General features: G+C 45.2%; 1 protein-coding gene across 7 annotated transcripts; it reads left to right on the top strand.

Moving 5' to 3' along the window:
• Window positions 1-30,069: 30,069 nt before the first annotated feature.
• Window positions 30,070-59,003, top strand: AK2 (adenylate kinase 2). 7 transcript variants are annotated; one of them, XM_010348118.2, is made up of 9 exons: window positions 30,150-30,241; window positions 35,956-36,077; window positions 41,822-41,947; window positions 45,285-45,395; window positions 45,525-45,619; window positions 54,034-54,106; window positions 55,224-55,419; window positions 56,734-56,782; window positions 58,084-59,003. In XM_010348118.2, the coding sequence occupies exons 2-8, from the start codon at window positions 35,976-35,978 to the stop codon at window positions 56,736-56,738; spliced, it is 708 nt and encodes a 235-aa protein (XP_010346420.1). In that variant the 5' UTR covers window positions 30,150-30,241; window positions 35,956-35,975; the 3' UTR covers window positions 56,739-56,782; window positions 58,084-59,003. The 7 variants fall into 7 exon arrangements, with proteins under 7 accessions (XP_074236570.1, XP_010346419.1, XP_010346420.1 ...); XM_010348119.2 differs by lacking the exon at window positions 56,734-56,782; XM_010348116.2 differs by lacking the exons at window positions 56,734-56,782; window positions 58,084-59,003 and having other exon boundaries at window positions 55,224-55,583.
• Window positions 59,004-71,454: the final 12,451 nt, after the last annotated feature.

Raw genomic sequence — 71,454 nt, 5'->3', positions numbered from 1 at the left:
TTATTTTTGGAGCGTAGCTGCCATAAAATCCATCCAATGTCTATGTGTCCACTGTCCCCATCCTGTCAAAGTCATCAGCCCTAGCCTGGAGGTCTGCAATCATTTTCTAAATAATTTCCCTGTACTTCTCTTAACCTTCCACCCATCTAGCCCGGACACTGCAGCCAGGGTGTTCTTATGAAGGTGATATCAAAATGCAAATTTGGCAAAGGTTTTGCCTATTAAAAACCCTGCAATAACCTCCCTTTGCTCTTGAGACAAAGTCTCAGATTTTTAACAAAGCCTACCGGGCCCTTCGTCAGGGACCTTGCCTCAGCCCCACCTCCCCTGGACACTCTTCTGGCCACCCTTTTCCCAGCCTTCCTCCAGCTGCCGCTGCTGCTGCCACTGCCTCTTCTCCTTCTCCTTCTCCTTCTCCTTCTCCTTCTCCTTCTCCTTCTTCATTCTTCCTCTTCTTCTTCCTCTTTCTCTTCTTCTTGCTGCTGCTGCTTCTGGCAGCTGCTGCCACTGCCCTCCTCTGCCGCTGCTGCCTTCTCACCTTCCTCCTCCTCCTCTTCCTCCTCCTGCTCCTCCTCCTTCTTCTGAGATTGGCCTTTCTCTCACACCTACAGCTAAGCTGGAGGGCAGAGGCACAGTCACAACCTATTGCAGCCTCAAAGTCCTGGGCTGAGTGGTCCTCCCACCTCAGCCTCCAAGTAGTTGGGACTACAGGCATGTGCCACCAGGCCTGGCTAGTTGTTGTTGTTGTTGTTGTTTGGTTTGGTTTGGTTTTTTTTTAGTGATTAGGGTCTAACTATGTTACCCAGGCTGGTTTCGAACTCCTGGGCTCCGGTGATCCTCCCCACTCAGCATCCCAAGTAGCTGGGACTACAGGTGTGAGCCACCGCACTCAGCACTTTCAATTTACGGAACCTGCCGTGCTCCTTCCTGTCTTGGGACCTCGGCACTTGCTGTTCCTCTGAAACGTTTTTTCCACCTGACCAACTGCTGCTCATCCTTTAGCTCTTGGCTGAAGTGTCCTTCCTCAGAGAGGCTGTCCCTGATGCTTTGGAGCACTCAAGCATTTCTTCATTTTCAGTAGGGCAAAACCCAACTAATTGTCTCAAGCAAAAAGGGCATTCATTGCCTCATGTGACAAAGTCACTGAGGGATGAAAGTTGAGACAAAGACTAAATCCAAGAGTTCAAAAATCACTGGGGATCTGTTTTGCTTCAAGTCTCAGTGCTGCCTTCCTTAGGGTGGGCTTCACCTCAGGCAGGCTCTCAGTGCCGCATCCCCTACACACACTCCTATCCTCCGCTCCACCCTGGACTCCAGCCACTGCCTCCTAGGCCTGGTTCCTTGATGTGCACGTCTCTGATTGGCGAGACCTGGGGCTTGAGCCCCTTACCCAAGTTAAGATCAGCCCCCTTCTTTTTTTTTTTTTTTTTTTTTTGAGACAGAGTCTTGCTCTGTCACCCAGGCTGGAATGTAGTGGCTCGAACTCTGTTCACTGTAACCTCCGTGTCTCCAGTTCAAGTGATTCTCATGCCTCAGCCTCCCGAGTAGCTGGGATTACAGGTATGCACCACCATGTCAGGCTAGTATTTTGTATTTTTAGTAGAGATGGGGTTTCACCATGTTGACCAGGTTGGTCTTGAACTCCTGACTTCAAGTGATCTGCCCACCTCAGCCTCCCAAAATGCTGGGATTACAGGCATGAGCCACTGCACCTGGCCTATAAATCCTTTTTTTTTTTCCGAGATGGAGTTTCACTCTTGTTACCCAGGCTGGAGTGCAATGGCACGATCTCAGCTCACTGCAACCTCCACCTCCTGGATTCAGGCAATTCTCCTGCCTCAGCCTTCCTGAGTAGCTGGGATTACAGGCACGCGCCACCATGCCCAGCTAATTTTTTTTTTTTTTTTTTTTTGTATTTTTAGTAGAGACGGGGTTTCACCATGTTGATCAGGATGGTCTCACTCTCTTGACCTCGTGATCCACCCGTCTCGGCCTCCCAAAGTATAAATCCTTTTTTAAAAAAATGTTTTATCTTGAAATTCATATAGAAATTTTCCAAAAGTAGTACATATCTTTCACCCAGATTCCCCAAATGTTAACATTTTAACAATTTTGCTTTCTCATTCATATATATACATAAAATATATATATTTGTGTGTGTGGATACATGGATGGATAGACAGATAGATAGAGATATAAATGATTTATTTTTTCTGAACTGCTGGAGAGTAAGTTGCAGACATCTGCCACTTTACACCTAAATACGTCCATGTGTATTTTGTCTAGAACGTGTTTCCTCCAGATATTCCTGTGGCTCACTCTGCACACAGCACAACCTCACTTCCTGCAAGTCTTTGTTCAAATGTCACCTTCTCAAGAAAGCCTACCCAATCACCCCTTTAAAATTTCAACCTGCCTTTCTGTGCACGGTTGTCACTCCCAATCCTTTTACTGCTCTCTACTTTTTCTTCTTCAACAACACCTTTCACTTTCTAGGATACTTCAGAATTTATAGGTTGAATCTGCATATACTTTAAGCTCCCTAAGGACAGGAATCTGAACCTTTTGTTTACTGACATATCTCAAGCTCCTAAAGCAGTGTGTGGCACACAGCAGATGGTCCATAAATGCCTATTAAATGAATACATGGGTAAACCAAGGTCACAGCAAGTGAGTGGCACAGTGCTTCCATCAGACCCTATCATGGGTCAGCCACTACTCTCAGAGCTCTTCTGAGATATTCTCTGGGGCTGCCTAGGCTCTCAATGGGCCCATCTATGACACTGCTTTATGTAGTCTCTAGCCATTGTGGGGTCAACCCAAAACAAAATTATGAGCTCTCAATTTTGCTACCTCTGATGTCCCTTTTTCTTTTGCTTTCTTTTTCCTTATTTATTTATTTATTTATTTATTTTGAGACAGAGTCTTGCTCTGTTGCCCAGGCTGGAGTGCAGTGGCGTGATTTCAGCTCACTGCAACCTCCACCTCCCAAGTCCAAGCAATTCTCCTGCCTCAACCTCCCAAGTAGCTGAGATTACAGACACATGCCACCATGCCTGGCTAATTTTTGAATTTTTTTAGTAGAGACGTGGTTTCACCAAGTTGGTCAGGGTGATCTTGAACTTCTGACCTTGTGATCCACCTGCCTCAGCCGCCCAAAGTGCTGGAATTACAGGTGTGAGCCACCACACCCAGCCTGACATCCCTTTTTCACTGTTTTCCCCACTTCAAAACTACTCTTTGCCCTAATATTTCTCCCACGTGGCAACTATTTTCCTCCTGTATGGCAAGAGGCAGGCCAAAGTGCTGCAAAGACACTGGCAGGGAGTCCTTAGAAAGGAGTCACTTCCTTCTCTGGGTCTCAGTTCCCCACTCTGAGATTCCCAGGATCTCTGAGACTCTTGGGGACTCTGGTAGCATCTGCCAGTCTCTTTATACATTGACCTAGGGAGTCTGGGTTGAGATTTGAGGACTTTTCTTTGATAGCAGAATGGGTGGCTCATTCTCCCATGAAAAGCATCACAGGAAATAGATGAGAAAAGTGTTTTCAAGTCTGTGGTTGCTGCTTCCCTGCCTCTGGGTTTGAAAACTAGGCAAATCTGAATTTCTATCTAAAGCTACCATATCACTTAGTAGCTCTATGACCCTGGCAATTTGCCTCAGCTTTCTGAGTCTCAGTTTCCTCCACTGTAAAATAGGTTTAATAATATCTTCTTCAGAAGGTTGTTGGAAGGAGTAAATAAAAAGATGCCTGCAAAGTACTTTGCCTATTACCTGGGACACAGAAAGTTTCCAAAAACAGCAGCTGTTATTAGCATCTGTCTTAATCCATTTTCTGTTGCTTATAACAGAAAACATGAACATAAGTAATTTATAAAGAAAAGGAATTTATTTCTTATAGTTACAAGGTGGAGGAGATGCATCTGGTGAGGACCTTTCTGCTGCTGGGGACTCTCTGCAGAGTCCCAAGGTGGTACAGGGTATCATAAGGCGAGGGGGCTGAGCAAGCCAGCTCGAGTCTCGAATCTTCATCTTCTTTTTTTTGTTTTGTTTTGTTTTTTTGTTTTGTTTTGTTTTGTTTTGTTTTTTTGAGACAGAGTTTCGCTCTTGTTACCCAGGCTGGAGTGCAATGGCACGATCTCGGCTCACCGCATCCTCCGCCTCCTGGGTTCAGGCAATTCTCCTGCCTCAGCCTCCTGAGTAGCTGGGATTACAGGCATTTGCCACCATGCCCAGCTAATTTTTTGTATTTTTAGTAGAGACGGGGTTTCACCATGTTGACCGGGATGGTCTCGATCTCTTGACCTTGTGATCCACCCGCCTCGGCCTCCCAAAGTGCTGGGATTACAGGCTTGAGCCACCGCGCCCGGCCGAATCTTCATCTTCTTATGCAGCCACCAGTTCCATTTCCTGATAACCCATTACTCCATCAACCCATTATTAATCCATTCATTAGGGCAGAGGCCTCATAACCCAATCACCTCTCAAAGGTCTGACCTCTCAACACTGCCACACTGGGGATTAACCTTCAACATGAGTTTTGGAGGGAACGTTCAATCCATGGCAGCATCTGAGCCCTGAGTGGATTCCTGCTGCAGCTGTGGACACGCGGTCGGGGAGCATTTCTGGAGTCCTCTCTGCATAGCAAGTGTGGGCCTAAGCCCTGTGTGCAGCTACTGCGGGGCTGGTTTGGTGGGCAGAGTCTGTGGCTATTTAGGAGATACCAGGTCCTATTGTCTAGACAGAGTTCCCTAAGGCCATCATCTCCCCATCACAGAGGTTGAGCTCAGAAGTCTGAGTCATAGAAAGCACTTGTAAGTCCCTGGGAAAGCCATCTGGGCCAAGAGCACTTAGAATATTTTTTCCTACATGTTTCTTCTTTTTTTTTTTTTTTTTTTTTTTTTTGAGACGGAGTTTCGCTCTTGTTACCAAGGCTGGAGTGCAATGGCACGATCTCGGCTCACTGCAACCTCCACCTCCTGGGTTCAGGCAATTCTCCTGCCTCAGCCTCCGGAGTAACTGGGACTACAGGCACGCACCACCATGCACAGCTAATTTTTGTATTTTAATAGAGACGGGGTTTCACTATGTTGACCAGGATGGTCTCGATCTCTTGACCTCATCCACCCGCCTCGGCCTCCCAAAGTGCTGGGATTACAGGCGTGAGCCACCGCACCCGGCTCCTACATGTTTCTTCTATAGAAATATTATATTCATCATTTATTGCTGCATAACCCCAAAACTTAGTAGTTTAAAACAACAAACATTGATTACTTCATCTAGTTTCTGAAGGTCAGGAATCAGGAGGCAGCTTAGCCAGGTAGCCTGGCTCAGGGTCTACCACGAGTTTGTGGTCAAGCAGTCAGTTAGGGCTGCCAACATCTGAAGGCTTGAACTGGGGCTGAAGGATCCACTTGCAAGCTCCCTTACATAGCTGTTGGCAGGAGCCTTTAGTTTCTTGCCCCCTGGATTTATTCATAGGGATGCTCAAGATATGGGTTCCTCCAGAACACGTGACCTGAGAGAAAGAGAGATTGAGACCAAGACAAAACTGCAGTGTCTTTTTTTGGGGGATAGGGGGAGTGATGGAGTTTCGCTTTGTCTCCCAGGCTAGAGTGCAATGGTGGGGTGTCAGCTCACTGCAACCTTCATGTGCGAAGCAGAAAAGGAACTTTTTAAAGTTTCCTTTCTTGTTAAAAAAGATATGTGTTAATAACTTTGTTAAGCCCAATTCTATGTAGTTATTAAACATGCCATGCTTACAGGCACGTAGTACATTCTATGTCCTTGTACTTTAACCAAGATATTTGTTCTGGACATGCTCACAGGCATGTCCCAGTTCTCTATTGCTTTTACCTATTTAGAAAAGTTTTACGTTATTAGCCAATCGGGTTTTAGTTTAAATTGTGAGGTCTGGCTCCTGCCGACAGAGATCAGACACAGCAGTAAAGGTGACCACAAATGCAGGAGATTAATTTGTCTGTTTTCCTTTGTTCGTTGTACACTCGTGGCACAATGGCTAGCAAGGGTACCCTTTCTGCAGTCCAGGAAATAAAAGTTGAATTGCTAAAAACAAATCCTTTGTCTCAGTGCTAATTTTTCTTTGTGGCACCAAACATCTATTTCCAACACTCTGCCTCCCAGGTCCAAACGATTTTCCTGCCTCAACCTCCTAAGTAGCTGGGATTACTGGCACCTGCCGCCACGCCCAGCTAATTTTTTTGTACTTTTATAGAGACAGGGTTTCGCCAGGTTGGCAAGGCTGGTCTTGAACTCCTGACCTCAGGCGATCCACCCACCTCAGGCTCCCAAAGTGCTGGGATTATAGGCATGAGCCACTGCACCTGGCCTGCAGTGTCTTTTATAACTAATCTCAGAAGCAACACCCCATTACTTCTGCCAAATAAACCAACCTGATACAATGTGGGAGGGGGTAACACAAGGGCATGCACACCAGTAGGCAGGAGTCTTTGGGGGCTTTTTGAGGTTTTTTTGTTTGTTTGTTTTGAGACAGAGTCTCCCTTTGTCACTCAGGCTGGAATGCACTGGTGTGATCTCAGCTCACCACAACCTAGGTTCAAACAATTCTCCTGCCTCAGCCTCCCAAGTAGCTGGGACCACAGGCACATGCCATTACGCCCAGCTAACTTTTTTTTTTTTTTTTTTTTTGAGACTGAGTCTTGCTCTGTCACCAGGCCGGAGTGCAGTGGGGCAATCTTGGCTCACTGCTACCTCTGCCTCCTGGATTCAAGAGATTCTCCTGCCTCAGACTCCCAAGTAGCTGGGATTACAGACCCACATCACCACATCCAGCTAATTTTTGTATTTTTAGTAGAGATCATTTTGGCCAGAATGGTCTTGATCTCCTGACCTTGTGATCCGCCTGCCTCAGCCTCCCAAAGTGCTGGGATTACAGGCATGAGTCACCATACCTGGCCAACTTTTTTGTATTTTTAAAAGAGGTAGAAATGGGGTTTCACCATGTTGGCCAGGCTGGTTTCAAACTCCCGACCTCAAGTGATCCGCCCACCTCAGCCTCCCAAAGTGCTGGGATTATGGGTATGAACCACCATGCTCAGCCTGGAGGCTCTTTTGAATGCCACTTGCCATGGACATAATTCACATTTGGTGAAATTCACAGATCTTAGGTGTACAGTTTTGTTTGTCTTAACAATAGAATATTCTAATATAAATCACACTCCTATCAAGGTTTGGAACATTTTCACTACATCAGAACATTCTCTCATCCCCTTCTCAGTCAATCCCCCCTCACCCCAAGTAACTACTGACCTTATTGCCATCTCTGTGTAACCCACGGTTTTGCCTGTTCTAGAATGTGATAACGTTGGAATCATACAGTATGTACTATTTTGTGTCGGCTTCTTTTGTTCTGCATAATGACTTGAGATTCATCTATGTGGTTGTGTATCAATGGTTCATTCCTTTTTATTGTTGAGTTAGGCACTCCCACCTTTGTGTGGTTCACACCCTTATTAAATATGCCCTGTAACATGACATCTGGTAGTTACTCTTCATTTCTACTTCTACTGGACTGTGACCTACTAGACTGTGACCTTCTAGACTGTGACCCACTCAAGGACAGAGGTTGTATGTATCTCATTTATTTCTGGGTCCTCAACATGAGCTCAGTGCCTGGAAGGCAGTAGACCTGGGAACTGTCACATCCTGAAACTTGGGAGTTGGCATGATGGGAAGTAGGGGACAGTAGGGAGTCAAGGGGCACTAACAGGAGACCTGATCACTGGGGCTGAAAATCACTCTAATACCCACCATCCACAGGCCCCATGAGCTCAGAGCGCTCTCCAACCAGAAGTCCCAGGACAGAGAGGGGGTTCCAGCCCAATAAACAGAATGGGCAGTGAGTCCACAGCTATTACTCTAGGGCTCAGCCTTCCAGCCACTGGAAAACTCACCAATGGGGGACAGGCCTGTACAGAAAGTAAAAATCTATTTCTCTCACTTGCTTCTCCTCCCCTTTCACCCAGAGAGTACACTTGACAACTAGCCCCAACCCTTTGAAACCCCTGCCCCCTCCAGCCCCACCCTCTCATGCTGCTCACAATGGTGCTACCCTCAGCAGAGCCATGAGATGAGGGTTGAGGCTCCAACACCAGCCAGCTTTCTGGAATCCCAGAAGCCCTAAAACATAGCCCTAGGAGTCACAGCTGGCACTGAGTTCCTGCTCTACCATCCTCTGGCTACGTGGCCTTGGCCAGGTTACTTCCTCCTCTGTAAAATGAGGCCATAATTCCAGCTAGTAGGGTAGGTAAAGAGTTATGTATCTGACAGAGGTAAAAGGCTAAGTGCAGGGGCTGGCAGAGAAAGGATGAGGTGACTTGGTAGTGGGAGGAGCCAGTGAGACCTTCCCTGTTTTTCCAGAAAGGTAGAATTAGCACCAGAGGATCATGTGTGGTGGCTCAGGCCTGTAATCTCAGCACTTCGGGAGGCCAAGGCAGGCAGATTACCTGAGGTCAGGCATTTAAGACCATCCTGGAGCTGGGCGCGGTGGCTCAAGCCTGTAATCCCGGCAATTTGGGAGGCCGAGGCGGGTGGATCACGAGGTCAAGAGACCGAGGCCATCCTGGTCAACATGGTGAAACCCCGTCTCTACTAAAAATACAAAACATTAGCTGGGCATGGTGGTGCGTGCCTGTAATCCCAGCTACTCAGAAGGCTGAGGCAGGAGAATCGCCTGAATCCAGGAGGCGGAGGTTACGGTGAGCCAAGATCGCGTCATTGCACTCCAGCCTGGGTAACGAGCGAAACTCTGTCTCAAAAAAAAAAAAAAAAAAAAAAAAAAAAAAAACCACCATCCTGGCCAATATGGTGAAACCCTGTCTCTACTAAAAATACAAAAGTTAGCTGGGCATGGTGGCACATGCCTGGAATCCCAGCTACCTGGCAGGCTGAGGCAGGAGAATTGCTGGAACCTGGGAGGTAGAGGCTGCAGTGAGCTGAGATCATACCACCACTGCACTCCAGCCTGGATGACAGAGCGAGACTCTGTCTCAAAAAAAAAAAAAAAAAAAGAATTAGCCCCAGAGTCCACAAGAGAACAAAAGCTGAGAAATGCTCCACCTTCCAAGCTCAGAGGCTCAGTAGGAGGTGCTATTTCAGCAGAACTAGGACTACTTACAGTGCTGGAGCTATGCCGGGCTTGTGAAAAGAAGCCACCTGTCTCTTAGAGCAGAGCGGGCAATTTCCCCAAGACAGGTTCTGCAATATGACCATATCACCTCATCAAGAGGACCAGTCAAATTCTTCTCCCCTTGAATATGGGCTGGCCTTGGTGACTGCTGCTAACCCAGAGAATGCAGCAGAAGTTACAATGCACATTTCTGAGGCTAGACCAAAAGAAACTTTACAACTTTTTCCTTGTTCCCTTAGAAAGCTTAGTCTATAGGCACTCCTTCTTGGAACCCAGGTGATATGCTGTGAGAAGTCAAGCCACATGGGGAGGCCACGTTTAGTTCTCCAGGTGACAGTCTCAGCTCAGGCACTGGTCATGTGAGTGAAGCAACCTCCAGGTGATTCCAGCCCCCAGCCATTTGAGTCTTCCCAGCTAAAATCCCAGATATCATGGAGCAGTGTATTACTTATGTATTGTTGCATGGCAAGTTACCCCAGAATGCAGCAGCTTAAAACAACAAATATTTATCATCTCACACAGTTTCTGACCATCAGAAATCCAAGAGCAGCACATCTGGGTGATTCTGATTCAAGGTCTCTCATGAAGTTGCAGTTAAGTTGTTGGGGCTGCAGTCATCTACTTTCTCTGGGGCCAGAGGATCCATTTCCAAGCTCATTCATGTGGCTATTAGCAAGAAGCCTCAGTTCCTCTCCATGTGGCCTCTCCACAGAGGCAGCTGGTCTCACAACCTGGCAGCTGGCTTCCCCCAGGGAGTGGTCCAAGAGAGAGAAGCAGAAGCCACAATATCTTTTTTTTTTTTTTTTTCTGAGACAGGGTCTTGCTCAGTCACCAGGCTAGAGTGCAGAGTGGCACCATCACAGAGCACTATAGCGTCTACCTCCTGTGCTCAAGCAATCCTCCTGCCTTGGCCTCCCAAGTAGCTGGGACTGCAGATGTGAGTCATTACACTGGCTACGTTTTTTAAAAACGTGCTGTAGGTCAGGCATGGTGGCTCATGCCCGTGATCACAGCACTTTGGGAGGCTGAGGCAGATGGATCACGAGGTCAGGAGTTGAAGACCAGCCTGGCCAAGATGGTGAAATCCCATCTCTACTAAAAATTCAAAAAATTAGCTGGGGATGGTGGCAGGTGCCTGTAAACTCAGCTACTCAGGAGACTGAGGCAGATAATTGCTTGAACCCGGGAGGCAGAGGTTGCAGTGAGCAGAGATCACGCTACTGCACTCCAGCCTGAACAACAGAGACTCTGTCTCAAAAAAAAAAAAATTGTAGAGACAGGATCTCCCTATGTTGCCCAGGCTGGTCTCAAACTCTTAGCTACAAGCGATCCTTCTGCCTTGGCCACCGCAAGTGCTGGAATTGCAAGCATAAGCCACTGCGCCCAGCCTCACAATATCTTTCACGACCTAGCCTTAAAAGTGACGTACTATCACTTCGGCCATATTCTATTGGTCACACAGACCAAACCTGATATGGTATGGAAGAGGACTGCACAAGGGGGTGAATACCAGGGGGCAGAGATTATTGGGAGTTATCTCGGAGGCCACCTACTGTAAGTGGAGACCAGCTTTGTCTCTGTGTCACACTGTGCCTTGTGAAACTCCTGACCCACAGATTCCACGACCATGATGAAATGGTGATTGTGTTATATACCTCGAAGTTGAGGCTGATCCGTTACAGTTACACAAGCTAACTGGGACAGAGCTAACTAGGACAGTAGCTAACTGGAATAGAGCCAAAAGAGTCATTCATCAGGTGTGGGGTGCCACCAGGGGGCGTCTGACTTCCCCTCCCCTGATGATGTCTGCTGAGCGACTACGCTTGCCAACCTGGCCTGGTGCTATGGAAATAGAGGAACGGGCTTGGAGAGGGAAGGCCAAGGATGTGATCAGGTGGCAAGCAGTGGCAGAAAGATGGACTCTACCCGTGTCCACAGGCCCCAGGGTTGGGGCTGCAGAGGGTACATGTGATAGGGCAGCAGGCCTGCTGGGGGTAAAGAGGTGCACTGTGAAGGGTGAGCCAGAGGCCGCCAGCAGAGGAGAGCTACTTGGCACCAAGCCCTTTCACAGCGTGCTACTCCATCACCCCACGTCTACAGATAAGGAGCTGAGAAGCTGTGATGTCCAAGAGGACAGGAACACAGACAGCTCGCATAAAGCAAAGAAGAGGTCAGCCAGGGGCCAGCAGAGGACACCTAAGGAAGTAAGTCCTTTTTTTTTTTCCATCGTGTTTCTCCCCACCAGAGGGCAGAGAAGAAAGAACAGACCCATCTCTTCTCCAAGACACAAGGCCTGTCTGCTGGACTGTGAGTCCCAAAGGAGACTGATCTTTGAAAATGGAAAGACCAAATTAATGGCCGAAGCAAGAGACTGCATTAATAACTAAAAATGACTGAAAGTTTTCGAACCAGCTGGAGATGTCATCAACGAGGCCAAATGCCCATTAGGAAAGGGGATGACAGATTACAGTTGGTAAACATTATTTTTAAAAATAACTGGCCAGGCATGGTGGCTCGTGCCTCTAATCCCAGCACTTTGGAAGGCAGAGGTGGGTGGATCACCTGAGGTCAGGAGTTTGACACCAGCCTGGCCAACACAGTGAAACCCCATCTCTACTAAAAAATACAAAAAGGCTGGATGTGGGGGCTCACACCTGTAATCCTAGCTCTTTAGGAGGCCGAGTCGGGCAGATCACAAGGTCAGGAGTTTGAGACCAGCCTGGCCAACATGGTGAAATCCCATCTCTACTAAAAAGACAAAAAATTAGTCTGGCATGGTGGTGTGCACCTGTAATCCCAACTACTCAGGAGGCTGAGGCAGGAGAATCATGTGAACTCTGGAAACAGAGGCTGCAGTGAGCTCAGAACGCACCATTCACTCCAGCCTGAACAACAGTGCAAGACTTTGTCTCAAAAATAAAAAATATGCCGGGCACGGTGGCTCAAGCCTGTAATCCCAGCACTTTGGGAGGCCGAGGCGGGTGGATCACGAGGTCGAGAGATCGAGACCATCCTGGTCAACATAGTGAAACCCCGTCTCTACTAAAAATACAAAAAACTAGCTGGGCGTGGTGGCGCGTGCCTGTAATCCCAGCTACTTAGGAGGCTGAGGCAGGAGAATTGCCTGAGCACAGGAGGCGGAGGTTGCGGTGAGCCGAGATCGCGCCACTGCACTCCAGCCTGGGTAACAAGAGTGAAACTCCGTCTCAAAAAAAAAATAAATAAATAAAATAAAATAAAATAAAATAAAAAATACAAAAAATTAGTCAGGCATGGTGTCGGGCACTTGTAAGGCATGGTGTCAGGTGCTTGTAAGCCCAGCTACTTGGGAGGCTGAAGCAGGAGAATTGCTTGAACCCGGGAAACAGAGGTTGCAATGAGCTAAGATCACGCCATTGCACTCCAGCCTGGGCAACAAGAGCAAAACTCTGTCTCAAAAATAAATAAATAAATAAATAAAAATAACTGTTTGGGCCAGAAGTAGTGAGTGGCTCATGCCTGTAATCCCAGCACTTTGAGAGGCTGAGGTAGGCAGATCACTTGAGGTCAGGGGTTCAAAACCAGGCTGGCCAACATGATGAAACCTCGTCTCTACTAAAAATAGAAAAATTAGCCTGGCTTGGTGGCTCACACCTGTAATCCCAGCATTTTGGGAGGCTGAGGCCGGCTGATCACCTGAGGTCAGGAGTTCAAGATCAGCCTGGCCAACATGGTGAAATCCTGTCTCTTCAAAAATACAAAAATTAGCCAGGCATGATAGCGGGTGCCTATAATCCCAGTTACTCAGGAGGCTGAGGTGGAAGAATAGCTTGAATCCAGGAGGCAGAGGTGGCAGTGAGCCAAGATCGCACCATTGCACTCCAGCCTGGATGACAGAGCAAGATTCCATCTTTTTTTTTTTTTTTTTTTTTTTTTTGAGACGGAGTTTCGCTCTTGTTACCCAGGCTGGAGTGCAATGGCGCGATCTCGGCTCACCGCAACCTCTGCCTCCTGGGTTCAGGCAATTCTCCTGCCTCAGCCTCCTGAGTAGCTGGGATTACAGGCACGTGCCACCATGCCCAGTTAATTTTTTTGTATTTTTAGTAGAGACGGGGTTTCACCATGTTGACCAGGATGGTCTCGATCTCTTGACCTCGTGATCCACCCGCCTCAGCCTCCCAAAGTGCTGGGATTACAGGCTTGAGCCACCGCGCCCAGCAAGATTCCATCTTTAAAAAAAAAAAAATTAGCTGGGTGTGGTGGCGCGCACCTGTAATGCCAGCTACTTGGGAGGCTGAGGCATGAGAATTGTCTGTACTGGGAGGTGGAGGTTGCAGTGAGCCGAGATCATGCCACTGCACTCCAGCTTGGCAACAGAGCGAGACTCCTCAAAACAACAAAACAAAAAAAACTCTGGGCCATACACAGTGGCTCATGGCTATAATCCCAGAACTTTAGGAGGCCCAGGCAAGAGGATCATTTGAGCCCAGGGATTTGAGGCCAGCCTGGACAACATGGCAAACCCAGACTGTAAAGAAAAAATACAAAAACTAGGGCCAGGTGCAGTGGCTCATGCCTGTCACCCCAATACTTTGGGAGGCCAAGGTGGATGGATCACCTGAGGTCAGAAGTTCGAGACCAGCTTGGCCAACATGGTGAAATCCCATCTCTACTAAAAATACAAAAATTAGCCAGGCATGGTGGTATGCACCTGTAATCCCAGCTACTCAAGAGGTTGAGGCAGGAGAATAGCTTGAAAGCTTGGAGGCAGAGGTTGCAGTGAGCTGAGATCCTGCCACTGCACTCCAGGCTGGCGACAGAGCAAAACTTCACCTCAAAAAAAAAAAAGAAAGAAAGAAAAATAAAAATACAAAAATCAGCTGGAGGGGGTGTTGTCCACCTGTAGTATAGTGCCAGTTACTTAGATAAGTCAATGCTGAAATGAGTGGTCCTGGTGCCACTGCACTCTAGCCTGGTTAATAGAGTAAGACCCTGTCTCAAAAAATTTTTTTGTTTAATGTTACTTTTAAGATTTTGATTTTTCTCAATCAAACTTGTCACCAGAGTCATTGTTGTTATTGTCCTTGGCTGCTCCTCTTTTACCTCATTCATTTGATCACCCATAAGCACTTATTGTATGCCAGGCACTGTGCCTGGGATTCTGTGATAAGCAAAACAGACTCAGTCTCTGTCCTAGTGGAGCTTATAATCCTCTAGGAAAGGGAGATTTTTTTTTTTTTTTTTTTTTTTTGAGACAGAGTCTTGCACTGTCACCCAAGCTGGAGTACAGTGGTGTGATCTTGGCTCACTGCAACCTCCACCTCCTAGGTTCAAGTGATTCTCCTTGCCTCAGTCTCCCAAGTAGCTGGAATTAGAGGCACGCACCACCACACCCAGATAATTTTTTGGTATTTTTTTTAGTAGAAACGAGGTTTCACTATGTTGGCCAGGCTGGTCTCAAACTCCTGACCTTGTGATCCACCCACCTCAGCCCCTCAAAGTTGGGATTACAGGCGTGAGCCCCTGCACTCAGCCTTTTTTTTTTCCTTTTGAGACGGAGCCTCACTCCATCACCCAGGCTGGAGTGCAGTGGTGCAATCTCAGCTCACTGCAAACTCCGCCTCCTGGGTTCAAGAGATTCTCATGCCTCAGCCTCCTGAGTGGCTGGAATTACAGGCACACGCCCCCACATCAAGCTAATTTTTTATTTTTAGTAGAAATGGGATTTCACTATGTTGGCCAGGATGGTCTCGATCTCCTGACCTCGTGATCTCCCTGCCTCAGGCTTCCAAAGTTCTGGGTTATAGGCATGAACCACCATGCCCAGCCTGTGAGGGAGATATTGAATAGCCAATGGCAAAAATACAGACTATGATAAGTACAGTTAATTAGAAGTATAGCCCCTTAGTCATATACCTTATGCATTCAATTTCCATATCTCCTAATCCTCTATTCAACTTCCATTATCTCCTAAGTCTCTGCCGCTTCTGTCCATCCCAGATGTCTCTGCCTTGGTTCAGGCCTCGGTGTCTCTCATTTGGGTTATTTCCTTGGCTCTGAACTCTTACCATCCAGCTCTTTCTCCACCCTTCCCCCAAGAGATCTTTCCAAAAGGTAAACTCTCTTCAGCACACAGCTAATTGTTCCCCATCATCTATTCTTCCTTTAGTAATAGAGCCTCTACCTGTTGGTTAGGCACATGTCTGTCCAGAATAAAAGCTACATTTCCCAGCACCCTGACTGCTAGTCCTAGCATTGTGACTAAGTTCTGGTGGGTGCAATGAGAATGAAAGTAATGGGTGCAATTCCAAGGCCTTTAGAGGGAATGGGGGTGTCTCCCACGGCCCCGTTGTTCCTTCCTGCTGGCTGAAATTCGAAAGTGATGGTAGGAGCTGGAGCTGCCCTTTTGGACCACAGGAAGGAAGCCGCATGTTGATGTCAAAGCAAGGAGACAGAAAAAGCCAGGGTCCCTGACGGTAGAGTCACCATATCCACTCCCGCTTTCCTGCCAGGGTTTTGACATAAACCGGAAGTAAACGCCTATCTTGTCTAAGCCACTGTTATTTTGGAGTCTCTCTTATAGTAGTTGAGCCTGTTTCCTAACCACAGTACTTCCCTCTTAGCCACAGTTTCCCTTTCTGCAGTTTCACCTACTCAGGGACAAATGTGGTCTGAAAATATTACATGGGAAATTCCAGAAATAAACAATTCACAAGCTGTAAATTGCACGCATTTATGAGCATCGTGATGACATCTGGAGCCATCTCACCCAGGATGTGAATCATTCCTTTGTCCAGTGTATCCGTGCTGTATACACCACCCACCAGTTAGTAGCTTAGTAGCTGTCCTAGTTATCAGATCAGCAGATCACAAGAAGGGTGAGTAGAGTACAATAAGATATTTTGAGAGAGAGAGAGAGAGAGAGAGAGAGAGAGAGAGAGGGAAAGGGATTACATTCACATAATTATGGTGTATTCCTGTAATTTTTTAACTGTATTATTAGTTATTGTTATTAATCTCTTACTGTGCCTAATGTATAATTATTTTTTTCTTTTCAAGACGACGTCTCATTCTGTCACCCAGGGTGGAGGACTGTGGCACAATCATGGCTCACTGCAGCCTCAACCTCCCAGGCTCAAGCAATCCTCGCACTGCAGCCTCCCGAGTAGCTGACATACAGGTCTACATCACCATGCCTGGCTAATTTTAGTTTCTTGTAGAAAGGGGTTTCACCATGTTGCCCAGGCTAGTCTCAAATTCTTGACCTCAAATGATCCTCCCTCCTCAGCCTCCCAAAGTGCTAGGATTACTAGTGTGAGCCACTATGCCTGGCCCTAATTTATAAATTAAACTTTAGGCCAGGAGTGGTGGCCTATGCCTGTAATCCTACCACTTTGGGAGGTCAAGGTGGGCAGATTACTTGAGATCAGGAGTTTGAGAACAGCCTGGCTAACATGCTGAAACCCCATCTCTACTAAAAATACAAAAATTAGCCAAGCGTGGTGGTGTGTGCCTATAGTCCTAGCTACTCAGGAGGCTGAGGTGGGAGAACTGCTTGAACCGGGGAGGTGGAAGTTGTAGTGAGCCAAGATTGCGCCATTGCACACCAGCCTGGATGACAGAGCAAGATTTCTTCTCAAAACAATTAACTATTTAAACTTTATCATAGGTATGTATTTATGGGGAAAAAAAACATTATGTATATATAGGATTTGGCACTAGTTGAGGTTTCAGGCATCCCCTGGAGATTCTGGAATATATCCCCCTCACAGAAGGGAGGACTACTATAAATAAACACTTCAAAATCTTTCCAGTGACTCCTACTATTTTCAAATTAACCCCATGCACCTAAACCCAGCATCCAGGGCCCTTCGAGAGGTAGCCCTTGTCAGGCTATTCTCTCCCCTTACCTCTTGTCTCTCTTTAGTTCAAACCCTATGCTTTATTCATACCTAACTACTTGCACTTGCCAAAATGCACCAAGCTGATTCATGCCTCTAGGACTTTGCTTAAGCTGTTCCCTCTGCCTGGAATGCCCTTCTTCTTTGCTGCCTAATTCCTGCTCATCCTTCAGGACTCAGTTTTGGGGTGCTGTTTTTTTTTTTAAGTTATCCCAGATCTCCATCCTCATTCCTGCCCTAGATTAGGTTATTTGCCTCTGCTGAACGTTCCCTTAGCCCTTTGTGCCTACTTCTCTCATGTCTGTTAGAACATAAACTTTAAGAGGACAAGGATAGTCCCTATCTTGTTTATACTAAATGTTCAGTCCTTAGCATATCAGGAGAGCTCAATAAATATGCATCAGATGAATGAATGACTAAATTAACCAACGGAACTCATTCATTATATTGTCTGCTCACTTACATGCCTATCTCCACTGCTGACTTGAGTACCCTCACCCAGGGACCACGGAGTTCTGACTGCCAGGCATAGTAGGTGATCAAAGTTGTTCCTGTATTTCCAACCCAGTGCCTTCTCCTCTGTGTCATCATTTTCCAGTAGAACTTCTGATTCCTGCCAGGCGCGGTGGTTCAAGCCTGTATTCCCAGCACTTTGGGAGGCTGAGGTGGGTGGATCACAAGGTCAAGAGATCGAGACCATCCTGTTCAATACGGTGAAACCCCGTCTCTACTAAAAATACCAAAAATTAGCTGGGCATGGTGGCACGTGCCTGTAATCCCAGCTACTCAGGAGGCTGAGGCAGGAGAATTGCTTGAACCCAGGAGGCAGAGGTTGCGGTGAGCCGAGATCGCGCCATTGCACTCCAGCCCGGGTAACAAGAGCGAAATTCCGTCTCAAAAAAAAAAAAAAAAAAAAGAACTTCTGATTCCTTCCACAAGGGTTTCCTCACAGGCCATGTCTAATGTGTAGTATTTCCCAGCCGAGTATTTGTTACTGTTAACATCATAACCATTTTCTTTGAAGCTGGCAACTTTTATGGAAATCAGAATTTGGCCACAGTTACCTCAAAACAGTAGTAGGAAGGATTTTGCTTGTTCTAGTGTCTTGGGCTAAGCTAGTTATTTAGAAGACTGCATTTTGGCCAGGTGCAATGGCTCATGCCTGCAATCCCAGCACTTTGGGAGGTTGAGGCAGGCAGATCATGAGGTCAGGAGTTTGAGGCCAGCCTGGCCAATATGGTGAAACCCCATCTTTACTAAAAAAAAAAAATACAAAAATTAGCCAGGTGGGATGGCACACACCTGTAGTCCCAGCTATTTGGGAGGCTGAGGCAGGAGAATCGCTGGGACTCAAGAGGCAGAAATTGCAGTGAGCCAAGATCATGTTACTGCACTCCATCCGGGCGACAGAGCCAGACTCCATCTCATTTAAAAAAAAAAAAAATGCCAGGCACAGTGGCTGACACCTGTAATTCCAGCACTTTGGGAGGCTGAGGCAGGCGGATCACTTGAGGTCAAGAGTTTGTTACCAGTCTGGCCAACATGGTGAAACCCTGTCTCTACTAAAAATACAAAATTAGCTGGGCATGGTGATGTGTGCCTGTAATCCCAGCTACTCAGGAGGCTGAGGCAGGAGAATGGCTTGAACCCGGGAGGCAGAGTTGCGGTAAGCTGAGATCGCTTCACTGCACTTCAGTCTGGGCAACAAGAGCACAACTCCATCTCAAAAAAACAAAAAAATAAAACTAAACCAAACTAAAATAAAACCCTTGTTCATACTAAATGCTTATTTGGTTTGACTAGAGGATTCTGCTGCAGGTGGTCTGTCTCTCAGAGACCTAGTCTGATGGAGGTTCCATCTCAACAGTCTGCCATGACTCCTAGGGCCAAACGAACATGTGAATCCTGCCCTGGTTCTCAAAAGCTTCTCCCCTGAATTGTCATGCATGCTACTTCTGTTCATATTTCATTGGCCAGTGCAAGTCATATGTCCTCACCTAAGTTCAACAGAACAGAAATAAATAATCCTTTCATAGGGAGAGACATCAAGTATTTGTGGAAAACAGTACAGTCTGCCACAAAATAAAATGCTGTGTGGTGGGACATGTCACCAGCTGTGTGATTTCAGTGAAGCCAATTAACCATGCTGAGTTAAGCCTCAGTTTTCCCATGCATCAAATAGGGATAAAATAGTTCTGACATAGTGAGAATATTGTGATGAATCAGTGAGCTTGTATGTAGAGATCTGATCACAGGGCTTGGTGCCAACCCTTGCTCAATAAATGATAACTTTTCAAAATTAAGCTGTGGAGAACTCTGATCATGACAAGCGAGAGTAAAATAAAAGTAACTTCCTTCAGCTGAAACTGTTCTCATGTTAAAGGTCATAGGCAAAATCCTTGAGGCCAATTCCAAAAGACTTTTCTCAGTCCACATCTTTGACTCCTCCATGAAGGCAAGTTGTGTTCTTGTTCATGAATATTCCCTGCATCCCCTACTGAGTCTCTCCCAGTGGAAGAAGTACATTCCTGGCCCTATAGACTGTAGCTTGGCCATGAGACTTGCTTTGACAAGTACAATGTGAGTGCATGTGACGTAGCATTTCTGTGGCCTGTACCATTTCTAGGCAGAAGGTTTAAGGGCCAACAAGTGAACTCATCATTTTCCTTTTTCCAGTCCTGTGCTGGTAAACATTTAACTACTAGTTTTTCTGGGGGAATAATATTTGCCACTTGCTCTAGTGTAAGCACTTCCACCATGACTGATTTCAGGCTACCAATGTGACATCATTGAGTACAAAGTTTGAAAGAGGTATACACCATCAGCTTTCTCTAATGCAAGTTATACCAGCATACAAGCGTATCTTTTCCCTCTCTTCCAAGAATAGAACCTTCAGCCTGCATCCAAATGCATAGCAGAGCCATAGCTGACATGCAGCTAACATGTAACCCTTTCTGTAAGCTGATATTTTTGGGCTATTTGTCACTGCAATATTGCTTAGCTGAAACTGACTAATACACCTCCTGAAACTTTTTATTTGGCTTTGGTAACACTCCTTCGATCTGAGTTCAAGTCCTGGATATCGTTGTTAATTTTCTGTCTCATTGATCTGTCTAATATTAATGTTGAAGTCTCCGACTATTATTGTGTGGGAGTCTAAGTCCCTTTATTAGTCTTATATGTCTGGGTATTCCTGTATTGGGTGCGTACATATTTAGGATCTTTAGCTCTTCTTGTCATTGCATTGATCCTTTTATCATTATATAATGTCCTTCTTTGCTTCTTTTGATCTTTGTTGCTTTAACAACTATTTTATCAGAGGCAAAAATTGTAACTTCTGCTTTTTATTTATTTATTTTAGCTCTCTGGTTGGTAAATCTTTCTCCATCCCTTGTTTTGAGTCTTTGTGTATCCTTGAATGTAAGATGGGTCTGGATGCAGCATACTGATGGGTTTTAGTTTTTTATCTAAATTGTCTGTCTGTCTTTGGATTGGGGGATTTAGTCAATTTAAATTTAGAATTAACAATGATATATGTGAGTTTAATACTGCCATTTAATATTAGCTGGCTATTTTGTCCATTAGTTGATGTAAATTCTTCATTATATTGATGCTCTTTTTGGTATTTTTTAGAAAGGCTGATACTGTTTATTCCTTTCTATGTGTAGTGGTTCTTTCAGAAGCACTTGTAAAGCAGGCCTGGTGGTGATGAAATCTCTGAGTGCTTGCTTGTTCACAAAAAACTTTACTTTTCCTTCACTTATGAAGCTTAGCTTGGCTGGATGTGAAATTCTGGGTTGAAAGTTCTTTTCTTTAAGGATGTTGAATATTGGTCCCCACTCTCTTCTGGCTTGCAGGGTTTCTGCTGAGAGATCTGCTGCAAGTCTGATAGGCTTCCCTTTGTGGGTAACCTGACCTTTCTCTCTGGCTGCCCTTAGTATTTTCTCCTTCATTTCAACCCGGGTAAATCTGACGATTATGTGCCTTGGAGTTGCTCTTCTTGAGGAATATCTTTGTGGTGTTCTCTGTATTACCTGGAGTTGAATATTATCTTGCCTTACTAAGTTGGGAAAATTTTCCTGAATAATATCCTGAAGCGTATTTTCCAGCTTGGATTCATTCTCTTCGTCACATTCAGGTACACCTATCAAGCGTAGATTAGGTCTTTTCACATAGTCCCATATTTCTTGGAGACTTTGCTCGTTCCTTTTTATCCTTTTTTCTCTAATCTTGTCTTCTTGTTTTATTTCATTGAGTTGGTCTTCGACCTCTGATATCCTTTCTTCTGCTTGATCAATTCGGCTGTTAAAACTTGTGCATACTTCACGTAGTTCTTGTATTGTGTTTTTCAACTCCATCAATTCACTTATATTCCTCTCTAAATTGTGTATTCTTGTTAACATTTCGTCAAACCTTTTTTCAAAGTTCTTAGTTTCTCTGGATTGTGTTAGAACAAGTTCTTTTAATTCACAGGAGTTTCTTATTATCCACATTTTGAAGCCTGCTTCTGTAATTGGAACACACTCGTTCTCCATCAAGCCTTGTTTCGTTGCTGATGAGGAACTGTGATCCCCTGCTGAGGGAGAGGCGTTTTGATCTTGGGTATTCTCAGCCTTTTTTGGCTGTTTTCTTCCCTTCGTTGTAGATTTATCCATGTGGTCTTTATAATTACCGTCTTTGTAATTGGGTTTCTGAGTGGACGTCCAACTTACTGATTCTCAGCGCCGAAATCTGAGCAACCCACTGTGCCAACTAAATCAGCGGCGTTAAGATTGATGGTGCTTTTCTGACTCTGCACCAAGAACCAACGCTCCGAGGCGCCGGCAAAACTGCCTCGCCGGTCACAAGAGTTGCGCTGGCGACCTGTGGGGCTCCTCCGCTGGGAATCTCCTGGTGCATGAGCAACAAGAATTCATGTGAAGGTGTGGCGTCCTCTCCTTCTTTGCGTTTTCACTGGGAGCTACAATCCCGAGCTGCTAGTGATCAGCCATCTTGGATCTCTCCCCCTCCTTCATCATTTCAATCAATAAACACTTATCAGTGTCCCACTACATATGAGAGACAACATATTATAGTGGTTAATAGTGCAGACTGGAGAGGCAGACTGCAGAGGCTCACAGTTTCCAAGTGTCTGGAAGTAACCATAGATGCCTAATTTACATATCAACTGGGAACTCTTGGAAATGAGGGTATATCCAAGAAATATATTTGATACATGTCCAGAGCATTTCTGAATGAAAGAATCTGGGATTGTCAGGCTGATATCAGGAACCCCACATTTAATATGGTTAAATGAAGAGAGGAGACAAAGGCCAGGCTTGGGAAGAAAGGAGGGATCAATAAAGGCCTTACCCAGGGCAGATAAAAATTACTAGAATGGGCTGGGCACAATGGCTCACATCTGTCATCCCAGCACTTTGGGAGGCTGAGGCAGGTGGATCACTGGAGGTCAGGAGTTTGAAACCAGCCTGGCCAACATGGTGAAATGCTGTCTCTACTGAAAATATAAAAATTAGCTGGGCCTGGTGGTGGGCACCTATAATCCTAGCTACTCGGGAAGCTGAGGCAGGAGAATTGTTTGAACCCAGGAGATGGAGGTTCCAGTGAGCTGAGATGAAGCTACTGCACTCCAGCCTGGGCAACAGAGAAAGACTCCACCCCAAAAAAAAGAAAAAGAAAAAGGATGTGGTGGCTGGGCACGGTGGCTCTTGCCTGTAAGCCCAGCACTTTGGGAGGCTGAGGTGGGTAGATCATCTGAGGTCAGGAGTTCAAGACAAACCTGGACAATTACGGTGAAACCCAGCCTCTACTAAAAATACAAAGCTTAGCTGGGCATGGTAGCAGGCGCCTATAATCCCAGCTACCCAGGAGGCTGAGGCAGGAGAATCGCTTTAAGCCCAGGAGGCAGAGGTTGTGGTAAGCCAAGATGGCTTCATTGCATTCTAGCCTAGGTAATAGAGCAAGACTCTGTCTCAAAAAAAAAAAAAAAAAAAAAAAAAAAGGATGTAATGAGTAGAGTGAAATTTCAGGTTTTCTTCTTTAGTCTCTAGTGATTCTCTGACTCCTTTCCCCTCAAGTGTTGGTTTCTCAGATTTTAGTCTTCGTTCTCCTCTTCTCTCTCCCCTCCCACAAAACAAATTCATCTCCTCTATGTCTTTGATGGGGGTAGTAATAGTTAACATTTACTGAGTGCTTGCCATGTGTAGGGCACTGTGCTAAATACTTTTCATCCATTATTTAATTTGATATTCACTGCTATCCTGTGAAGTAGGTAACGGCATCCTGATTTTGCAAAGAAGAATTGAGGCCCAGCAGCGTTAACTGACTTGTAGAGTCACATAAGGTGCTTTGGGCACAGTATCAGAATACTGACACAAATGCAGCATGAACATTAGGGGTTTATCTCATAGCACAAGAAGTGTGGAGGAAGGTGACACTTGAGTTGTTTAACTCAGCAGCTCAGTGATGTCAGACCCTAGGTCAGCTTCCCTCTGAGTTTCGCAGCTCTTCCCACTTGGTCCCAAGATAGCTGTCATACTTTAAGCGCTGCATGAGCCCTAAGCCAGGCAGAAAGGGAGTTTTCCCTCTTATGCATCTCTTTTTCCTGGAAAGCAAAGCCTCTCACAAAAGCCCCCAAGAGAATTTCCCATAGTCCCTGTCTCCTCTCCCCCTTTTTTCTTTCCTTACCCTCTTGAACTGTAACTCCAGCCGGACTGACCCTCTTTCAACTCTGTACCAATCAGGAGTCTTGGTGGCTAACCTAAGCAGTGAAGGAATTTACTGAATACTGTGAGGTTCTCCCAAATTCCAAATATGAGTAGGAACCAAAAGTAATCAGGCTAAGAACACAGCCAAAGACACGGTACAGGAAAAACCTACCTGGACAGCCACAACTGGCCATAGTCCGCTCATTGTGGCTGGACTCTCAACTCCCCACCAAGAACAGGCCTGCCCTGTCCTCTCTCCCTTAAGAGTCAAAGTCCTGGACAGGACCTCCCACTGTCACGTGTTCACTCCCCTGTTGCCAAGAAGGCAAGCAACAGTCTGCTCTTTCCGCTTCTGCAGGGTAGCTCTGTTTTTTCCCAAGTTCCTTGCAGTAGAGGATTTCCACAACACAGGAGGGGTGTTCCTTTGCTGAGTATCACAGTTTCCCTCAACTTTCTATAATCTCTCTTTTTGTTGTTGTTTGGTTTTGGAGACAGGGTCTTGCTCTATCCCTCAGGCTAGAGTGCAGTGTCCCGATCTCGACTCACTGCAACCTCTGCCTCACAGGTTCAAGCAATTCTCATGCCTCAGTGTCCTGAATAGCTGAGATTACAGGTGCCTACCCCCACGCCTGGCTAATTTTTGTATCTTCAGTAGAGATGAGGTTTTACTATGTTGGCCAGGCTGGTCATGAACTCCTGACCTAAGCCTCCCAGAGTGCTGAGATTACAGGTGTGAGCCACCATGCCCAGCCTCTTGTCATAACCTTTCTTGACTCCAGACCTTTGCATATGCCATTCCCTTTGTCTAGAATACCGTTCTTCCCTCTCTTTAAACAAATCCTCCTTGTTCTTAAGTTTCTTAAGTGAAATCTTAAGATCTCACTTCCATGTCATTTCCCCTCAAATCTAAGCTAGAGGCTCCTCTATGGTGTTATTACTAAAGCCCGTGCTTTCCCCAGCGAAGCCTCCATCAATGTCTTATTTTCCCCCCACTTGACTGCAAGTTCTGTAAGAGTGGAGAGTTTTCTTTTTTTCTTTTCTTTTCTTCTTTTTTAATACGGAGTTTCAGCTCTTGTCGCACAGGCTGGAGTGCAGTGGCGCAATCTTGGCTCACTGCCTCCCGAGTTCAAGCGATTCTCCTGAGCCTCAGCCTCCTGAGTAGCTGGGATTATAGGCAATCACCACCACACCCAACTAATTTTTTTTTTCATATATGTAGTAGAGATGGGGTTTCACCATGTTTGTCAGGCTGGTCTTGAACTCCTGACCTCAGGTGATCCTCCCACCTTGGCCTCCCAAAGTGCTGGGATTACAGGCATGAGCCATCATATCTAGCCCCAAAGTGGAGAATTTTCTAAAGGTGGAAACCTTGCTTTTGTTTTGTTTTTAGAGATAGGGTCTCACTCTGTCACCTGGGTTGGAGTACAGTGGCCTAATTATAGTTCACTGCAGCCTCAACCTTCTGGCCTCAAGTGATTCACACACCTCAGCCTCCCAAGTATCTGGTGTAAAAGTTAAAGAAAGAGGAAAGAAACATGAAACGCAGCTTAACCAGTTAAAGACAAGTTTATTTTAGAGAAAAAAACCTGAGAGGGGCTTCTGGCCACTTTTGGTCATGAGTGCTTTCTCTTACAAATAGTGTATATTGGTTTTAGGGTGAGGGGGCTTATTACAACCTTGGAATGTTTATGTGTTGGGGAGAAGTTTATGGTAGGATTGGGATGTTCTGGGCAGATGGGAGGTTATCTTGGGGTTGACATCTTTTCAGCAGGAGGAGGGTTATTTCAGGTCTGGCAACTTCCCGAAGAGGGTTATTTTTGGGCTAGCAAGTCTCTGGCTGGGGAGGAGTTTGGAATGTTTCTGGTTGGAGATGTTATCTGTGGTTAATGGTCATACTGACCTTAGCCATTAGGCTGATGCCCTTTGGATTTAGGCAGTTTTTGATTAAGGTGAATTTTTTAATGACAGTGCTTGTCCAAGATGGCGATACTCCTCTGTCAGCTAGAACCAAAGGTGAATACCATCACACCGGGCTAATTTTTAAATTTTTTTCCTGGGGTTCTCATAAATTTCAAACACGTGTAGGAACCAAAAGCAATTAGGCTAAGAACACAGCCAAAGACAAGGCACGGGAAGAGCCTACTTGGACAGCCATGACTGGCCATTGTCTACCCACTGCTGCTGGACTCTCACCTCCACACCAAGAACAGACCCTGCCCCTTCCTTTCTCTCCCTCAAGGGTCAAAGTCCCAGGCAGGACATCCCACTGGCCAAGCCCAGGCTATGTTGCCCAGGCAGATCTCAAACTCCTGGCCTCAAGCAATTCTCCTACCTCAGCCTCCCAAAGTGTTAAGATTACAGATTATATGAGCCACTGCATCTAGACTGACCCTGCCCTCCTTATTCACCATTGAATCCTTAGCATCAAGCACAATACTAGACACATAATAAATGCTCCTTAAATGTATGTCGACTGAATCAGTTAATGAATGAATGAGATGAATACAAGTGGTACTATCATCCCCGGCAGTCACTTGGCCCCATGACTCAGACATTCTTATCCCCATGTGGTCTGGTGTCAAGTCCCATTAATTCTACCTCCATAGTCTAGGCCTGCCTTTTCTTTCTCCTGGGCCTTGCAATAGCTCCCTGCAAAGGACATCTGTTGTTTCTGCCTGCTCAGTATCTCTTTCCTCTTATTTTAGAAACTGCTACCATTTGCTTATGAGGAACTACTTCTTCCATTCCCCGTAGTCTTGAGGGAACTGTCAATTAAGGTCCTCTCCACCATTGCCAAGGGATGAACAGGAGATCCAAGCCAAGCCAGAAATTAAAGTCTTTAAATGGAATGACACAGATACAGAAATTGTTTGGAATTGAGTCATTCAAATCACTGCAACCTCTGCCTCCTGGGTTCAAGAGATTCTCCTGCCTCAGCCTCTCAAGTAGCTGAAACTACAGGTGCCCACGACCACACCCAGCTAATTTTTGTACTTTTAGTAGAGACGGGGTTTTGCAAAGTTGGCCACGCTGGTCTTGAACTCCTGATTTCAAGTGATTTATCCACCTTGGTCTCCCAAAGTGCTGGGATTACAGGTGTGAGGACTGTGCCTGGCCAATCGTAGTCCTCTCTGTGAGGGCTAGACTGTGGGAAATGTATTAATAGAACATGGAGGAAGAAGGCAAAAAATCGTGCTTCTTAAGGGAAGGCATATTTGAAAGAGAAAAAGAGAGGAGGAACGGAGTTGTGCTTCGCTCATTCTCCCCATATTCACTAATGAGATACAGGTTGAGTATCCCTAATCCAAAATGCTTGGGACCAGCAGTATTTCAGATTTTGGATCATTTCCAGATTTTTGAATATTTGCATATTCCAAATATAAGATATTTGGAATGAGAACTTAATGAGATACCTTGGGGATGGGACCCAAGTCTAAATATAAATTCATTTATGTTTTACATAGACCTTATATACATAGCTAGAAAGTAATTTTATATAATATTTTAATAATTTTGTGCACAAAACCAAGTTTGTGTATACTGAATCATTGGAAAACAAAAGGGTCACTTAGACAACCATCTGGAAAATCTGATTGTTCAGCATCACCATCATTCATGACTCTGAATTTATATGCTGTATCATTTTTTTTACACTTATTCACATATAAATAGTCAGCAGTTAAAAAATGACCTACCATTAATACAGTGAAAAACTAATGTGTTCAGAGTAAATCAGCAGCATAGTAGCATCATCAAAATAATACCTGGAGATGCTGAAGAAACTGTATTGTATGTCTGTGTTTTGACTGGGACCTGTCACATGAGGTCAGGTGTGGATTTTTTTTTTTTTTTTTTTTTTTTTTTTCAGAGACAAGGTGCTGCTCTGTCACTCAGGCTGGAGTGCCGTGGCACCATCGTACCTGGCTGTAGCTTTGAACTCTTGGGCTCACACAATCCATCCGCCTCAACCACAGTGGTGCCATCATAGCTGGATGCAGCCTCGAACTCCTGGGCTCGAGCAGTCTTTCCACCTCAACCTCCCAAGTAGCTGGGACTCCTTGAGTGTACCATCATCCCTGGCTAATTTTATTGTTAGTAGTGGCCAAGTCTCACTAGATGGTCTGGGCTGGTCTCAAATTCCTGGCCTCAAGCAATTCCTCCCACCTCAGCCTCCCAAAGCGCTGGGATTACACGTGAGAGCCACCACACCTATTAGTGTGGAAGTTTCTACTTGGGGCGTCAGTGCTCAGAAAATTTCAAGGGTCAGGCATGGTGGCTCATGCTTGTAGTCCTAGCTACTTGTGAAGCTGAGGTGGGAGGATCCCTTGAGCCCAGGAGTTGGAAGTTACAGTGAGCTATGATCGCACTGCTGCACTCTAGTCTGGGTGACAGAGCGTGACTCTGTCTCTAAAAAAAAAAAGTTTTTAATTTTGGAGCACTTCAGATTTCGGATTTTCAGATTAGGGATGCTAAACCTGTGTATCATTCCTCCTCCTCCGGGGGCATTAGGTGGTTGAAGGGAAGACAGAAGAATGTCACTCTAAAGGAGTTCCCTCCACCTGGAAAAAGCTGGGACAGGGTAAATGTTCCCCTCATCGCAGTTTATTTATTCCTGATTTCCTTATATCTAGATTACCCAACACAGCCCTAGCTCCTAATCGCTTCCAAGGCCTGTGGTTGTACAACTGAATCCTCTCAGTGACTTTTGGTTTTGCTTGATGTAGCTAGAGTCTATTTCTATTGCTTACATCCAAAGAATATGTACTAGTTTCCTATTGCTGTTAGTTTCCAAATACCACAAACTTGGTGGTCTAGAACAACGAAAATTTATTACCTTAAAGTTTTGGAGGCCAGAAGTTCAGAGTAGGTCTTATGGGGCTAAAACTCAAAATATCTTCAGGCTCATGTTCCTTCGGAGGCTCTGGGGGAGAACCTATTTCCTTGCCATTCCTGACTTCGGAGGCGGCCATCATTTTGTAACTGAAAAGCAGTTTAGTTGCTCACTACATTCAGAGTCCAGTTAAAAACAGCAAGGTTTGAAACTAAAAAATGAATTTATTTGGAAGCTAGCTTGGGGAAGGGGCACAAAGCATCCTGTTTTTAAATGTGCCACTTCCCTTTTGGAGCAGAAATCGGGGCCTTTTATAAGATGGTGGGAGGAAGTGAGCAGGGGGAGGAAGGTGCCCGTTAGCTCTGGTGGTTTATCTACTGGGCAGTTGAGTCAGTGCCTTCCTGGGCAGAAGTAAGTTGTAAAAGTGGCCAAGTGGGCATGCTTTCAACATGCCTTCCTGATGGGTGTAAGTTCGAAGCAATCCTCCGGAGGGTGCGAGTTCCAAGGTGAAAGTTCCCTGGCGGGCATGCTTTGGTCTGCTAATTTTCCAAGAATTAGATGAGCTTGCGCTGAAGGGAGTGTCTAGTGAAGGAGTGGGTAAAAGGCTATATTTTAATTTCTAAAGGGCTAAATCAGAAGTGGGGATCAGAAGGAAAGGAGAAGAGAATTTTTTTTTTTTTTTTTTTTTTTTTAAAGACAGAATTTCGCTCTTGTTGCGCAGGCGGGAGTGCAGTGGCACCAACTCGGCTCACCGACCGCAACCTCTGCCTCTCGGGTTCAAGCGATTCTCCTTGCCTCAGCCTCCCGAGTAGCTGGGATTACAGGAGCGCGCCACCACTCCCGGCTAATTCTGTATTTTTAGTAGAGACGGTGTTTCTCCATGTTTGTCAGGCTGGTCTTGAACTCCAGACCTCAGATGATCCACCCGCCTCGCCCTCCCAAGGTGCTGGGATTACAGGCGTAAGCCACCACGCCCGGCCCATTTTGCCGTTATTTTATGGTTTGTCTTGGGCTTTTGGGCTGTTACAAGTGCTACAATTAACATTTGTTTCAAAAATCTTTACTCATATCCTTGATTTTATCTTTTGAATTCCTGGAAGTGGAACTGCTGGACCAAAGACTATTTGAAACATATTGCCAATTTGTCTTCTGAGAGTGGTTTTACCCATTTAAACTCCCACGCTTAATTTAATAGGACTTCAGTGGAGTTGCTGGTGTCACCAACTGTCAAATACCGAACAGATCTTCCCGCCAGCCTTCTCGTCCCTCTTCGCGTTTTCCCGCCCACTCCGCACACCCGCCGCCAGTAGTCCATGCTGTCCCGCCCCTTCCTTACTACTGCACCAATTCTGTCCAGTCAAAAGCAGTCTTCCTCAGTGTCGCCTTGCGGTTGGTAAGGTGAAGTGTCCGTCGTGCTCAGGGGCGGGAGGAACGGGCTGACTGACGCGGCGACGGGCCAGTGTGAGCGGCGAGTGGGACGTGCGTGGCGTGCGTGGCGCGATGGCCCGGAAAGCACTGGATTTGTGAGGTGTGCGAGCGGGCGTGAGAGACTTCCGCGGACATGGCTCCCAGCGTGCCAGCAGCGGAACCCGAGTACCCTAAAGGCATCCGGGCCGTGCTGCTGGGACCTCCCGGGGCCGGTAAAGGCACCCAGGTGAGCGGCAGGACTGGGCTTGGCGGCGGAGCCGGCCGAACTCCAAGGTCAAGGCGTCCCGAGATCCAGAAGCCCTGGACCTACCTGGAGCGGGCCGGGGATTGAGGCCTGCGGGGAACGCTGGCCGGGGTCTCGGTTCTGGTGAGGCATTTCGATGAGGGTCCCAATTGGAGGTCGGGGCAGTCTGAGTTAGGATTGGAGTGCCCTAGGGATTCAGTGTTGAGGTGCTGTATTAGGGAATCTAAAGGCTGATTAGCTCCACTAAGGTGTTAGGGACTGGAAGGGTTTAAGGGGTAGCGTGAGCCCTGGGTTGAGGTCTCTAGATTACAGGCCGAAGGGAGACAATTCGCCGTATGACCCAGGTTCCCTGCGAGTTGGAGGTGAATTGTCCAGAATCAGTGTTACATTCCAGGCACTGGAGGTCGGGAGACTTTTTTGATAATGATTTATGACTTACGGGGAGGGGAGGAGGAGCATCTCCAACACGTGGGGCAGAGTGAGAAATGAGATGTGCTGTGTGAGCCGGTTGAGATGGGAGGAAATCGAAGGCTCTCCCTGTTTGAAAGTTGGGCGTGAATGCGTAGAACTGGTTTGTAGCCTGGAGAGCCATGAGTCGGAGGAACCTTTGAGTAATGCCCGCAAAAAGGGTTGAGAGTGCTCATGGGACCTGGCTTGGAGTTAGGACCTGAGGCTGCTGAAGGCTGGGCAGCTTGGGATGACTCAAATGATTTTAGATGGGAGGGAACTTGAATTTTTTTGTTTTTATTGTTTTTGTTTCTGTCTTTCCTTTGATTTTTTTTTATTTTCTTTCTTTTTTTTTTTTTAATTTTTATTTATTTATTTATTTTTTAAAGGTGAGGTTTCACCATGATGGCCCGGCTGGTTTTGAACTCCTGACCTCAGGTGATCCACCCACCTCGGCCTCCCAAAGTGCTAGGATTACAGGCATGAGCCACCACGTCCGGCCTTTTTTTTTTTTTTTTGATTCTTGTTGTTTATGGGGAACTTAAAAATGTAACTTTCTCAATCCAGGCCCAGAGACGTCAGGTGACTTTCCCAAGTTAGTGAAATGGGTTACATGAGCCTGGGACCTCAGGAGCCATGAGGTTAGAGTGTGAAGTTTCCGTCTGCCCTAGCAGGCAACAGGTGCCTCACTTGGCATCTGTGCTGTTTCTAGATCTGGGACTTAATGGGGCCATAGATCAGTATTAGGATTGATGATCTCATTTAGGATTTGGAAGCCCATAGGTTGGATAATAGATGTCCTCTTCTTGCTTGGGGTCTGGCATTGCCCCCTGGGCCCTAGGCCTCTGGGGAGGCTTCAAAGAGGGAAGACTGAACTCCCAAATGAAAGGGAATCTTGGGGACTGCTCTTTGCCCACTCTTCTCTTCCTAGCACTTGCCAAATTTAAACAATCTTGGTAAACAGTCCATCTTACTCATTCTTGGTACCCCCTGTGGCACCTAGCACATTACTTGGCCCTTGATGGGGTTAGTGGAAGTGGATAACTGTCACAGATTAATGTGAGTGTTAAGGAAAGAAGTTCTGACACTCCATTCATTCCTGTGACCTGGGCACTAGTTCAGAAAAGAACACTTTCTTTTCCCTCCACAGATGGAGATGATTCTTCTTTGGAGCTTACCTGTTCCTGATCCCTTTATCCTTTATCCTCAGTGTTGTTGACATCTCCCCTTTCCCATTGCTGCCACACTCATTTATTGGGTAATCTGCAGTTTAGGGATCTTTAATCTTAGACTCTGCAGACTTTTGCTGTGAGTGATCAAGTATAAATAGAGTAGCTCAAATGTGGTGTTGTTTTTCTTTTTTTTTTTGAGACTGGATCTCACTCTGTTGCCCAGGTTGGAGTGCAGTGGTGCCGTCACCGCTTACTGCAGCCTCGACCTCGAGGGCTCAAGTGAGTCTCCCACCTCAGCATCTCAAGTAGCTGGGATTACAGGCACATGCCATCGTGCCCAGCTAATTTTTAAACAATTTTTTGTAGAGACAGGGTCTTGCTGTCTTACCCAGGCTGATCTGAACTCCTGGACTCAAGTGATCCTCCTGGCTTGGCCTCCCAAATTGCAGGGATTATAGGCATGGGCCACTATGCCTGGAAATTTTTTTTTCTTAACTCATATTGAAGTTAATAATTTATGTAATTATGGAATGGACAGCCTATTCTAGTACTGGGACAAAGGTCTTATAATCTAGCAAGCTATGTAACTTCTGAGCCCGTGTTCTCAGCTGAAAAATGGGGATAATACCTACCTTGCTATTCAACATTTCATGAGCATCTAACATTGGAGATAAAGCATTAAGCAAGATAAAACATAAAGTTTTTCCCCTCATCAACTAAAAATTCACAGTGATACTGGAAGGTTATTTTATATATGTGTGTGTGTACCAAGCACCCACAACCTAGATGACAGCCCTGTTTCGTAGTAGGTACTCAATAAATATTGACTCCCTTAATCTTAGTAACACATCTCCCCTCCCCTCCTTCAACTTGGATGTATTTCAGTGTAAGACATGATTTATTCAGGAAGTTTAGAAGAAAATTATATTAGTGAGTTGATTGATAAGGGTGAATGATGGTAGAAGTTGGTCAGAGAAGGCTTTGTAGAAATAGAAGAGATGTGATTAGAGCTGGGAATTGAAAGGATAAGATTTACATAAGTCATTTAACCTCTGTACACTTTCCAGAGTCGGAACAATAGGAATACTGGGGGTTGTATGTATTTTTGTGGAGTTTTTAAAAAAGTTCAAGCCTGGGCAACATGGCTACAAAAAAAAAAATTTGTATATCTCTACAAAAAAAAATTGCAAAATTTAGCCGGGCATGGTGATTCATGCCTGTAGTCCCAGCTATTCAAGAGACTGAGATGGGAGGATCACTTGAGCCTTGGAGGCAGAGGTTATAGTGAGCTGAGATCTCACCATTGCGCTCCAGCCTGGGCAATAGAGCAAGACCTTGTCTCAAAAAAAAAAAAAAAAAAAAAGGATAAATCAGAGGTTGCAGATGGTGGCCTTCAATAACATTTAGCCAGCAGACATACCCCACACACCTTAACTTTTTATTATGAAGAATTTTGAATACACAAAGGAAAACAGGATGGTATAATGAGCCCCTACCCAACCCCAACAACCATTAACTGGTGGCCATTGCTTCTCCAGCCATTCTCCCTTCACAAATTATTATAAAGCACCTCCCAGGTATCGTAACATTTCATTTATAAATATTTAGTATGTATTGCTAAAAGATAATTTTTTAAAACAAGCGTAATATTCCCTAAAAAATTAACAGTTTTTATTCAGATTATCTTTTGTTACCAATGTGATAATTTTAAGTTTCTTTTATTTCTTTGTATATATATATATATATATATATATATTTTTTTTTTTTTTTTTTTTTGAGACGGAGTTTCACTCTTGTTACCCAGGCTGGAGTGCAATGGCGCGATCTCGGCTCACCGCAACCTCCGCCTCCTGGGTTCAGGCAATTCTCCTGCCTCAGCCTCCTGAGTAGCTGGGATTACAGGCACGCGCCACCATGCCCAGCTAATTTTTTGTATTTTTAGTAGAGACGGGGTTTCACCATGTTGACCAGGTTGGTCTCAATCTCTCGACCTTGTGATCCACCCGCCTCGGCCTCCCAAAGTGCTGGGATTACAGGCTTGAGCCACCGCACCCGGCCGCATCTTTGTATATATTTTTTACAGATAAGGTCTTGCTCATTTGCGCAGGCTAGAGTATAGTGGCCCAGTCATAGCTCACGGCAGCCTCAGTCCTCCCACCTCAGCTTCCCAAATAGCCAGGATTACAGGTGCATGCCACCACACCTGGCTAACTTTTCTAGTGTTTTAAAGTTGGGGGTCTTACAATGTTGCTCAGGCTGGTCTTGAGCTACTGGGCTTCTCTTTCAACCACCTAAGCAGTGGGGACTACAGGCATGTGCCACTGTGCCCATCCTTTCTTTAAATTTATAAGGTCCCCTTCTCCTTTTTTTTTTTTTCTTATGGTTTTGCTGAAGAAATTGTATTGTTTTTCCTGGGAGTATTATATCTTTGTCTGGGAATTTCCAGTTGTATTCCTCTGGTGTACTTAACATTTTCCTTTGGCCTCTCTATTTCCTGTAAATTTGTGGTTTACACTTTTTTAATAAGAGATAGGGTTTCACCATGTTCACCAGGCTAGTCTTGAATTCTTAACCTCAAGTGATCCACCCACCATGGCTTCCCAAAGTGTTGGGATTACTGGTGTGATCCCCTGTGCCCAGCCATGGTGGTTTATACTTAGTTAATATATACTTAATTCAGTTGAGGTTCCATTTTTTAGGTCAGCTACTTCACAAGTGGTGGGTGCTGTGCTCTCCCTGAGGAGGCACATGGTGTTTGCTTATCTCTGTGATGTTTATAGTCATGCTGTTCAGTGTCTAGGTTCAGTAATTCATTATGGATGGTGAAATGTGGTATTCTAATTATATCATTCCCTGTTCATTTATGAGCTGAAATATTGCTGTAAAGAGAAACTTCCCCTTACCTACTGTTTGGTTACCCCATGAAATGGCTGGTATAGAAACGTCAGAATAAATGCTTTATTTATTCTCTTTGTCAGCTTTCAAAATAATAAGTTGACTACAGAGCGTTTTGGTTATGCAATTTTTCTTAAAAATTCAGAGCTCCAGTGTATTTTGAGAAACCAGAAGACCTGGCAATGATGCCTCCATTCCAGTGTGGCAGCAGTCACTTGCAGTTGTGTGGCATTGCTGCTTTGGATGGTCTGTGTGTCTTCCTGTTCCCAGCATGGTCCTCTTCACTGCCTATTGCTTTCATTTGACTCATTTCATTCATTTGTATTGCCTGCTTGGCTCCCATTGGCAGATGTTTGCAAACTTTCATGTAAAATCCCTAACTTAGGGTTAGTGCCTAGTGCCTGATAAGTAATGTTTGTTTTCTTCCTGCTATATTTTGTTATTCCTGCATAACTCAGTACTTTATGTGTTTTATGTTGCATGACGAAATAATGCTTCCTTTTAAAACTCCTCACTTTTAACTAAAGTAGTTAAATATTTGAAAACTACCCACGGCTGGGCGTGGTGGCTCACGCCTGTAATCCAAGCACTTTGGAGACCAAGGCGGGCGGATCATCTGAGGTCGGGAATTCAAGACCAGCCTGAACAACATGGTGAAACCCCATCTTTTTTTTAAAAAAAAAAAAAAAAAACTACCCACTTTTGCATCAGTGTAATGTTTTAAAACCTGTATAATGGGTTTATAGTCGGGTGTGGTGGTGCATGCCTGTAATCCCAGCTACTTGGGAGGCTCAAGCAGGAGAATTGCCTGAACCCGGGAGGCAGAGGTTGCAGTAAACCAAGATCGTGCCATCGCACTCCAGCCTAGGCAAGAAGAGCGAAATTCCATCTCAAAAAAAAAAAAAAAAAAAAAACCTTGGGTACTTATTTTATTTAAATAACTTTATTTCCCTGCCTCCTTTTTGGGATTAGATGCTCCTTCAGTGTGGTCAAAACCAAAGGTATGTTTCTTGGTTTTTCTGCCATCCCCCTCCTCATTTCTTCCATGTGTCAAACTTATGCCCGATTATATGAGGCCAGGCACACTTAGGCAATCTTATAGGTCAGGTACATCAGTTACGTCTCATTGCAGTGATACTTGCAACAACTCTGAGACCCACACTCTTATTTCACCTTTTACAGTTGGAGAAACTGAAGTTTGAATGGCTTGTTCTCTAGGCTACATAGCAAGTAATTCGCAGAGCTTCCATCTGAATGACTCCAAAGGTCCTGCTCTTTCTGCTGCTATCTACTTACTGCCCCAGGTTAGATTTTTCTCCTACCCTATGCATGTCAGGAGGATGTGATAATTACAGTGTAGTCACCCATTGCTTAGTTATGTGACAGACCCCCAAGCTTAAGATTTTACCTGCATTATCTGATTTACTCCTGTAATACTAGGAGATAGGTCCTTTTTACTGACAGAGAAACTGAGGCTTAAAGGCTATATCTTGCCCCAGGATGCACATGTAGTAAGTAGCAAAGGTAGGATTTGAACGCATGTCTGTCTGACTTTTGAGTAGTCATTATTTTACATTGTTGCTGTGTAATCTAGATGAAGAGGCAGAAATGAATATGAATGGAAAAATGCATGCAAGTGCAGGATACCAGGTGGGAAGCATCAGATGAGTGACTTTGATGAATGTTGGGTTCAGGATAGAACAAGAACTACAATTTATTGAAGGTCTCCTGTTCATCCTCCTATCCACCCAGTGAGGCTGGTAATGATTTCCCCAATAAGTTAAGAGATAGCTGAAATTCAAACACAGGTTTCTGTTATTAAAAATAAAAAAACAGACTGGGCACAGTGGCTCACACCTGTAATCCCAAGACTTTGGGAGGCCAAGGTGGGTAGATCACAAGGTCAGGAGTTCAAGACCAGCCTGGCCAAGATGGTGAAACCCCATCTCTACTAAAAATACAAAAATTAGCTGGGTATGGTGGCAGGCACCTGTAATCCCAGCTACTTGGGAGGCTGAGGCAGGGAATTGCTTGAACCCGGGAGGTGGTGGTTACAGGGAGCTGAGATCGCACCACTGTACCCCAGCCTGGGCAACAAAGTGAGACTCAGCCTCAAAAAAAAAGCAGAAAAACTTAAGATATAAGATACCTAGAAAAAGGTACAAATATTACAAATGAACAGCTTGATTTATTTTACAATGCGAACACACTTGTGTAGCTTACACCCTTTATCAAGATACAGAATATTGCCAGCACTGTGAAGTCCTCCTTATGCTCCTTAAGGAGGATAGTCACTAAGGGCTCTGTGGGTTGTTTGTCTTAAAGCCTTATACTGTCATGGCTAAGAGCTAGGGTTTAGTAATCTGGCCTGTTGCCAGTTCTTTTACTAGCTGTGTGATCTTGGACAACTTAGCCTCTGAATTTCATCTGTAAAATGCAGTTAAAAATAGTGCTTACCTCATGGGTTTATTATGTATTGTGCCTACTAAATACCGTAAAACAATGCATGGAAAATTGCTTGGCATGTTGCAGATGCTCAAAGTTAGCTGATGTCAATATGATTCCTCAGAGGAAGAAGGAGGGTAGGTGGGGAGGTGTTTTTGTTTTAAGAGACAGGGTCTCACTCTGTCACTCAGGCTGTGCAGTGGCACAGTCATAGTTCACTGAAGCCTTGAACTTCTGGGCTCAAATGGTTCTCCCATCTCAGCCTCCTAAGTAGCTGGACTACAAGTGCCTGCCACGATGCCCAGCTAATTTTATTTTATTTTATTACTTTTTTTTTTTTTTTTTTTTTTTTTGAGACAGAGTCTTGCTCTTGTCGCCCAGGCTGGAGTGCAGTAGCATCATCCTGGCTTACTACAACCTCCACCTCCCAAGTTCAAGCGATTCTCCTGCCTCAGCCTCCCAAGTAGCTGGGATTACAGGCAGCCACCACCACACCTGGCTAATTTTTGTATTTCTAGTAGAGATGGGGTTTTGCCATGTTGGCCAGACTGGTGTCGAACTCCTGACCTCCTAATCCATCCACCTCAGCCTCCCAAAGTGCTGGGATTACTGGCTGAGCCACCACACCCAGCTGCCCAGCTTAATTTAAAAAATTTTGTAGAGATGGGTTCTTGCTGTGTCGCCCCGGCTGGTCTCAAAGTTTTGGCCTCAAGTGATCCTCCCAAAGTGCTGAGATTACAGACATGAGCTACCGCTTCCAGCCCAGTTAGAGAGGCTTTTGATGGGAGAAATGTACTCAGAGTGTACTACAGAAAAGGCTTAAACCAATAGGGGAACAGAAAGGGCATTCCTGTGGAGTGAGGAGCTTGAGCTGAGGTCCTTGGAGAGGTATTTATGCTGTGTCTTTGGGAACCATGTATAAGAGCAGTTTGTCTGCAGCGGTGCAGGAGATAAACACAGGGCACTTGTGGAAGTAAGTTTGGAGGGCTTGGCAGGTTTTAGAAGTTGATTGTGGAGGGCAACTGAGTGCCAGGCTAAGATGTTTGGACTCTTCCCTGTTGCACCACAGAGATGTTGAAGGCTTCTGAATGTGATGTATTGGGGCGTAGGTAGCATATCCAACATGTTTTAGGATATGATTGTAGTTGCGTGTGTAGGAACATTGACAGCAGGGGTGACAAAGACTGGAAGCACAAGGTAGGTGATTGTGCCAGGCACAGTGATAAGTGCCTGTAGTCCCAACTACTTCAGAAGGTGAGGTGGGAGGATTGCTTGGGCACAGGAGTTTGGGGCTATAATGTGCTATGCTGATGAGGTGTTTGCACTAAGTTCAGCATCAAGCCAGGCACAATGGTATGCGCCTATAGTTCCAGCACTTTGGGAGGCTGAGGCAGGTGGCTCGCTTGAGCTCAGGAGTTGGAGACCATGGGGAGCAGTGAATTGGCCTAAGTAAGAAAAAGAGCAGGTCAAAGCTCCCATGCTGATGCGTAGTAGGCTAACACTTGGGAAGCCACTGTGTTCCACCCTGGGCAACATAGCAAGACCTCATTTCTAAAAAAAACATAAGAAGATGATTGCAAGGTGAGAAAACAGGTGGATTTGAGATTAAACCAAATCTCTAGTTTCCCCTTATTTCCTAATTGTCAGGCCCTATGTTGTATGTTTCTGCATACATAATCTTATTAAATCCCTACAACAGTTCTGCAGATAGACGTTGTTTTCTGTGCTATGAATAAAGAAATTGAGACCTTAGGAAAGGTAATGTAATTTGTTCAGGATGACACAGTGAATAAACGATAGAGCCCATTTTCTAATCCAGATATGTACCACTACAAAACCCAGTCTCTGCCACTACATCAGGGCTTCACAAACTGTGTATGCATCAGAACCTCAGGTGCTGCTTGAGAGCCACTCAATCATAAACTTTAAGGGTGGGCCTAGCAGATGCCCCATATGATTGATAATACACTGAAGTTTGAGAACCACTCAGCCCACCATGCTGTCTCTCTAGTGGTTTTAGCATTCTCATCAATTACCCCAGAGTCCTCCACCCCACACAGAGGTCTTATAGTGGTGATGAGCCTGCTTCTTGGGCTCAGCAAGAGTCTTTGGCCCACAGCAACAGACTGTGACTAGGCTCCAGACCTCTACTCTTCAAAGTGTGGTTTAGAGTCCTGCTTCTCATCCAGGCTTGGAAGCTTGCTTAAAACGCAGGTGCTTAGGCCCTACTGTATGGAACCAGAATCTCCATTTTAACAGCATTCCTCCAGTGATTTAGAGTCTGAGAATGGCTGCTCAAAAGCATAAGTTTGAAGTGTGAGGGAACCATAATAAAGTTACTTCATTAGGCTTTTGCAGTCAGTTTGACTGCAAAATTTGACATAAAGAGTAATGCAAAGCAGAGCATGGAAGGAAGCATTTTATTTATTGAATGCCTACTGTGTGTCTGATGTTTTTGGTACTTTATTTCATTTATCCTTGTAAGAATCCTGTGAAGTAGTCATCATCCCCATTCAGCTGATGAGACAACTGACACTCTGAGAAGTTAAGTACTTAGCCCAAGATCACACAGCTACTGGGTGCCTAAGCTAGGAATCAAGTGTAAATCTGTCTGACTTCAAAACCTGTATGTGCTCTTTACAGCCTACCACATTGATTCTCAGGCAGCCAGCAGGAAATGAAGGAATTCATTTTCTTTTTTTTTTTTTTTGAGATGGAGTTTCGCTCTTGTTACCCAGGCTGGAGTGCAATGGCGCGATCTCAGCTCACCGCAACCTCTGCCTCCTGGGTTCAGGCAATTCTCCTGCCTCAGCCTCCTGAGTAGCTGGGATTACAGGCACGCGCCACCATGCCCAGCTAATTTTTATTTTTTGTATTTTCAGTAGAGACAGAGTTTCACCATGTTGACCAGGATGGTCTAGATCTCTTGACCTCGTGATCCACCCGCCTTGGCCTCCCAAAGTGCTGGGATTACAGGCTTGAGCCACCGCGCCCGGCCCTCATTTTCTTTCCTATTGCTGTGTGTTCTTCCATACACCTGTAGGATCCAGTCACCTGGAACAGTGCATAAGAGTTCTGCAGTTCGGGAGTGATAAAAATAGAACAGGTTCTGTGCTGGCAGCTCTTCTCTATGGCGTTTTGGTCAGCCTTTCCACTTGAGCAAACCTGACCTCCAAATTGTTTACACAGGTTAATTTCAACAGCCAATGAGAGATTGGCGGAAAGCACTCTCTGGGTATATAGCTACAGTGCCAGCCTGGTTTTTCATTGCCAGGAGTCCTGACATTCACTAGTTTTCCAAAATACAGAGTTTTTAATGCCTTCTCTCTAGATTCCATTTTGCTACAAAGTCATTTCTTTGCTTTAACTGAATCAGTCCATGAATCACAAACCAGCCCTATCGATGTACCTTTTATTGTGTGCACCTAAGCATGCACCTAAGAAAACTCCCAATTATTTAAAAATTAGCCAGGCATGTGGCACGTGCCTGTAATCCCAGCTACTTGGAGACTGAGGCAGGAGAATCACCTGAACCCAGAGAAGTCATGGCAGCAGTGAGCCATGATCATACCACTGCACTCCAGTCTGGGTAACAGAGTGAGACTCGATAACTCAAAAAAAAAAAAAAAAAAAGCAAGAAAAGAAAACTCCCAGTGAACTGGTTTGTTTGAACAGGGATCTGAACCTACTTAGTTTATAAAACAATTGAAAAGCTCCCTGAACTGATTATATTCCTTGTGAATTCTGTATTCTCTTTTCGTACTGCAAAGCCAGTGTTGAGCTGTCTAGGGTCTCTTCCTATTCTAATTCTGCATTCTCAAATATAGTTCACCAAATATAAGCTCTTTAAGGCCATAGTCTATGCCTTTTATTCATCTGTTTCCCAGGCTCCCAACAGGGTTCTTGGGAAAGGTATTAGTAAATGTTTTCTTTCTGTATGAATGAATATAGAATTAGGACAGGGGTTATGCTAATAGCCAATGCCCATTGAGCACTTACTATGTGTCAAGGCGTGCATGTACTGAATTCTGTATAATCTCATCAACCCAGTGATACAGATACTATTACCATCTCCTTTTTACTTAGAGGAAATTGGAAACTTAGAAAGGTGAAGTGACTTCTTAAGTCATATATGTGGTACCTGCAATTACGCATTCATCCCTTTGGCAAATGTTTATTCAGCACATGTTATGTGCCAGACATTGTACTTAGTGTGTTATATACATATCTAATTTAAACTTCACAGCAACCATGTGAAGTGTTGGTACGATTTTTATTCCCATTTATAATGGGGAAACTGAAAACTTGTCACTAGTGTGTTGAGTGAAAATAGTAATAATAGCTAATATTTATGACTGCTTCCTGTGTCCTACTTATACTAAGTGCTTCACATATATTATTTCATGTGATTCTTACTATAACCCTGTAGTCATTGTATGTTAGAATGTAACATAAGGACTTTTATCCCCATTGCAGGTAAGGAAGTAGGCATTTGCCCACATTTACATAGTCAGTAAGTGGCAGGGCCAGGTTTACACCTAGGCAGTCTGACTCCACAGCCTGCAGTGTAACTGTATGTGGGTTTTTGTCTTCCTCTCCATAGGCACCCAAATTGGCTGAAAACTTCTGTGTCTGCCATTTGGCTACTGGGGACATGCTGAGGGCCATGGTGGCTTCTGGCTCAGAGCTGGGAAAAAAGCTGAAGGCAACTATGGATGCTGGGAAACTGGTAGGTTTGGTGGTACCAGTGAGTATTGATATTCCTCAGAATCCAGGTCTGCACTGTCCAGTATGGTAGCCACCAGCCACAGGTGGCTATTTAGATTAATTTAAATTTAATTAATGTAAAAATCAGTTCCTCAGTTGCACTACCCATGTTTCAAGTATTTACCAGCCAGTGCAGATACAGAATTTTCCATTAACAAACAAAATTCTGGTGGACAACCATGTGTTAGAGGGTGTTTTAACAAACTGACAGATTATAGGAATTTTTAGAGTACAAGTTACTTTGTTCTGAATTTATGGCACTTATTCATTGTATTAGTATTATTGGAGTTTTTCTGTGCTGATGTATTTTGTTGCATACCCAAATTTTAGAGCCAGAAAAGAAACTGCTGTCCCTAGGCTAGAACTCAGAGAGGTATTGTGGCTCTGTGTTCTATTTCTGTAACAAGGCAGTTACTTCCCAGTTGTGACAAAGGTAATCCTTCCCATTTGGGGGCTGTAACTGCATTTTGTCTCTTTTTTTTTTTTTTCTCTGGAGGCCCAGGCTGGAGTACAGTGGTGTAGTCACGGCTCACTACAGCCTCAACCTCCTGGGCTGAAGCTCAAATCCTCCCACTTTGGCCTAATGAGCAGCTGGAACTACAGGAACACACCACCATGCCCTGTTAGTGGGGGGTAGAGATGGGGTCTCACTGTGTTGCCTACACTGGTTTTGAACTCCTGAGATCAGCCTAGGAGTAGTCCTCCTGCTGTGGCCTCTAAAAGTGCTGGGATTATAGGTGTGAGCTGTGTGAGCTACGTGCCCAGCCACATTTTTTCTTTCTTTAGGCTAGTTGACCTAATTGGACAGATACAATCAATTATTTTCTGGCACTAATCAAAGAAGATCTCTAGATTAATTATAGTTGAGTTATTCTGGAACTTGGCTTCTGATAATCACCTTCAGAAGTCATTTTGTGGCTGGGTGTGGTGGCTCATGCCTGTAAATCCCAGCACTTTGGGAGGCTGAGGAGGGTGGATCACCTGAGGTCAGGAGTTGGAGACCAGCCTGATCAAAATGGAGAAACCTTGTCTCTACTAAAAATACAAAATTAGCCAGGCATGGTGGCCCATGCCCGTAATCTCAGCTACTGAGAAGGCTGAGGAAGGAGAATCACTTGAACCCAGGAGACAGAAGTTGTGGTGAGCTGAGATCACGCCATTGCACTCCAGCCTGGGCAACAAGAGTGAAACTTTGTCTCAAAAAAAAAAGAGGCCAGGTACAGTGGCTCACGCCTGTAATCCCAACACTTTGGGAGGCTGAGGTGGGAGGATCACCTGAGGTCAAGAGTTCAAGACCAGCCTGACCACATGGAAGAAACCCCCTCTCTACTGAAAAAACAAAATACAAAAAATTAGCTGGGCATGGTGGCGCATGCCTATAATCCCAGCTACTTGGGAGGCTGAGGCAGGAGAATGGCTTGAACCTGGGAGGCGGAGGCTGCGGTGAGCTGAGATCACACCATTGCACTGCAGCCTGGGCAACAAGAGCGAAACTCTGTCTAAAAAAAAAAAAAAGAAAAGAAAAGAAAAGAAATCATTTTGTGCTTGGTCTTGGTACTTGGTCTTCTGTTCTTTGTTTTTTATCTTAGCATGTTGGTTGGTTTGCTTTCATCCTCAAGTTACTTTCTGTTAGGCTTTGAGATTCTGTAGCTATATCAAATGGTACCTCTGCCTCCCCACCTGCCTGCCCATTTCTCTAACTTTCTTTTTCTCTAACTTTCTCTAATTGAGGCCCTGAGTCAAACGAGAAAGCTAGATATTTTGGACTTTGGGTCTTGGCAGAAGACTCTGTACTAAGAAAAAAATTGAGATGTGGCAATGAGATTGCTTATCTCCAGACTTCACTTAGTTGCAGAGCATGTACTTTGTCCCCATGTTCTCAGTTAGTGCCACGAAATAAGAGCATTAGCTGCCAAGATGGGCGGGCTTCACTACAGGCTGGAGACTTTTCTTTCTGTAACGGCCCAAGAGAAAAACCAGTTTTAGAAAACTGGGAGAGGGGCCGGGCGCAGTGGCTCAAGCCTGTAATCCCAGCACTTTGGGAGGCCGAGGCGGGTGGATCACGAGGTCAAGAGATCGAGACCATCCCGGTCAACATGGTGAAACCCCGTCTCTACTAAAAATACAAAAAAATTAGCTGGGCGTGGTGGCGCGTGCCTATAATCCCAGCTACTCAGGAGGCTGAGACAGGAGAATTGCCTGAGCCCAGGAGGCGGAGGTTGCGGTGAGCCGAGATCGCACCATTGCACTCCAGCCTGGGGTAACAAGGGGGAAACTCTGTCTCAAAAAAAAAAAAGAAAACTGGGAGATGTCCTAATTGGGGTTTTAGAGAGACTCAGAGTATGTTGGCTTGTGACTGGTTGCAGCGGCTCACACCTGTAATCCTAACACTTCAGGAGGCCGAGGCACGCAGATCACTTGAGGTCAGGAGTTCGAGACTAGCCTGGCCAACATAGTGAAACCCCATCTCTACTAAAAATACAAAAAATTGTCTGGGCATGGTTGTGGGCGCCTGTAGTCATAATTGCTTGGGAAGCTGAGGCATGTGAATCACCTGAACCTGGAAGGTGGAGGTTGTAGTGGGGAGATTACGCCACTGCACCCCAGCCTGGGTGACAGAACAAGAATGTCTCAAAAAAAAAAAAAAAGTGAGGGAAGGGTGTTGGCTTGGCTTCTCAGTTCCTTGGTTCTGACCCATTCTTGTCAATTCAGTGAACTTCTCTGTTTCCTCATGTCAAGGATGGCCCAGATGTGTAACTAAGTACACACATCAGTCACGTTACTGTTAGCCTAATGACAGCTGTGAAACGGAAAGCAGATGCCTTTCAGTGTTTTTGTCAACCCCATTCTATCCTTGCACTCTCTCAGGTGGTCTCTCAGCCATGTGTCCTCACCTTTCTTGTGCCTTGAGGATTTCTGATTACTGATAAGCTGTTATCTGACAGCTTGGACGCTGGACTCTAGTGGCAAGAGGGGCCTTCAGAACCTAAGATACAAAGTTCTCCTGGTGAGGTAACAAGTAATGGAATCTACCTTCCCTCACCAGATTTTTGGGATACAGAAGAATTTCAAGAGACGAGAATGTATATATGGCAACCATAGAGATAAAATCATGAAATTGCATCTGCCCAATGGAGCCATTTCACATTGGCTCTTATTGTTGCTTCTTTGAGTCCAAGAAAACTTGCTGTTTAGTAATAAGGTTGTATACACATAAACTTTTGGCTGTGGAGTTGGGCTAATGTCAGTCACCTAGATCATAGATTTAAACCAAAGGCTCTTTTTTTCTTAACTTCCAGGTGAGTGATGAAATGGTAGTGGAGCTCATTGAGAAGAATTTGGAGACCCCCTCATGCAAAAATGGTTTTCTTCTGGATGGCTTCCCTCGGACTGTGAGGCAGGCAGAAATGGTGGGTAGCTTGGTTTTTATATTACTACTGAATGAGAGAAAACTTTTGCCCCTTGTGTCTTAATTCCTTTAAAGGAGATGGGTCTGACTAAGCTCTAGTAGCTTAGGTGGGCCACACATTGTTTTACAGCTTGATGACCTCATGGAGAAGAGGAAAGAGAAGCTTGATTCTGTGATTGAATTCAGCATCCCAGACTCTCTGCTGATCCGAAGAATCACAGGAAGGTATTTATTCCCTGAAGGTCCCTTCCCATGCTTCTCAGAACTTTGTCAAACGAAAATTGGTTTTGTCTAATCCCAGCCATGAAGCATACAGCAATTTCAACACCGATTGATTTTGTTTGGTGACATTCACTGAAGTGGTGACTGGGATATGGAAAGAAGAGCAAGGGATTTGGAGTCAAACAGCATCTTTTTTTTTTAGATGGAGTCTCACTCTGTCACCCAGGCTGGAGTGCAGTGGTGCTATCTCAGGTCAATACAACCTCTACCTCCTGGGTTCAAGTGATTATCCTGCCTCAGCCTCCTGAGTAGCTGAGATTACAGGTGTCCGCCACCAGGCCCAGCTAATTTTTTTTGTTTGTTTTTTTTTGTATTTTTAGTAGAGACGGGGTTTCACCATGTTGACCAGGCTGGTTTTGAACTCCTGACCTCAAGTGATCCTCCCACCTTGGCCTCCCAAAGTGCTAGGATTACAGGCACGAGCTACTGCACCTGGCTCTTGTGACTTTTTTTTTGAGACGGAGTCTTACTCTGTTGCCCAGGCTGGAGTGCATTGGCATGATCTTGGCTCACTGTAACCTCTGCCTCCCAGGTTCAAGCAATCCTCCTGTCTCAGCCTCCTGTCTCAGCACATTAGGCATGTGCTACCACACCTGGCTAATTTTTGTATTTTAGTAGAGACAGGGTTTCACCATGTTGGCCATGCTGGTCTTGAACTCCTGACCTGAAGTGATCCACTCTCCTCAGCCTCCCAAAGTGTTGGGATTACAGATGTGAGCCACTGCACCCGGCCACTTGGTAGTTTTTAACTGTGACCCTTGACACATTTCTTAACCTCTCTGAGACTGTTTCCTCATAGGTGGAAAGGGGGCTGATAACACCTGCTTTGAGGAGCTATTGCACGTGTTAGGTAACATAAAATGCATAGTTGAAATCCTTACCTATATGAGGTGCTTAAGAAATGTTAATTTATTTACATGTGTATCTCCATTTTAGTGCTCCTTAAATCTAATTTCAGCTCGAGTTGCCATACTTTGCTGTGGACCTTTTATTTTTATTTTTATTTTTATTTTTTTTTTTGAGACGGAGTTTCGCTCTTGTTACCCAGGCTGGAGTGCAATGGCGCGATCTCGGCTCACTGCAACCTCCGCCTCCCGGGTTCAGGCAATTCTCCTGCCTCAGCCTCCTGAGTAGCTGGGATTACAGGCATGTGCCACCATGCCCAGCTAATTTTTTGTATTTTTAGTAGAGACGGGGTTTCACCATGTTGACCAGGATGGTCTCGATCTCTCGACCTCGTGATCCACCCGCCTCGGCCTCCCAAAGTGCTGGGATTACAGGCTTGAGCCACCGCGCCCGGCTGGACCTTTTATTAATTATAAAAATATATAACCATCCATACAAAATTTAGAAAATGGAGGAAAAATTTGCTCATAGTATAGCCACTTTATTTGTGTGTTTTAACATGTTTGTTTCTGTATAATAGCGTTGAACACATAAATGCCTCTGCTTCTGGACGCTTGTTCTGACAGAACAACACGGCTTTAGGCTACAGTTTTTTCTACCCTATTTCAGTAATCACTCACATCTGCTTTGTGCCTTCCAGAAGTATGTTGGAAGCTTTCAACTGCTAATGGACCCTCCATTTTCTTCTTTATGTGGGCTGTCGCTTTTTTATGTCTTTGTCATTTTAATGGTGTCTCAGGAAAGTGGTCAGCCCACCATCTTGAACCAGATATCCATGACCATTATTTTTTTTTTATTTTTTTTTTTTTTGAGACGGAGTTTCGCTCGTTACCCAGACTGGAGTGTGATGGCGCGATCTTGGCTCACCGCAACCTCCGCCTCCTGGGTTCAGGCAATTCTCCTGCCTCAGCCTCCTGAGTAGCTGCGATTACAGGCACGTGCCACCATGCCCAGCTAATGTTTTATATTTTTAGTGGAGACCGGGTTTCACCATGTTGACCAGGATGGTCTCGGTCTCTTGACCTCGTGATCCACCTGCCTCAGCCTCCCAAAGTGCTGGGATTACAGGTGTGAGCCACCGCGCCCGGCACCATGACCATTATTTTTAATTGATCTGTGATATTCACAGTAGGCAAACCATTGTTTACTTATTTCCTTATTGTGCATTTGTGTTTCTTCCAGTTAGTCACTGTTAAAATGATACTGTGGCCATCATAATGCATGTACATTTTTGGATTTAATTAGGAAAAAAATGTTTTCTTATTTCAGACTTTATTACTTTGATTTCCTAATGAGGTTGAACATCTTTTCCATGTGTTTGTAATCCATACCCTCAAGGAGAGAGACAATGCAGTGTTAGCACTGTTATCCTGGAAAGCAGTGTGAAATACAGTGGATTCTACCTTATATTAATTTTCTTTTCAAATGTCCAGGTTACATGGACTCCTATTCCATGGGCTCCTTCATTGCAGGAACTTCTGTTTCTTTTTTTTTTTTTTTTTTTTTTTTGAGATGGAGTTTCGCTCCTGTTACCCAGGCTGGAGTGCAATGGCGCGATCTCGGCTCACCGTAACCTCCGCCTCCTGGGTTCAGGCAGTTCTCCTGCCTCAGCCTCCTGAGTAGCTGGGATTACAGGCATGTGCCACCATGCCTAGCTAATTTTTTGTATTTTTAGTAGAGACGGGGTTTCACCATGTTGACCAGGATGGTCTCGATCTCCTGACCTCGTGATCCACCCGCCTCGGCCTCCCAAAGTGCTGGGATTACAGGCTTGAGCCACTGCACCCGGCCAGGAACTTCTGTTTCTTTGTATCCCCACTGGACACAGAGTAGACAAAGTTGATGTAAATCGAGAAGCAATAGGATTAACAGTAAAGACATCACCAGGCCTGGGGTCTCTGAGGCACTGAGCAGGTATTAGCAAAACCAGATGATACTGGGGACCTTTGATTCCATGGGTCCAGCTTCCTACATAGCCCAATACTAGACCCTGGGAGCAGAGGACCAGGAGAGGCTCTAGTGTAACCATATAGTGAGATGCCCATCTCTGACCTCAGAGAGTCATATATGAAACGTGGGCTGTTCAGTGTAGTAAGAAGTTCAAGAAGAAAGCCTGGGGACAGGGAAGAAAGGCTTCCTAGGATAGAGCTAACATATCAAACTCCTACCTTCCTGAATGAAGAGTATTTCAGTGAGACTTTCCCAGAAGGGAGTAGAAGTGGGAATGAGTATGGGGTGCACTCTCGCTGAGGCTAATAGCAGACATGTCTGCCCAGTGGTCTGGGGGGCAGGATGGTAGAAGGAATGCTGTTGAGAAGATAAAATGGGAGCTTTACTGGGGAGATCTGCCAAACCAAAGAGGGCAGACTTCACAGAGTTCAGGATTCATGAGATATTCTTGAGTCTCTGGCTGTCGTGCCAAAAACAGTATTCTAACAACATTAGCTTGGTCCTGGTGTACAAGGTAAATTAGGGCAAGGAGAAACAGAATAAGAACACCATCTAGGAGCCTGATTATGATCCACATGATGTGATGGAGGTTTCTAAATGAGGTCGGGCAGGAGAGAATAGAGATTCGAAGAACAAATAGCAGGATTGCTGTAAAGCGTGAAAGAGAGAAGATTCAGTCCCTCCATTTGGAAGTAGGTGATTAGTGTGACTTCCTCCCTCACAGAGAGAAGGACCCCCTTCTTCACAGAGCATGTCACTGTTGAAGGTGTTTTTCCAAGTTTACCCAGCAGATGAGTGACAGGGTTAGCCCTGGAAGCCTGCTTTCTGCCTCCCAGTCCAACATGTTGATGGTTACAAGAAAATGAGGCAGGAACTAGTCAGTTTAATACAGATCTTTTTTCTTTTTCTTTTCTTTTCTTTTTTTTTTTTTTTTGAGGCAGAGTCTCACTCTGTCATTCAGGTTGGAAATAGATGTTGGCTGTTTGGGGATGCTGGGAAATGAACCCGGGAACTTCACACAGGATCTTTTTCAAGTCTGAGATGATATGGACCCCATTGTAACAATCTTCTGAATTAGCTCCCACCTCACTTCTAGTCATTTCGAGTCATTGTTCAGCTTCTTGAATATGAATAGTTGGTGGTTGTGGTTTTTGTTTTTAACTTACTCTCATATCCTAATTATCCTACCATTTGGATCTCTGTTATTATCTTAACATCTTAACCATCCCAGTTTTGTGGATGAGAAAACAAGTGTTTAAAGCATCACACTCAGTGTTGGGTGCAGTGGTTCATACCTGTTATCCCAGCTTTTTGGGGGGCCTAACTAAACAGAAGGATTACTTGAGGCCAGGAGTTTGAGACCAGCTTGAGCAACATAGCAAGACCTCATCTCTACTAAAAAGCAAAAAAAAAAAAAGTTAGCCAAGTGTGGTGGTATGCACCTGTGGTGGTGGTGGTCCCAGCTACTTGGGAGGCTGAGGTGGGAGGACTGCTTGAGCTTGGGAGGTCGAGGTTGCGCTGAGCTGTGATTAGGCCACTGCACTCCAGCCTGCGTGACAGAGAAAAACACTGTCTCAAAAAAATAAAAATAAAGTGTCATACCCACGGTAGCAGTAATTGTAGATTCCCTGCCCTGATGGCACCTCCAAGCCAGGCTTAGTGGCTCATGGAGCTATTTTGGTTGTCTTGAGACTAATCCCATTTGGAGAACTTGGAGAGTGGGCTTTCTTTCATTTACCTTCTAAGGAATGAGCCTTGCATTCCTTTTAAAAAGTGGTATTTGTGAATAAGAAAAGAATAGTGTAAGGGAGTCATATTTGTTGTAGCCTGGCTGCTCTGTGCCTTGTGCTCTCTAGAAGGTGAAAAAATTTCCTGGTCCACATCTCTTGCCCCTAGCCCTTCTCAAAATTGCTGCTGCTGAACCCAGCAGCCTGCTGTCTTCTCTCCCTGGGTCTCCCAGTGGATGCCATTTCTGAATGAATGCATCAGGGGAACCCTTCCAAACACTCAAGTAATGGAAGGTCCAACCTCACAGTACATGACTGCAGTCACAGGAGCCTTTACTCCTCTGTCCAGTGGCCTTCCGTATTCATGATACTGTCATCCACAGATTCAAGCATTTGTGAATTAAAAATATTCAATAATCACGCCTGTAATCCCAGCACTTTGGGAGGCCGAGGCGGGTGGATCACAAGGTCAAGAGATCGAGACCATCCTGGTCAACATAGTGAAACCCCGTCTCTACTAAAAATACAAAACATTAGGTGGGCATGGTGGTGCGTGCCTGTAATCCCAGCTACTCAGGAGGCTGAGGCAGGAGAATTGCCTGAACCCAGGAGGCAGAGGTTGCGGTGAGCCGAGATCGCACCATTGCACTCCAGCCTGGGTAACAAGAGCGAAACTCCATCTCAAAAAATATATATATATATATTCAATAAATATAACCTGGGAAAGCTGAAGAAAATAAAAAATAATACAAATTTTAAAATGCAAGCCGGGCGCGGTGGCTCAAGCCTGTAATCCCAGCACTTTGGGAGGCCGAGGCGTGTGGATCACGAGGTCAAGAGATCGAGACCATCCTGGTCAACATGGTGAAACCCCGTCTCTACTAAAAATACAAAAAATTAGCTGGGCATGGTGGCACGTGCCTGTAATCCTAGCTACTCAGGAGGCTGAGGCAGGAGAATTGCTTGAACCCAGGAGGCGGAGGTTGCGGTGAGCCGAGATCACGCCATTGCACTCCAGCCTGGGTAACAAGGGCGAAACTCCGTCTCAAAAAAAAAAAAAAATTTAAAATGCAGTGTAGCAATTCTTTACATGGCATTTACATTGTATTAGGTATGAATAATCTAGAGATGATTTAAAGTATACAGGACAACCAGCCTGGGCAACATGGTGAGACCTTGTCTCTACAAAAATATTAAAAAATTAGACCAAGTGAGGTGGCTCACGCCTGTAATCCCAGCACTTTGGGAGGCCAAGGCGGGCGGATCACAAGGTCAGGAGTTCAAGACCAGCCTGACCAACATGGTGAGACCCCCCCCCCCCCCCCCCCCGTCTCTACTAAAAATACAAAAATTAGCCAGGCATGGTAGGTGCCTGTAATCCTAGCCTACTCAAGAGGCTGAGGCAGGAGACTTGCTTGAACCTGGGAGGCGGAGTTGCAGTGAGCCAAGACCTTGCCACTGCCTCCAGCCTGGGCAACAGAGTGAGACTCCATCTCAAGAAAAATATAAATAAATAAATAAATAAACAAAAATAAAAATAAAATAAAAAAGCCAGGCATGGTGGTGCATGTCTGTAGTCATAGCTACTCCAGAGGCTGAGGCGGGAGGGTCACTTGTGCCCAGTAGTTTGTGGTTACAGTGAGCTGTGGTCATTGCCATTGCATTCTAGCCTGGGCAACAGAGCAAGACTATGTCTCAAAAAATAAATAAAGTATACAGGAGAATATGCATATAGAAATGCCATACCATTTTATATCAGGGACTTGAGCATCTGTAGATTTTGGTATCCACAGAAGGGGTTCCTGGAACCAATTCCCCCCATGGATACCAAGGGATGACTGTATAGCTTATTTTCTCTACTGTCACCTCCCTCATGCCCATAACCCAGTGACACTTTATGCCATAAATGGACCATCTTGTCCCCCAAAATATGCTGTGATTAAAACACAGTAGCACATTTTACAGAGGTGCTCCTTCAGTAGTCTAAATAGAGTTGAATAGAATATTTATTTTTTTATTTTTTTGAGACAGTCTTGCTCTGTCACTCAGGCTGGAGTGCAGTGGCACAATCTCGGCTCACAGCAACCTCCCTCACCCAGGTTCAAGCGATTCTCCTGCTTCAGCTGCCCAAGTAGCTGGGATTACAGGTGCCTGCCACCACACCCAGCTAATTTTTAGTAGAAACAGGGTTTCAACTGGGCGCAGTGGCTCAAGCCTGTAATCCCAGCACTTTGGGAGGCTGAGGCCAGTAGATCACAAGGTCGAGAGATCGAGACCATCTTGGCCAACATGGTGAAACCCTGTCTCTACTAAAAATACAAAAATTAGCTGGACATGGTGGTATGTACCTATAGTCCCAACTACTTGGGAGGCTGAGGCAGGAGAATCGCTTGAACCCAGGAGGCAGAGGTTGCAGTGAGCCAAGATCGCGCCACTGTACTCCAGCCTGGCAACAAAGTGAGACTCCGTCTCAAAAAAAAAAAAAAAAAAAAAAAGCCAGGCACGGTGGCTCACGCCTGTAATCCTAGCACTTTGGGAGGCTGAGGTGGGTAGATCACCTGAGGTCAGGAGTTCAAGACCAGACTGGCCATCATGTTGAAACACCATTTAAAAAAAAGAAGAAGAAGAAATGGGGTTTCACCGTGTTGCCCAGGCTGATCTCGAACTCCTGACCTTGGGTGATCTGCCCACCTTGGCCTCCTAACGTGTTGGGAATAAGGTGTAAGCTCAATTTGAACTGGGCCCAGTTCAAATATTGCTATGCATGCCAAATGGTGAAAAATATTAGGGATCTCTAGTCTAATAGACCTTCATGAGAAGAGCAACCATTAGTTAAATAAGCAAACAAACACTTGGTTGGCGGAGAATTGGGAAACCACAGAACTCAAGCAAGGCCTGCCTGCTGAGCAGAGCTTGACCTGCCTCCTTTCCTTAGGTTTCTAGTCTCCTGTGGTGTGGCCATTCCCAGTCAGGAATTGGGTGTGTTGCCTATGGGGACTCAGCACAGGTACAGCTATCCACTATACATTCAGTGCCAAACAAATGCCTGTTGTTGAGATCTCTATTCCATAACTTGTTTAATAAGTCCTTTTTCCTGATGACTTGAATATTGCTCCATAAGAGTTAGGCTGTCTTTTATCTTATGTGCGATCAAAAAGATCTGTTGCATTATCTTGCAGTGTTTGCATCCATGGGAAATGTTTTTCCTGTTAGTACCTTTCTGATTTTGTAACCAAACTAGTTTAGAAAATGGAATTCATTTCTTTTCTCTTCTGTCCCCCATAGCTGTTTGTACAAATCTCTGTTAAAGGATTATCATTATTTGTTATTTATTTCCACATTTGTCTCCCCCACTGAGCACTACTTGTGGACAGGGATCATTCGTTACTCATTGCTTTGTAGCCTCTGAATTCAGCTTAAGGCTTGAATGTGAATAGGTACTTATTAATGTTTATTTAGTGAATGGGTAACAAGAATGGATGACTCTGTGAGACTAGCACCAGAGTTCCTTCTCTCTAGTTCTGAATTAGGTAGTTATGCCAGCAGTTTGCTCTTCAGCCAGAAATTTATAATAATATTTGGTCAAAATAGGAAATATACTCTGCTGCTGGCATAAGCTCTCCTGAAAGCCGTTATTTAGCTGGGTTTTCTGCTGGGTGCAGGATTCTTGCATCCAGCATCCCTGTCTGCTTGTTGTTCCAGAGGTCCCTAGAGTGTGGAGTGTAGGCGTGTACTGTTAGTTAACCTGACTCATATTCATTTGCTGCCTTTCAGGCTGATTCACCCCAAGAGTGGCCGTTCTTACCATGAGGAGTTCAACCCCCCAAAGGAGCCCATGAAAGATGACGTATGTAAACGCAGGACAAGAAATTTCCTTTTCTTTCCTTCCGCCTTCTTCACTGTTTTTCTTTTGTTCTTTCCATTTTCCTTTTATTTCTACAATATTACTAACATAGTCATAAAAAATGACACTATCAGGCTAATCACATGGCCAGTGTCAGATCTATTCCGAGTCTCCTCAGGTGGTTTATTGCTTGGCCTCAAGGTAGCCTACCAGTGGTGCCAACTTTTTGCGGTGCCCAGATTGTACTTGTCTTCTGTCAAGAGCAGCCCCTCTCTGACATCGTGGCCATCTAAGTGATCAGCTGATAAGGAGAAGGTTTCTTAAAAGCCTAGAATTGGAGAGTGGGGAGAGTGTGGCACCGAAGAGAAATTTGCTGGCCAGTCCTCCAAAAGAATATTCTTTTCCTATAGTTACTGTTGCTGTACTGTGTCCTGGGGTCTCATACCTGGTCACTGCACCATTTGCCATAAAGAGTCTATGTGGTCTGTTTTAGAGCATGTAAACAACAGTAAGAATTTCCTGGATTTACCTTTGTCCTATGAAACAAGTTCATCAGGTCATCCAGGTTCTAGAAATACAGGTTCTAGAGCTGTTATGGCAACTTGGTCACATTTCGCAAAGTTGCTAATTCTACCATTCAAAGTTCTTTCTCATTTTACTTTCCACCTTTAGAATGTTGATGAGTGACACTCTAGTAAATATGCTAAATATTTAAGCAACTAAGATTACAATTGCTAATGCATCTTTGATTTTGGTGTATTCTCCTAGTCTTAGGGACTTTTGACTTCCTTACTTTTGACCCTAGAAGTGTTTACATTGGAAGCTGAATCGCCTGAGCAGAAAGCTGAGAAAGTCATTGCCTGTCTTCCCCTCATGAGCCCTTTTCCTCACAGTTGCTGTTTCTGACAGACTCTCTGACTTCTCTGGACAAGCTGCTCTGCTCCTAGGAGTACCAAAGTTCTTTATTGGGGAGGGTCTGAATTGCCTGTCAGCCTCTGATGGGCTTTGGGAGCAGACAGCATCCTGGACAGAATGGTCCCATCTCAAATCTGCATCTGGCATGGAATAAGGAAACCTTGCTAACAGTCCCAGCCTTTCATTGCTGTCTTCATATTCTCAGATCACCGGAGAACCCTTGATTCGTCGATCAGATGATAATGAGAAGGCCTTGAAAATCCGCCTGCAAGCCTACCACACTCAAACCACCCCACTCATAGAGTACTATAGGAAACGGGGGATCCACTCTGCCATCGATGCATCCCAGACTCCTGATGTCGTGTTCGCGTGCATCCTAGCAGCCTTCTCCAAAGCCTCATGTAAAGACTTGGTTATGTTTATCTAATGATGGGTCCAAGAAGAAATTTCTTCTTCCTATTCCTGTGAGGGAGTGGGTGGGAATGGCAGGACAGGTGAAGAGAAGCTTCCTCAGGCTAGCTAAAATACCATTTGATGTATTGATTAAAAAAGCACTTGCTTGGTATATCTTCGGCGTGTTTGCTAGGCTCATCTCATCTGTGTATGCATGTTGGATGTGTGTGTGCGCAGATATATATGTGTTCACTCTCCTACTTTCTAAGTTTTGGGCTAGGTGGCTTTACTAGCTGTTTACTTCTTTTTTGTTGTTTTGAGACACGGTTTCACTCTGACACCCAGGCTGGAGTGCAGTGGTGCACTCTTGGCTTACTGCAATCTCTGCCTCCTGGGCTCAAGCAATTCTCCCATCTCAGCCTCCTGAGCAGCTGGGACTACGGGTGCATGCCACAACACCTGGTTAATTTTTGTATTTTTTGTAGAGACAGGGTTTCACCAGCTTGCCCAAGCTGGTCTTGAACTCCTAGGCTTTAGCAATCCACCCGCCTTGGCCTCCCAAAGTGCTGGGATTGCAGATGTGAGCCACCACACCCGGCCCAGCTGTTTAGTTCTTCTTTTTTTTTTGTTGTTTTTGTTTTGTTTTGTTTGGGGGTACATGTGAAAAACATGCAAGATTGTTGCATAGGTACACACATGGCAGTGCGATTTGCTGCCTTCCTTCCTCCCCTTCACCTATATCTGGCATTTCTTCCCATGTTATCTCTCCCCAATTCCCCACCCCCACTGCTTTTTTTTTTTTTTAACTCTTATAACCAGCTTAGAGAAGAGCTATTTGCTTCTTTAACCATACTTTTGATTTTATATTTTGACCAAAATAAACTAACTCAGGTAATCTTCCAGTGATCACAATTCTGAAACCTCATAGTATTTCTTCCATTTCCAGCAGCTGATTAGAAGCCCAGCATCATGTGAAGTCAGGCAGGGTCACAATTCTTGATGGCACATTATTGGTAGTGAATTCCATTTGTTTTCTAACCCATAATGAAAAGCCACATGACTCAGTGTGTGAACAGAGATCATTAATTTTTTTCCCCCTAAGTGGAAGGAAAAAAGGTACTTACGTTGCAGATTATAGAAATTACTGGGAGAGGGTATCATCATAGAAGGAGCCAGGACAAGTGGGAATATTTTTGTGATCTGCATCATGATGCTGAAAAGTAGGGATTATTTGGGACTTGAGTTTGAAAACTGAATTGTTGCCAGAGAATTAAACCAGGTGAAAGGTCCTTTTACATTCATATTGTCTTCTGAACATCCAGGCTGAGCGTCCGAGAGCAGCCAAATCTACTTCCCCAAAGAGAGACCAGGGTAGGTTTATTTGCTTTTGTTTTTAATCTTTGCCTCAGTTTCCAAGTGTGAACAAAACAGTGTGTGATCTATTCTTGGATTCATTTTGATCAGTATTTATTCAAACCCAGTCTGTCTCCAGGACATAAAACTGAAATCAGATATGTTCCTTTTAAACCCAAACCCTCACCCTTCTAGATCCAACCCTTCACCCTAATTTTATGATGGCTATAGCCACAGACTTCCCCAAGAAAAGATCACCCAGAAATAAGATAACCTGTGACAGAAACCAGCTTTTATTCATAACCTTGGCTTCCCAACTGTTGAGCTTTTTTTTTCTTTTTGTTTCTCTTTTTTTAACTTATTGCTCAGTTTCACAGAACTGTTGAGCATTTTCTAAAGTTCCTGCTGTGCCTTTTGGTCTCTGGTTTGATTTGTGGGAAACATGAAGTAACAGACTGCTATGAAGGACTATAAAAACAGTGGCCTCTGGAAAAACCATTAGAAAGTCAGTGGCAGATCCAGTAAATAATGTCTCCTGCCTCAGCATAATCTGCTGCTGACTCAATGCAGTGGACTCTAAAGTGCCCAGCCTTCCTCTGACCTGAGCTCTCCTGCTGTCTGTGGGAGTACCGGAGGGCTTATCTGCCATCCACATGGCAACTGGGCATGAGTATGTGGCCACCTTGCTTCCCTCTTTGCCTGGTCCAAGTGAGTTTCTGCTGCGTCTGCCCTGCCTTGTTTTCCTGGCTCTAAGCTAACTCCACCCACTCTTAATGGAAACTCAGTCTGGCTTTGTGTGTTTCTGGGAAGCACATCACTTCTGGGAATGGGCAAGGAAGAGGAGTGAAACAAAAACTGTCAACTATGTGTGCCTGGTCTGGGATCCTTCTCTGGGTGAAAGTGGCATCATGAATCTTACAATCAGCTCCCCTTTAACTAGGGACAATTGTAAACACTTGGCAAAGTTGAGGTCCCTGAATGTTTGCTAACTGAATGTACGTGATCCTTGCCCAAATATTTGTCATCCATCCACATATACTCATGTGTACATGCATACATGTGCAAGTAATATTTGGGCTGCCCATAAGAACTAGAAGGTTCATAGGGAATGCATATACCCTTCTCAGGATGCTTAGGATTCTGTGTTTGCTTCATTTAATTCCAGAGTCTTAACCTCAGCAGGTTCTGCTTTTACCTGGCAGAGAAATGTCCAGTGTTCAATGCATTTGGTTGCGGGGGCTGGCATGCCAGCCTCCTCTGATATGTCCTTGGTTTTTAAAAACCCATTTTGTTCTCTCTTGTTTCCCTCTCTATTTCAGCCTAGTATCAGAAGGCCAGGCGAGACTGCACCACTGCTCATCACCCTGCGGCATGATCCCTGCTCTTAGGTGCTGGACAGAAGGGAAGGGGGATCAGGGTGAGGATGGTGAGGGAGGGCTGTGAGGGGCTCAAAAGGAATACTTGGAAGAACAGCAGTTTACTGTAGTGAGGCAGTTTCTTTTATACATAAGTAGGAGTTTTTAAAGTGTAAGGGAAAAACTAATTTTTTTTAAAAAACTCCGTGCTTGGAGGGTGGGGGTAGAAATAGAGAGATACAGTATTATTTCTAAGGAATTGGGTTCTCAATTACTCTGGACTGGTGACAATATTTTTTAAAGCCAGTGCTCTAAGACCTCAGCTTTTATCTCATAACCCCATGGGTTCCAGACCAAGAGTACAGGAAATCAAATTATTGTCCGGTCTGTCCTATATCTTGGAAGAGGGAGGCTTTGACTACTGACCCTGGTTTCACACACTGTAAGATCAAAAAACCATCTCTACATTTGAAAGAGATATAAACTGTCTTCATAGTGATGGTGGATCAACAAATCAAGCTTACTGGAATCAAGGGGAGGGGGAAGAGAATGGAATGGAAAGGGAGGCTGACTCCCTTCCCCTGACCTACCACTGATTCACCAGGCCACCTACTCTCATGAGTAACCTCTCCCAGCTACCCAATAAATGCCACAATCCTATGCTCTTGCCTTCTTTTATCTGCAGCGTGTAAAGGGACCCTTTTAAATAAATGAGCAAATGTCCCAAGCTGTATCATCCAAAGATTGTCCTTTCCATTCTCAAATCCTGTGACTGGGATCACTCAACAGCACTGTGATGTATTATTTTCAATGAGGTGCCTTTCTTAACTGACCAAATGCTGCCTTGTTTGGCCCTAAGTCAATAAAATATGTTAAAATTTGTATCCCCTGTTGTGGCATTTTTTTTTTTAGATAATCTAATGACATTGAATTCTGGACCTGGCTTGGATGGAAAGCAAGCCCTTTCTTGTGGTCACTGGCAGCTGTGTGGTAGGGAAGTCCAAGTATTTGCCCATAAGATAAACCTACACCCTCTTGACCTTCAGATCCTATGCAGGCTTTTCTTGAGCCCAGAGACAAGGCAGCTTGGTCTAGTGGAGATAGCACTGTGCTTGGAGTTCAGGGGACCTAAGGGAAATCCCAGCCATTAGTTATTCACTCTGCTTCTGTTTCCTCAGCTGAAAAAGGAAGTTGGTTATGCCACCTTCTCAACCTCAATAGCATTAAATGAAATTTATAGGAAGAAACTTTTTGCTGAGTACCTGGCACGCATGAGACATTGGATAAATGTTAGTTGGATCCAGATATACACAGAAAAATACCTGCTTCCTGCCAGACTGGATAGTTGTTGAATGGACCCTTGTCCATAGAAAGCCAGTGCTTCTAATCCCTAAGCCAGATCGTTTACTACCTTTTCAGTTGCTTCTTTTTTTTTTTTTTTTTTTTTTTTTTTTTTTTTTTGTATTTTTAGTAGAGACGGGGTTTCACCAGGTTGGCCAGGCTGGCCTCGAACTCCTGACCTCTTGATCTGCCAGCCTTGGCCTCCCAAAGTGCTGGGATTACAGGCATGAGCCACTGCGCCCGGCCTTCAGTTTCTTCTTTAACACCCTTTATTGCTTCTCTGTGTGTCCTGGTTTAAATCATTTCCTCTCCAGCAAAAGTGAGCTTAAATCATTTGTCCAAACTAAAGTTCTCATGCTTTTGGAAGGGTTACCTTTGCAAGTGAGGTTTCTGAGAAATGACTGTTGTTCCCAAAACAAGAGAGAGCTAGGCTGAAAGCACTACCATTCTTTAGGTGTCGTGTTACAGAGAGAGGCAGGGTCCTCACTGACAAATTTAATCCTGTTCCCTGATCCAGCCCCTCCTCCTGCTCCACTTACTCACCTCTGCAGTCATTTTGAGGTTGTCAGCCTTACTGATTTGCACTGATCTGTTTGTTCCCTGAGCTTTTTGAATGCCCCTTGAAAATTTTCTTTCCTCCCTTGGTCATCATGCATCTAATTGCAGGGAAATGTTTGTCAAACCAACCTGTGAAGCAGCATAGTGCAGTTGAGAAGAATAAACAGAGAAGACTGGGTGAGCTATTGTTCGTTTGCTTCTTTGGACCTGGGTTTCCTCATCCAGTCTGCAAACCAAGAATGCACACTAATCCTACCACTCTTGGAAGACTGACTTCATGAGAGGTACTATGCAAAGGCTTAACGTAACCCTCACAGCATCCTGTGCAGTCAGAACTGTCCTTCACTGTTACAGGTGAGGAAACCAGAGTTAGGGGTGAAGTGGCATTCCTGAGGTCATACATAAGAAGCAGTCAGGACTCAAACAGTCTCTAACACTTACCTGTTCCTTGACCTTGTTGCTGAAGTAATTTAATTACTTGCGTGGCTCTGCAGACAGGAAGGGCTGCCCTGAATAAGAGCTCTTTTCCATGGACACTCAGCACTGCCAGAACTGATTGTGAAGAAATCACTGCCAGCTCTGAGGACCCAGGGTATGTGTCTTAAGATCTCCTATGTGTACAAAGTGTCACTGACAGAACAGAGCAGGATGGAGAGCAGCCTCCTTAGAAGTCTCACAAGTCTTTCCTCAGATGAAGACAGAGCAACAAGTCAGAAGACAGATTTCAACAGCAACTTCACCATGCGACCTTGGGCAAGTTATCTCCCCTCATCAGTAGAATGGGAAGGATCCCTACCCCTCAGGGGTGCTGATGACACTAGGGACCAAGATATTCATGTGGGTTGGGCTGCCCAAGACACAGCAGGTGCTTAGTAAACAGATGGAATTCAGAGGGAAAATGTAGGCATTGAGGAGAGCTGTTGTGTTACTGACCATCTGGAACTAGGCTAAGGATCCCCTAGAAATCATGGACCTCTGAAATTATATGCAGAATTCTTTATGTGTTTTCATAGTAGTCTAACATTTTAATTCTTAACTGTGTGGGAGGTTTTGCATGCATTATCTCATTTATTCTCAATAACCCTATGGAGGTAAGTACTGCTATAATCTCTATGGTATATCTATGGACTTTGCAGTTCAGACATCTGATAATGGCAGAACCAGAGCATGAGCCCAAGTCTGGCTCCACACCCCAGCCTCTTACCACTGTGCCAGTTGCTTTGACACTTTGCTGGGAGAGGGGAAATTATCTCAAAGACACTCATACAGAAAAGGCTGTGAGCCATGGATTTAAATAAAAGGAGAACTTGAGTGGGTTTTCTCTGTTACAGTGAAGAACCTGCCACAGGTAAGACCTTTTTCTATTTTGTCATCCTCTGTTGTTTCCTTATTGTTGGTGCTAAAGCTCCAATGTGCTGGATTTGCAAAGCTCCTGGAATCACCCGTATTCCAGAAAGGCTGGAGGGGCGAGTTATGATGGGGGAAAGGAGCCATTTCCTGTCCCCTGTCCATAACTTTCTCCTGGTTCTGGAAAAGGTGGTCATGAGAGGGTGTGTATGCAGGCTTTTAAGTCACAGGCAGCTCTCTAGACTGCAGCTCTGTGTGGCTGATGGCATTGCATTATTCATAACTCCAGAGGGAGCAGTGTGCTTCTGATGTCTTGGGAATGCAGCAGCTCCGTGTTTAGAATCATCCATGGCAGTGTGCTGATGAGCTTTTCTCACAGAGGGCCCCTTCCAGGTGCCCAGTCCAGGTCGAGGTGCCCCAGCAGAAAGCAGGTGGGAGTAGAAAGACAAAGTATCAGAGGCCCAAGACAAAATGGGCCTAGATCCTGTGCAGATAGCTTTGAGTCCAATAAACCAAACAGATCTGCACTTTCAGGGTAAAGTTGCTATGGAGCAAATCATTTCATTGTGTGGTGTTCCTCATGGGTTTTCCAGACAAATTCCTCTGAGCTTAGAGCTGGTTGTTTATTATGCCCCCTGTTTAGCTGGTCTTCTTTCTTCTACTGGATAAGAAATGCTTCATTTTTGGCCAAGTGCAGTGGCTCATGCCTGTAATCCCAGCACTTTGGGAGGCTGAGGCAGGTGGATCACAAGGTCAGGAGTTAGAAACAAGCCTGGCCAACATGGTGAAACGCTGTCTCTAATAAGGATACAAAAAACGGGGCATGGTGGCACACACCTGTAATCCCAGCTACTCAGGAGGCTGAGGCAGGAGAATTGCTTGAACCCAGGAGGCATAGGTTGCAGTGAGCCGAGATCATGCTATTGCACTCCATCCTGGGTGACAGGGTAAGACTCCATCTCAAAAAAAAAAAAAACTTCATTTTCTGCGGTTTTCCATTTTGTCCTGGCTGTGAGGAAACTCAGAACTACGTCTTGTGTTCAGTTGTTAATCATTCCTCAGCCATGGTTTCTTAATAAAATTCCAATGCCAGCCCAATCTTAGTGCTATTTTTAGCATTTTTGTGCTTATGTGTGTTGTAAACTGCCTTGAGACTATTTTGGAAGAGACGAAGAGTGTAAAGGAAGGGCTAATTATGCAGCACAGGAGGTCAGACTGCAGAGAAGAGGGTAGCTTTGTGAAGGAGTTGGGATCTGGGTGAGTCCAGCTGAGGGCACAGCACAGGGGAAGGTACAGCAGCCACTGGTGCTCTAGGCTTCTTTAACCTCAAACAGGGGTCCCCAATCCCTAGGCCATGACTGCCACCAGCAGGAGGTGAGTGACAGGCAAGCAAGCGTTACCACCTGAACTCTGCCTCCTGTCAGATCAGCAGTGGCAGTAGATTCTCATAGCAGCACACACCCTGTTGTGAACTACGCATGTGAGGAATGTAGGTTTGCTCACTCCCTACAAGAATCTAGTAATGCCTGATTATCTGAAGTGGAACAGTTTCATCCTGGTCTGTGGAAAAATTGTCTCCCACAAAACTAGTCCCTGGTACCAAAAATGTTGGGGACTGCTGACCCAAAGAAACCCTACTAGAGTTCTTGGGAAATCTGTATCTGGTTAGAGATAAGTTTTTCAAACAAAGCACAGGGACAAAGCACAGGGAAGTTTTTCAACCCATGAATAATGTCAATAATGCAGAAGAGCAAAAGACAAGGACAGGCACATAGAGATTTGATGGGCCGCTTTAAGTTCAGCCCATGTGCCGCTTTTCCTCCCTCCCCTAAACACACCACAGTTTTGCTTTGACCATGAATAGATGATCCTTTGCTGTGGGGCTGAAGTGGGGGAAGTCCCTCAGTTTTATTGTCAGTTCTCTTTTCCAGTCATGTGTCTAGTGTGGGCATGAGTTCTGGGGATGACAAAGATGGTCTGTGGTTAGATCTTGGCCCTGACAATAGCTTACTATGTGCCTTGAGGGAGACACTTAACCTGTTAACCTGTAAGCCTCAACAAACTCATCTGTAAAATGAAGATTATAGCAGTCATCTAGAAGGAGTCATATGAACTGAGAAATAGCAGCTGCCCAATAAATGATCCTTTCCATGTGCTTTCCCAAGGCTGTTTGCTGAGGAGAAAAGTACCTTACCATAGCTACCAGCTATTTCAGAATAGGTGTCTTTACCCATTCCTATTCTCCAGTGCCACCTAATCCCCTTGGAATACTGTACCAAACCAGAACAGGTTGCTTTTCACTAGGGTGTTTCCTAAGCTGCCAAATGTGCCCTTGAGTGGAGATGGGAATCACTGTTCTCTTCTCCAGGGATGCTGATTCTGCTCCAGGCTGGCAGGAGACATTGTGGTCCTGATATGGCAGCCAACCAGATAGCAATGATCTTGGCACCCCCAAAGCTTACTGGGAGTAGGACATTCTATAGTAGAAGATGAGGGGAATATCTTCAACTGCTGAAACCACACCTTGGCCTGACTGTACTGGCTCCTATCTTGAGGCCAAAATAGGAGGGAGCATGGAAAAATATGATGGGGTAGATTTGTATGCACGTGACACCAGTGAGGTACTGGAATGGGTCGAGAGAGTCTTCAGTGAGAATATGTTGGCTCATGTTTTGAAAACCTTTGAAAATTGTCCTGTGGCAAGGGAATGAAAACAATACCTCTCTCTTTGTGCTGTTGATGGGATGAGTTCATGTCTATCAGGTGTTTTAGAACAGTGACGCCCATAGTGCTCAATAAGTGTTTCCTAGCTAGCAGCTCTGGCTCAGCAATTCCAGTTTGTACATGTACCCCAGGGAAATGACTAAGTATGTGCAGAAAGCATTCTTTATAACAGGGTTAGAATTGGAAACAACCTAAATTTCCAACAAAAGGGGAGATTGGCTGATTCATTCATGGGATGGAATAGTATGTGATTATTAAATAAGTCATTTTAAGACAAAAATTTTATGATAAATATATTAGGTGAATAAACAAAGGTTTTAAAATAATAAAGCATGGAATTTCCCTCATAGAAACAGGATCTCCATATATTGCTCAGGCTGGTCTTGTGTATCACCATGTCTGGGTAAAGAATTTCTATTTTTAAAAGGAAACTTTTTATTTTGGAGTAATTTTAGGTTTACAGAAAAGTTCTAAAGATAGTATAGAGAGTTTCTGTATACATTTCATCTACTTTCCCCTAATGTTAACATTTGATGTAAGTATGGTACATTTGTCAAAACTTAAGGTTAACAATGGTACATTGCTAGACTGACTATATTTGGTTTTCACTAGTTTTTCCACAATGTCTTTTCCATTCCAGGCTCCAACCCTTTATACCACATTGCATTTAAATTTTTTTTTTAATTTAAAAATTTATGTACATAGAAAGGCATCCAGGTGCATATAAATGAAAATAATAACAATGATCATAGCTGAGATTTGATGGGCCGCTTTAAGCTCAGCCCATGTGCCTGCCACTGAGGGAGTGGCAGAACTAAGGGAGATTTTTGTTTTAAATTTTTTAGTGTGTCTTCTAATTTTTCTTTGCTTAATATGTCACATAATTTTAAAACACAAAACTAACAACTCAGGCTGAATTGTTGCCCTCTAATTACCCCTTACATGGCTATACCGTGTATGTTTAGCTGAGTCCTTTCGAGACTCAGCTAAAGAGGGCAAATGAATAAGTCTGCCTCATCCTTCTTTCCCCATTATGTAGCCCAGGGCCAGGCACGGGAGGAGGTACTGATAATACCTGGTTGAGAAGTCAGAGAAGTTTGTTGCTACCAACTTTCAGAGATTAACTAACCTTAGCATTCTTTTTCTGCTTAAGGAAACCCAGGCTTATGTTTCCCAAGTTTCGTGATCCCAGCAGGACAGGACCTGTTTTTAAAGTTTGCAGTCTCAGGGCTGAATTTTATGCCCATCACTGAATTATTTGCTGTGGTCAGGAGCATGGAATATGCCACTTGGCCAGGCTTGGGTCCACTGACCAGGCCTTTAGATGACTTCCCAAAGAAAAGTCAGGGTTCTGCTATCCAGAGGAGGTAAGATGGCTACTGAGGAAGTTAAATACAACATCAGAGCCACCCCACAAACACAGGCACTTTAATCCTTAATTCTTTTTTTTTTTTTGAGACAGTCTTGCTCCGTCGCCAGGCTGAAACACAGTAGTAGTTTCGGCTCACTGCAACCTCCGCCTCCCAGGTTCAAGCGATTCTTCTGCCTCAGCCTCCCAAAGTGCTGGGATTACAGGCGTGAGCCACTGCGCCCGGCCTAATTCTTTTTGCTATACTATATGCCATGCTTGTGCTCCCTGATGAGAATAGTACCACATTAATGCTATTCATCGTTAAATCCTCGCATCCAACATAGTACTTGCATACAGCAGGGACCTAATCAACATATAAGTGAATAAATACATCTCTTGGTGACCTAAATAGAATCATTTAACTAGATATTTAAATCAGAATGCTTTGAGTTGTAAATAACAGAAAACTGGCTTAATAAAGGACATTTGTTGACTCATGCAACTGAAAAGTCCAGTGGAGCCCAGCAGTCAGGCATGGTGTGGTCAGGACTTCACTTTTGTGCCAGTCTCCTGACTGCCCCGTTGGTATCATCCTCAGGCTTGTCTCTCTGTGGTAGCAAAATGACTGCAGCAGTTCCAGACATTACATCTGTATTCCAGAACATCCAGAACAAGAGAAAATACAGATAATCTGTATCACAGAAGTCCCAGCAAAAGTCCTAAGAGTCACTATGAACTGAATAAGGTTACATGCCCACTTCTGAATCAGTGGGCATGTGGCAAGGGTTATTTACTTCTGGTTTGTGTGACAAGATGATGAGTCTAGGGTTAGTGGCAAGGATTGTTTACTGGCTTAGCCTAGATCATGTGCCTCACCATTAGAATTGGGGGGATTGGAGAGGAGGAAAGTAGAATCAGCTTTCCTGAGACTACATCAATTCCTGATAGGAAGTGAGACTTTGGGGAAGGGAAAAGCAGTCCGGATCCTGAGGATGTAATCAACAGGAATCCAGCTCAATTGAATACCCTGAATTGTGTGGCATAAACAAGGGCTGCAGGAGTTCGAGGACAATGAGTGAAGGTTGTGGCAGTTAGAGCGGGGAGGCTTCATGGAGGAGGATGAGAGACTGAGTCAAACCCTGAAGAGAGAAAAGATTTGGGCTGGGCACTGTGATCCTAGCACTTTGGGAAGCCGAGGTGGGTGGATCACCTGAGGTCAGGAGTTCAAGACCAGCCTGGCCGACATGGTGAAACACCATCTCTACTAAAAATATAAAAATTAGCCAGGTGTAGTGGCATATACTTGTAATCCCAGCTACTCAGGAGGTTGAGGAAGGAGAATTGCTTAAACCTGGGAGGTGGAGGTTACAGTGAGCCAAGATTGCACCACTGCACCCCAGCCTACACAACGAGAGTGAGACTCCATCTCAATCAAACAAACAAAAAAATTTGGGCAATGAGGTAGGGTGGTAGAAAGCAAGGAGCATTTCCCATGTGGCAGACATCATGCTAAACCGTCTGTATGCCAGGTATGGTGGCTCACATCTGTAATCCCAACACCTTGAGAGGCTGAGGCAGGTGGATCACCTGAGGTCAGGAGTTTGAGACAAGGTTGGCCAACATGGCGAAATCCCATATCTACAAAAATATAAAAATTAGCCAGGTGTGATGGTGCAGTCCTGTAGTCCTGAGTACTCAGGAGACTGAGGCGGGGGAATCGTTTGAACCCAGGAGGCAGAGGTTGCAGTGAACTGAGATCGTGCCATTGTACTCTAACCTGGGCAATAAAGCAAAACTCCATCTCAAAAAAAAAAAAAAAACCTCTGTATGCATTATCTCATTTAACCCTTACAATGACCTACAAATTTGCCATCATCATTATCCCCATTTTACAGATGAGAAACTGAAACCCAGGGGTCACACAGTAAGTGTTGAGGTTGGGACTTGAACCCAGCTTGTCTGGTTGAGAAGCTTGTGCCTGGAGCTGTGACGCTGGTGAGTAAAGTAGACCATGGTTACCTGGGAAGTTTGCATTAGTGAAGTCAGTGGACTGAACTCAGGTCATCACAGAGGTAGTGCAGAATGTGAAGTTCTCTCAGCTGTGCTGTTTTCAGAGCAGCAGGGATCAAAACCAAAGCACAATTTATTTGAAAACTTACCAAACTCTGACCTTAATCATGTGAAACCTTGTGCCTTCCCTCCCCACCAGATGGATTCTTCAGACCTGGCCTAAGTCCTGGTTCTGCTCCTTTACTAAGTGGCCTTGAATGTATCACTCACACTCTTTGAGCCTCAGTTTTCCCATTTGCAAAATAGACACAGTAATACCTACCACATTTATTGATTCAACAGATTTACTCCTGCCTTATCTTTGCTGGGCCTGGGAGACCAAGAAACAAAGATGAATGAAACAGTGCCTGCCTCCAGGGACCTCCCAGTCTAGCAGAGGAGACGGATATAAAAGCAGAGAGACATGTGGAGAGCAGTGGAAAACACAGATCAGGGAGTGATCAACTTAGCTTAAGTGGATCTAGGAAGGCCTCAAAGTAGGGGACATCTGAGCCATACCTTGAAGAGTTAGTAGGAGTTTGCCAGGCAGGCACTGGGGGCAGAGTTTTGTGAGTCAGATAAGCTGTGTCAAATCAATGTGTTTTATAAATTGGGCTCCCTTTCCCTGCTAGGCTCATACCTCAGCTTGCATTGCTGCTGTGGGAAACAAAGAAATGCCCTAGAAATCCCTCCCTGGGCCAAGGGTTTCTAGAATTAGGGGCTGGGGAAGAGTTTTGCCTGCAGGTCAAAATGTAGGCTCATCTTGCCACACAAGGCCTGTTTGACTTCATCTTTCTCTTAATTTTACGCTCATGCAAAACAACCACCTAGAGTTCCATGAAATCAGTACCTCCCTGTTTCTCCTCCTGTGTCTTCTTCCTCTCCACACCCACCTGGCAACCTCTAAATTGTCTCCTGGAAATGTGATTGGGCCATACCCCACTCTTGCAGCCTCAGCACCCTTTTATTTGTAAATACATGGACTCCTATTTCTCCAGGGAACTGGGGTGCCTTCAAAGACAAAGAGTAGGTCTCAGTCTCTACTGTACCATGCCTAGCACCAGCTGATGAAAGCTGCATCTCTGGATGGGTGGTTAGGAGTCTCATTTCTTCCATAAACATTGAGCTTCTGCCACAGGCCTGCTGGCATTGAGTCAGGCAAAAAGGGTTCAGGAAGCAAACGGTACAGTCCAACTCTGGAATCACTCACAGTCCAGCATGTAAACAGTGCATTGTAATATTGGGTGATCTGTGGAGCATGAAAGGGATACAGGAGAAATCAACTACTTTGGGCACATGGGAAATTGAGCAGGAATCTGCTGGGTGATGAAAGACAAAGACTAGAGCTTGTACGAGACATGATAGCATGAACAAGTACAGCAGGCTTCAGGGTCAGTGAGTATGTGTATGGCTGAAGGAACATGGGAAGAATGGAAGGGTGCTGGGAGAAGCAGCTAGGGAAGTAGGCAAAGGAAAAGGAAGAGTAGACCTTACCCTCATGCCAAGGGTTTAGACACATTTTAGAGCCAGTTATTGAAGCTTTTCAAGCAGGGAAGGGATGATGTGGTAAGTTTGTATTTTAATGTGGAACAGGGAGGCCAGGGCTGTTCTATTAGCCCAAGGCTTTTGGCCACTTAATAGTATTTTTTTTCCTTTTTTTAAAGATGGGGTTTCACCATGATGGCCAAACTGGTCTTGAACTCCTGACCTCAGGTCACCCAAAGTGCTAGGATTACAGGCGTGAGCCACCGCACCCGGCCCCACTTAATAGTATTAACAATCGTTAACGCTTACTCTGATTACTCTGTGCAGGCCCCATTCTAATTATCTTTTGCATTTTATTTTATTTTGAGACAGAGCCTCACTCTGTCACCCAGCCTGGAGTGCAATGGTGCGATCTCTGCTCACTGCAACCTGCACTTCCGAGGTTCAAGCAATTCTCATGCCTCAGCTTCCCAAGTAGCTGGGATTATAGGTACGCACCACCACACCTGGCTAATTTTTTTATTTTTAGTAAAGACGGGATTTCTCTATGTGGGCCAGGCTGGTCTCGAACTCCTGGCTTCAAGCAGTCTGCCTGCCTCAGTCTCCCAAAGTGTTGGGATTACAGGCTTGAGCCACTGTGCCCAGCCATCTTATGCATTTCAAATGATTTGATTTTTCCTAGGGCCCTATGAGACAGATACATTTTAAGGTTCAAAAACTGAGGCATAAAGAAATTAAATAACTTGCATAACTTGGTAAATGGCAGGCCTGACTGCACTCTGGCTGGCACACTTGAGGGCCTGTGCTGTTACTGTGCTAGGTAGGATCTCGTCGTCTTCACAGTAATGATGTGCTAACAAACATTTGTTGAGCACATATTCCATACTGTGCTTTGCTCTGTGGGCTTCAGATTGTTACCTTGGGTTTAACCAGATTCTGATCAGGTTGGCAAGAAGGACACTTTCTGCCTGGGAGACCAGCCACAGAGCCCAGAGTCCAATAGAGACACTTCCCGGTCTTACTGTGTCTGAGCTGCCCATAGGGAAGTGGCCTGGCCACCTCCCCAAATTGCTGATGGCGTGACCTTTGGCAGGGGCAGCCAAAGCCTCATGCTGCCTTTGGCTGAAAGCCCGGCCAGAGGGGCTGAACCAGACTGGAGTGAGCAGCTACAAGGGCTGGGCCCCTGAGGCCTCCAGACACCCTGGCTCAATGCTTGGACACTGTTCAAGGCTGCTACAGCCAGAGCTGGGGACCAAGCACCAGGACCTCTGAGTTCCAGTCCCAGCTTGGTGGCTGATGTACTGCAGGACCTTGGGCAAATCCCTACCCCTCCATTGGCCCCAGTTTCCTAGAAGGCAATTGAATAAGATTACTCCTATCCTTGACCTTCCTCCCTAATACATCTATGACAGCCTGGACATTTGGGATACCACAAAGTAGTCCCTCCTCCCTAGAACCCAGGCCCCAGGTTATTTAGGATCTCTCCTTGGTACCAAGCCCTACTGGGCACTGGGGCCACAGAGAGGAGCTGAGCTGATCCCTGCCTTCAAGTAGCTCCCAGTTGGTTGTCAGGTGATGACGGTGTTGGGGGGTGGGGGAGCAAGTGAGACAAACAGGAAAACCAGCCATCAACCCAGCGTGGTAAGTACTGCAGTGCATAAAGAGAAGAAAATGCTGCACTGCATAGACAGAAGGATGCCAAGGAGCTGCAGGGCTCCATGGAGAGAGCAACTGACTGCCTGCAGTGGTCTGGAAGGCTTCCCAATAGGAAGGACATGGAGCTACTGCCTCTTCCAGGTAGAGAAGGGTATGTGCTTTCCTATTGAGTGAACAACCTACACAATGGTCTGGAGACAGAAAAGACCAGGTGTGTTGAGGAAAGCGTGAGCTCTATGTGGCAGATGGTGGGGAGGAGAGTGTGTGTGAGTACAGGGAGATGGGGCTGCAGGGCAGGTGGGAGGCAACAGGGACTGAATTGAGTGCCAAGTTCCTGAGCCACAGCTCAAGGCTGGAAGGAGCAGAGCCCACACACAGGCTTCACAGGCACTGGGGAGGGCCTCAAGCCTCTGGAGTCCCAGCTTGGTAACACTCTTCCTCCTGCTGCTTGCATTTCCCCCTGTGTCTCACATACTTCCTCCCTTCCCTGGAGGCCAAAGGCCACCCTGTGCCTTTTTGTTCAGGGCTCTCTGCCCCCTTCCAATCTCAAGTAAAGTTCTTCACAGGGCAGCCCATGCATTCCAAATGTCTCATACTTGGTGGGCCTCATTGTCTACCTTCTGGTTTACTGTCTTTCCCAGCTTTCCCTTGAGCCAGGCCACCTCTAAATGACAGACACACATTCCCAGTTGTTTCCCAGGGATTTTCCCTAGCGAGACAGCTGAGACTGAAAGAACTTGTAGGTGATACAGAAACAGGGAGCACCTATGGGCCAGACCCTATGTAGGCCTCTGGAGAACAGGCCAGACGATTCTTGCTGGGAG

The sequence above is a fragment of the Saimiri boliviensis genome, chromosome 11 (assembly GCF_048565385.1).
Source record: "Saimiri boliviensis isolate mSaiBol1 chromosome 11, mSaiBol1.pri, whole genome shotgun sequence".
Taxonomy (NCBI): Eukaryota; Metazoa; Chordata; class Mammalia; order Primates; family Cebidae; genus Saimiri; species Saimiri boliviensis.
This window is presented reverse-complemented; position numbering and strand designations above follow the sequence as displayed.

Coding starts and splice junctions, on each gene's coding strand:
- AK2 (XM_010348116.2), top strand. CDS start 35,976: ATGGCTTGTTCTCTAGGCTACATAGCAAGTAATTCGCAGAGCTTCCAT. Junction 41,948..45,284: donor CTATGGATGCTGGGAAACTG/GTAGGTTTGGTG, acceptor CTTAACTTCCAG/GTGAGTGATGAAATGGTAGT. Junction 45,620..54,033: donor ATCCGAAGAATCACAGGAAG/GTATTTATTCCC, acceptor GCTGCCTTTCAG/GCTGATTCACCCCAAGAGTG.